Source organism: Echeneis naucrates, chromosome 24 (genome assembly GCF_900963305.1).
Source record: "Echeneis naucrates chromosome 24, fEcheNa1.1, whole genome shotgun sequence".
In the NCBI taxonomy this organism is placed as follows: Eukaryota; Metazoa; Chordata; class Actinopteri; order Carangiformes; family Echeneidae; genus Echeneis; species Echeneis naucrates.
The window spans coordinates 1,411,719-1,472,018 of record NC_042534.1 but is presented as its reverse complement, the minus strand read 5'-3'; the positions used below and the strand labels follow the sequence as shown (position 1 = coordinate 1,472,018).

The following is a 60,300-nucleotide window of genomic DNA, read 5'->3' as shown; positions in this document are numbered from 1 at the left end:
ACCCTGTGGATCTGGTCCTGACCCTGTGGATCCGATCCTGACTCTGCAGATCTGGTCCTGACCCTGCGGATCCGACCCAGACTCTGTGGACCAGTGTTTTTCCTTCCATGGACCTGGTTCTGGTGGTCCAGACCAGGATCCTCCCACAGAGCTTCAGGTTGTTAATCCGAGTTTATATTTCACTTTGAGCCTCCATTTTATTTTGAAAGGTTGCCACTCTATACATCCATCCTACTTATCCTATTTATTTTGAAACTTTACCAGAAGTGCCGCCTGCAGCTTTATTCTTTAAAAACTCTCTCAGTGGAAACAACCCCCCCAAACCCCACCCAGAGCTCAGCCGGGGAACCGGGTCAGTAAACTGAACCCCCCCACAGGAGAGCTTCTCTCCCCCTCTCCCTCTCTGTCAGTCTGTCCTGGTGTCTCTCTCTCTCCCCCTCCCTCCCTCCCTCTCTCTCTCTGTCAGTCTGTCCGGGTGTCTCTCTCTCTCTCTCTCTCTCTCTCTGCCCTGCCTCCCCCCCCTCCCTCTCTCTCTCTTTCAGTCTGTCCTGGTGTCTCTCTCTCTCTCTCTCTCTCTCTCTCTCTCTGCCCCTCCCTCTCTCTCTCTGTCAGTCTGTCCTGGTGTCTCTCTCTCTCTCTCTCTCTCTCTCTCTCTGCCCTCCCTCCCCCTCCCTCCCTCCCTCTCTCTCTCTGTCAGTCTGTCCTGGTGTCTCTCTCTCTCTCTCTCTCTCTCTCTCTCTCCCTCCCTCCCCCTCCCTCCCTCTCTCTCTCTGTCAGTCTGTCCTGGTGTCTCTCTCTCTCTCTCTCTCTCTCTCTCTCTCTCTCTGCCCTCCCTCCCCCTCCCTCCCCTCTCACTCTCTCTGTCAGTCTGTCTCCTGGTGGTCTCTCGTCTCTCTCTCTCTCCTGTCTGCCCTCCCTCCCCCTCCCTCCCTCTCTCTCTCTGTCAGTCTGTCCTGGTGTCTCTCTCTCTCTCTCTCTCTCTGCCCTCCCTCTCTCTCTCTGTCAGTCTGTCCTGGTGTCTCTCTCTCTCTCTCTCTCTCTCTCTCTCTCTCTGCCCTCCCTCCCCCTCCCTCCCTGTCTCTCTCTGTCAGTCTGTCCTCGTGTCTCTCTCTCTCTCTCTCTCTCTGCCCTCCCTCCCCCTCCCTCCCTCTCTCTCTCTGTCAGTCTGTCCTGGTGTCTCTCTCTCTCTCTCTCTCTCTCTCTGCCCTCCCTCTCTCTCTCTGTCAGTCTGTCCGGGTGTCTCTCTCTCACTGTCTCTCTCTCTCTGCCCTCCCTCTCTCTCTCTGTCAGTCTGTCCTGGTGTCTCTCTCTCTCTCTCTCTCTCTCTCTCTCTCTCTCTCTGCCCTCCCTCTCTCTCTGTGTCAGTCTGTCCTGGTGTCTCTCTCTCTCTCTCTCTCTCTCTCTCTGCCCTCCCTCTCTCTCTCTGTCAGTCTGTCCGGGTGTCTCTCTCTCACTGTCTCAGTCTCTGTCCAAACTTTGGAGACTTGTGTCCTGTAAGTCCTGCTGTTGGATTAGTTTTTGGGGGGATGGGGGGTGGGGGGGACAAAGTTGCGGACTAACAAACTTCCGTCGGACTTTGCGGGACGATGATGCTGCCGGAGGATCAGCCGCCGCTCCACTGAGAACATGTGAGTCCGCAAAGACCCGCAAAGACCCGCAAAGAGCGGCTGGCTGGGTCGGCTGTGGTTGTGTTGTGTTGTGTCTCCTCGCTGTCAAACATCAGGTGTGTGTAGTTGTGTGTCGGCGTTTCGTCTTTTCTCTGACGAACCGGTTTCTTCTCTGATCCAGTAAACCTGGTTCTGAACCTGAAAACCTGATCCTGATCCAGTAAACCTGGTTCAGGTCCTGTAAACCTGGTTCTGAACCTGAAAACCTGGTTCAGGTCCTGTAAATCTGGTTCTGATCCAGTAAACCTGGTTCAGGTCCTGTAAATGTGGTTCTGAACCTGAAAACCTGATCCTGATCCTGATCCTGATCCAAAAAAGAGAACTTCAGGTGTTCTAATCGAAGCTCCAGTTTGTGCTGAAAGTTAAAATCCAGTTCAGATGAAATCGAAACGAGCTGGAACAAAAATCAACAATAGAACAAAACAAACAGTTCATCTTGTGAGTCTGTAGATCTGTTCAGAGTGTCGACACCAAATAACAGAAGTGTGTTGTGTTGTGTTGTGTTGTGTATCCAAAACAGTCACATTTTAAATCTGGATGACGACATTTAAACTTTTTAAAGTTAAACGTGAAAGAAAACTGGAGGAAGAATCAGAAAGAGAGTCCAAAATGAAAAAAACGACAAAAACAAACGAAAGTGGATCGATCAGTCGGATTTTCAGTTTTTTGTGTTGATGGATTATTGATGGGCCTTCAAAGGGAACAGTAACGCAGTGATGTCATCGTGTGACCACTTCCTGTTTGGGTGAAGGTTGTTGTGTCGGTGTCCAGTTTGTTGAAGCTGCGTTGTGTTATTCTGAAGCGTGTTTGGAATATTTTGTCTCCTCTCGTTTGCGTCATTGTGTTGTGAACGCTTTGAGTCCTCTTTCCTCCACTTTGACCAGCGAACTCAAAAATCTGGATCGACAGATCAGAAGTTGAAATGTGTGGAAGCGTCACCGGCAGGAAGGAGAACCTGCTTTTAAAACGTCCGCTCAGTTGATCCGATCCGACTTCATCAAAGAAAGTTTTGTTTGCGGTGGAATCTGTCGCTGCCAGTTGTTACACAACCTGCCGAGGCCAAACGCCCAGAAAACATGTTGTGTGAAGGTTTGGAGCGACTGTCCAGAGAGGTGTGTGTGTGTGTCTGTGTGTGGTTGGTAGATTCAGGTCACAGGTGTGTTTGACTCACAAAGTAAACGTGGATGAAATGAAGATGGCGGTCTGACAGGAATGCGGTTTAATTAAGATCTGCTGATCCACCTGCAGCTCCGGTCGGATCCTGATGACTGAAACACAAAACACCGACGTGTGCGTTCGACCTGCAGCTGAAATGTAACAAACTTCAGCGCTGATTGTGTTGTGTGTGTGTGTGTGTGCAGAGAGCGAGGAGGAGGCCGGACAGGTCGGGGGGGTTCTTCAGATCTGAGGTCTGGGAATCATGACGGCGGTTCTGGACTGGAGGGTCCGAACAGAACCACGATGCTTTCATGAAGCTGGAGTCACTTCAGGTGGAAGATTTAATGACAGTTAATGAAGGTCAAAGGTCAAAAAAGGTTCAGGCTGCCGTCGGTGAGCTGAATGAAATCTAAATTAAAACTTTGATCTCGTGAATGTCAATAATCCGAATGCGTCTCTTTGTTAACTTGTTGAGCTAATTGAGGCTCCTCCCCCTCCTCCTGATGGCCAATCAGCAGTCTGTGTTTGTTCTCTCAGCACATCAGAGAGGCGCCGTTTTATGTAAATACTCAGATTTACATCTACATGTGCGGCAGGATTTTGGCTCTGGACGCCGAGGAGCAAGGCCTTCTGGGAGAAATTAGCATAGAAAACAGTTTGGTAGAACAATTAGACACACGGCCGCCAGCGGCTGATGAATGTGGATGAAAACGGCAGATTAAGATCAGTGAAGTCGGCTCCATGACGGAGGGAGGAGACCTTCAATAAACTTTGATGGACTCATCCAGACCGGTTCCAGTACAAACATGCTGCAGACCCGCAGATATGATCCAGGTGGGCGGGGCCTGGGGGGCATCACTGTGACATCATAAAGTTCCAGAAGTCCTGTCTGCTGGTTTTTAGGCCTTTGATAGTTTACTGTGTTAACATAGAACCTGGACCTGATTCAGAATGAAACCTTCAGACTGTTTGGACCTTTAATCAGTTTTTTTTTTTAATGAAAAATTCAGCAGGACCGCTCCTCTTCGGTCAAAGCCGGAGTTGTCGCTCGTTGTTGTTGTGTGAAAGTCTGAACGTAATTGTGTGATCCCCGAACTTCTGGGCCACAAAATGTCTGACTCGAGGCGAAGGGGTTGTCAGGCTGCCGTCCAGCTCCACAGGCCATGAATCGCTCTCTTTATGCGGCAGATCTGCGGCCTCGTTCGCTGACCTCGCTCTGCTTGTCATTCACTCCCATTTCCATACTGGAGATGGAGGCGGGAGGCGGAGGGAGGTGGATGGAGGGGGGGGGGGGACAAGGAAACAACACACATGACATGACAAAGAGGCGAGTTTTCTTTAATGTCAGGAGCTGCATGAATTTGCAGAGCTGGACGAGGGAAGTCATCGAGTTCTGTTTCCGCAGCTTTAAATATTTATGATGCACAAAGTTCGGAGGGGCTGAATTCACTTGATGAGCCGATCAAACATTAAAACACGAGATAAAAAGTGCCAGTGATGGATGAAAATCCCCGTTTGTGTCTGCAGCTCCGCTCTAAGGAGGAGCTGAGTTCATGTTCTCTCTGCCGGCCTGTTTTTACGGCTTTGACACGACATGTCAGTTCTCTGTGTTTTACTGTCTGTCGACAGCACTGACAGCTAAATATGCTAAAGCCGACTGAGCCAAAGTCGTTTGAGGTCCAACTGAAACACCAAATACGATGTTTAGATTTGTTTCACGGCGGGTCGGAGCCGTCGGTGGTTTGGGTGGAAAGCTGTCAAAGCGGAGGAGGGCTGTGCTGATGATGTCATGTTACCCCCCGCTCATAAACAGCCTTGTTTTCACATTGTCTGGGTAATTTGACCTCTGACCTTTGTTCTGACTGCTGCTGGCTCTTTCCAATGTGGCTCGATCAGGGAGCTGGAGTCAGATGTGCCGGGTTAGTCTACATATGTGCTGCCTTTTCCACACTCGCGACGCGCCTCACGCCTTCCTGCGGCCTCGCCGCGATCAGCCATTTTATTGGAGGAAAACAGGCGTCGCAACGTCCAATGGTTTATTTTTTTTGGCTCTTTTCATGCCTTTCTTGGTGCAGAGAGACGGAGAGCAGTTGGCACATCCTGCTCAAAAATCCATTAACAGCTGACTCAGCTCATTCTGTAAATACTTATCACAGCAAAATAAGATTATGAAGACTTTTTATCTACAAGATGAGAAATGGATCAAAATCTTCAAAAGGCCGGTCTCCTTGTTCCTCCTGATGATATTTGCATGTACAGTTTGGAGCGTTGTGTGTTTTTTTGGCCTGAGCTTCAGATTCCTCAAACACATGGAAGTCATGAAAATAATTTGGCGCTCCGAGCTGTTTCGGATTTCACTGCAGCGAGCGGATCAGATTCTTCTGTTCGTGACCGGAGAAGTTCCTCCCGTACCCGAGCTGCCATCGAAGACATCGCAGGTTTCGGGTGTCCTCGCTGTGATCTGGATTCAGCATCGTGAAGTCCAGGTGAATTGTGGCAGGACGTGATCCAGGACGGTCCGGCCTTCTGCCGCTGGAGGACTTTCACCTTATGTCATCAGCTGTTAGTCGTGGCCTGGAAACATTCACAGCTGAAACCCAAAAGTGACATTCAGACTCCCTTTTTTTGCTGCTACAGTATTTTTAGTACCCTGAAGGACAAAGACCCTGAAGGACGAAGATCCTGAAGGACGAAGGACGAAGACCCTGAAGGACGAAGACGCTGAAGGAGGAAGACGCTGAAAGAGGAAGACCCTGAAGGACGAAGACCCTGAAGGACGAAGACGCTGAAGGACGAAGACGCTGAAGGACGAAGATGCTGAAGGAGGAAGACGCTGAAAGAGGAAGACGCTGAAGGAGGAAGACGCTGAAGGAGGAAGACGCTGAAGGACGAAGACGCTGAAGGACGAAGACGCTGAAGGACGAAGACGCTGAAGGAGGAAGACGCTGAAGGAGGAAGACGCTGAAGGAGGAAGGACGAAGACCCTGAAGGACGAAGGACGAAGACGCTGAAGGAGGAAGACGCTGAAGGACGAAGATCCTGAAGGACGAAGACTCTGAAGGAGGAAGACCCTGAAGGACGAAGGACGAAGACGCTGAAGGACGAAGACCCTGAAGGACGAAGACGCTGAAGGCCGAAGACCCTGAATTCAGACCCACCAGGACTGGAGTTCCTGCAGGTTAAAGCGGTTTTCAGGTCCACACTGGACCGGTCAGCCTGGTTTGTTGTTATTCTTCATCAAACCAGCTGAAACACCAACAGCCATAAACATGATCTGGGTTTTTAAAGTTTCAGGGAAGGAGTCTGTTTTATTTCAAACATTTGAGACTTAACTCATGAATAAAGACTGAAGTTGAAGCTTTTATCAGCCTCCGTTTGTTCCCTTTGTTCCGTTTCATTGTGTGTGTGACTGTTAAAGTCACGGAGCCTGTGATGTTGTCGTTTTGGAAAATGGTAAATCTGACGGATGGATCAGTTTTTTGGACCGACGCAGGTTTCACTGGTGTGTTCAGGGACGGCTGGGATATCTCAGCTCGCAGCTGCTTCTTGGAGGAGAACTTATCAACTTTGAATGTTTATCAGCCCAAATCAGGAAACATGAGTGAAACACAAACTGTTAGATATTTAAAATGCTGCGTCAGTCCTAAACAGAAGATCGAGCTCTTAGATGTTCCAACTGCAGGATTTGTTGTGAATCGTTTTACCTTTCTGCCATTTTATTTTCTGAGTCTGGCTGTTTCAGGTAGCTGTACGCGTCTTTAAGAAAATTGTATTACTTTTAGAAAGTAAACGAACACAAACATTTCCAAACTTGAGTGTTGTGTGTCCGTTTGTGTAACATCACCACACACACTGAAGCTGGGAGACGTCATGTTGTTGTGTGTTGATTGCTCCCCTGCTCTGTGTCCTCAGGGAGTCCAGGACAGGTGGCAGTACATCAGGTGGAGGAGGAAGGTGGAGTCTCCGTCATATCGTCCCGCTCCTGCTGCTGTGGATGACCCTGCACAGGAACGGTAGGCTCCGCCCCCCTCACCATTTACAGGGGCGTTCGTTTAGTCTGAACAGGAAGTGATCAGGAAGGACTCAGTTGGTCTCACAGCTGTCCGTCTGACAGAGAGTCAATAAAATACCAATGTAGGATCAATGAAGAGAAAACACGAAAACCACTGTGGACGTTCTGGGAACGTTTTTGAACCACAGTCGTTTTATTTTGCTTTTCTTTTGTTTAGTTTGTTTTATGGAAGCTCGGATGCGGTTTGGGAAGTGAAAACATTCCCAAAGCAGTTTTTAGGAGGGAGCTTTCCGAGGATATAAAACCATTTTGGGAAAGTAAAGACGCTTAAGATCAGGAGGAATATCTGTTTTTAAATTATGGTTGGTTTTTTTATTTGGTTTGTTTGAAAGTGAGGGTTTATTTTGTGGGGACATTTTTAAAAGGTGATATTTGTGGAAGAAAAGTAAATTTAGAAGTAAATTAAAGGAGATCTTTTTAAAAAAAGGAGCGACATATTTGGAAAAGTGAGGACGTTCTTGCAGACCTACAGCTAAAACAACAACCACATGAACTCATCACAACGTGCTGATGAAACAGCTGTGAGAGCAACAAGCTAAATCTTCCTCCTGACTTCTGGATGAGCTGGACGCTGCATGAAGCTGTGAGAGATGCAATGACTTCAGTGTCCACAGTAAAAATGTATTGTCTGCAGAATCTCAGTCATTAAATCTTCTCACTGAAGTAACTGTGGAGCTTAAAAGACTAATTAAATTCCAGTTATTCTAATTTATAGTGCTGACTCTTAAATCCTTTACAGGGCAGCTAATGACAAAACATTAAATTGTGAGGATAAAATGTAAAGATCTCTTTTCAACTCACTGAGTTGCTGTTTGATTTTGTTATTTCCATTCATTCCCATTTAAATCATGTTTTCCGATGTGTGTTTCTGCTGTCGGGTAAAAATGCTGCATTTCCTGACTTGATGAGGAAGTTAAAGTATTTTTTGTGTGTGTGTGTGTGTGTGTGTGTTGTGGCGTCCTCGTGAAAAACTCCCATTAAAAAGCTCTTTGTGTACCTTTCAAGACATGTTTGAAAGGAGATGCAGCCGTTTTCATCTGACAGCAGTGATTTATATGATTTCCATCTTTCACTCGTGTCTTTTCTTCTCCCCATGTTTCCACCGTCCATTCACTTGTTTCCTCTTCGCTTCATCCCACTTTGTTTTGCTCACATTTTCCATCCCCGTGCCTGAGAGCATGCCTCCGTCTCTCTCCGTGCTGCACATTAAAACCAACCCGACTTGTCCTGTTGCAGAAAAAGTCACAACTCTCAACACTGAAAATCAGAATCATTTCCATCTGCTTTCTGCTTCAGTCACCGTGTGCTTTTATTTTGAAGACATCCGGAAACATTATGTGGGGGGGGGGGGGGGTTTGTCAGGTGACCAGGTGTGGCTGAGTTCAAGGTGTCCACACACTTTTGGCCACATGCCGTATTTTATTTTCCTTTAGCAGCTAATAGAGAGAAGCTGGGGGGTGTTTTCTGTGTTGGCCAAAAAAAATGTAAACTCCAACAGAAAGCAAGCAAGAGAGAGAGAGAGAGAGTGAGAGAGAGAGAGAGAGAGAGAGTGAGCAAGTGTGTACCCCACCCATACCATACCCCACCAGCAGCCTCAGGCCAAACCGAGTGGTTCACACACACTCGTAAAGTTCCCAGCAGTACTAAACCACAACACACACACACACAGTTCGTGAGCATGCATGTGGTGGCAAGAACATGACCCATATGTGTGTGTGTGTGTGTGTGTGTGTGTTGCTGCTCAGGAGATAAACTGAAGGTTTAAATGGTAAAAAATGAGGAAATTATAAAAGTTTCAGTGATGACCGTTATGAGAGAGAGAGAGAGCGAGAGAGAGAGACATAGGGCTTGACTGTGGTTTGCTCTTTTCCATTCTGACATCTGACGGGATTTTGTTCGTCCATGTTGACACGTTGATGTATAATCAGACCACAAAATGGACACACACTGAGCTGTGTGTAGCTCTGCTGGAGACTGCAGACATAAAATAAAGCTCAAAGCACCAACGTCAGCTATCTGTGTGATGCAGCTCTGGACTGCCTCCTGATTGGGTGGGACAGTCTGTCAATCACACAGCAGCCCCGCCCCTCCTGGTCTGTTTCCCTCTAAATGAACGACGACTGAAACTTCTTTTTCCAAACGATCAACACTTTTTTTTATGTTGCAAAGTTGGATCGAACAATGCGACATTAAAATCCGTCACACGTTTGTGAGTCTGGTTGTGTTTCTTATTGTGATGCAAACAACAATAATGAAATTCTTGTGGTGAGTCGCTGATCAGTTGAGATTTGTTTTCTTATTTTGAGCCACGAAGAGTCTGAAAGTTAATATGATCACCTCTCCTAAACGGTAATGACATAAGTCTTAATTATAGCTTTGTGTCTTTAGACCACAGAAAACGAATTGAATGTTCCTCGTGTGTTTTTTAAAGAGGCGGCGTGATCCAGCTTGGTGCAGAAAGAAGTGTCAGAATATGAACGACACACGTTTGTAGTTTTACATGAAATGAGTTAATGAGAACAAACCAGACAGAGAAGAGAGAATCCGGATTAACTGAGCTTCAGGTGATCGTTTCCTGGTCGTTTTTCTTGATGTGTGCACTTTGGAGGAGGGTTCGGGAAACACTGAAGGACTGAGGTGGAGTCTTCAGGCCTTCTCTCAGTTAAAAATCCCATCTGCTGCTCCGCTTTGTCACGGCGGAGTGACATTTAACTAATTTAACGGGGGACACGATGTCCAGATATATTTCTTAATGCTAATGTGAGAGCTGGCAGGAATGACGGTCCAGATTTTATTGGCCAGACTGTCCTCCCCTCATCTCACATTCAGAGCCGTGGCGTCCGTCCATCTCAACTTATGTGCGGGACAGGAACAGACAGGCGTCTCTACGAACGTCCGTCAGGAACGCTGTTGAAGAAATTTGGCTCAATCTTCCAGCTGGACTTAAAATGTGAACGTCTCCAATCGTCTCATTCGGACAGAAGGCAGCAGGAAGTGATGGCTCTGAACATCGAGGCTGCATTTTTTATTTTTTATTTTCCACCCTTCAGTCTGTCGGGTGATTTGTATTTCCACATTTTTTATTCTGTGTATCAGTTACGTCGCCGTCCTTCCCCTCCACCTGGTTACCCCCCCGCCACCACCTCCTCCTTTTGGATGCCACAGTCAATTATCTCCTAGTGAAAGACGAGCGGGGTGAGGAGGGGGAGGACAGACACCTGGGAGGGTGAGTCAGCTCGCTCCAAGTGGGCCGACCTGCTGACAAAAACACTGACATGTAGAAAAAGGACACAATAACACAAAGTGATGACACAAAACAGGCCTATCCAGATCAGGTTTTAGTGTTGAGAGGGGACTGATAAGATAAACACCCTGAATCCACATCTGTCTCCAGCCGTCTGAAGGACGAGGACGAGGGCTGATGGTTTTCTAAGGGGATGGCAGGTCGAGGTGGGCGGGGCTTCAGTGTTTTATTTTTCCACCTGATTTATCATAGAAAAATGTTCGGACATCTACTTTTAGACAGTTTGGGACCTTCAAAGCTCCATAAAGTAAAATTTTGTCAGCATTTATCATCATCTTGAACCATTAAGCTCTAACATGTTGAGGTTTTGTCTTTTTTTTATTATTAATATTTGAAGTCCTTAAAGTAGGCGTAACGTTCAGAAAACCTGGATCTGATTTCCTCGTGCTGCGGACAGACATCGGCCACAAAGAAACGCTGACATTTCATCGACCACAGGCAGCTGCTTTCACATCCGTCCAACAGAAGGATTTGGATGGTAGAAAAAGGAAGGGGTCGAGAAAGAAAGCAGCAGAGAGATAACAACAAAGAGCCGAAGGAGAACGAGGAATGACCGAGGGAGGAGAGAGGAATGCAACGAAAAGAATGTGAGAACGGACGGAGAGGTGAAAGCAGAGAAGGGCAGGTTGACTGAAGCCGAATAATCTACAGGATTAGAGTCTGAAAAAGGCCGAGAGGGGCAGACGGGGCATTTTAGCATCTTTAGCCGTTAGCTGAGTAGCATCATTGAGAGCAGTTTGCTCTCAGATATATATATATGAAAAGTTTACGTTGCTTCTTCAGCATCATGTGAACAGAATTAGACCCACACTGCACGATTCGTCACCTCATTATGTCCACTAATGTTAATATCAGCTCTGGACGTACATCGTGTTTGAGGTGAAAGTGTCGGCTGGGTTTGTTCCCTAAAGTCTGAGTGGTATCGGTCGGTGAGATGAACCTGAGGTGTTCCTCTGTTGGTGTGTACCTGTCGATGGAAACCCGGCGGATGGAAAACTGTCATCGCTTTACGGCTGTAAATCTGCCATAGACTTCTTTCCACCCTCGCTGTTTCTTTTAAGAGCGCCAGAGCTGCAGCAGAGCCAGCCTCCCGTCTCCCACGTCAGCCGGAAAACAAAAGCTCTTTATTTCCCCGTCGCAGTCGGAGGAGCAGCTGAGCGGCAGTCTGGGCTGCCTTCTGACGGAGGAGTGGACCGCTTCTCTGCGTGGGAACCAAAAGGTTCGCCCCGAACCGTCATCGCGCTCTTCTCTGGTTTTCCTCCCAGCTGTCCTGTTGATCGGGGCTGAAGGAGGAAGCCAGGAAGTCGCTGCATCTCTGAGTGTAACTGTAGACGTGCAGCTAAGTAGATCCACAGAAACTCCAGGCCATGACATCAGCCTGAACCTGAGTCAGCGAAACGCTGCTGGACTGGATGAACAACACGTTCTCTTTTTGAATCAGTCCTCTGGAAACCCTGAGCAGCTTCTTCTGTCCTCTTCAGTTAATCAGCCGCGCGGCTTTCCTGACCGATTTCCATTCAAAACTATAATTTAGAAAAAGTTCATTCGTCCATCTTCTATCTGATCTGTTTCCGGGTCACGGCGTCATGGAGCCAATCCCAGCTCACTCTGGGCGAGGGGCGGAGTCAGCCGACACGTCGATGAGATACCTGATACCTGATTTATCTTCTACCTGCCCCATTTTAATGTTCGCCATCATCATGATGAATACCACAATCCGTTAAAAGAGGACCGAGTTCAATCATTCACATGAAAACTTTCCGGCTCAGCTTCTCATAAAGATGATTATTGATTACATTTTTATGATCAGTTATTTAAACGAATCTTAAACTTTCAAATCAAGCCTTGTTAAGACGGCGTCTCCAGCGCGAGTTAAAACATTTGGCGCAGTTGTTGATTTATCGTTGGTGGAAATAATCATTAGTTGCTGCCGCACCGGTGAGAAACCTTCAGAGTGGTCAGCGGTGGAAGTTTGTGGTCCAACAGTTGCTGAGTAGAAACACAGCGATGTTGGAAATTATAAAAACAGAACGCTCCGACATCTGTGAACACGTTTACTCCTCCATTTGTTTTCTATTTTGTCTCAAGGGGAAGAAAGAGGGAATAAATTGATGTCGGAGATAATGTTCCTCAGTGACGGAGATAACACACACTGAGGACTGGTTGGTCCTGTTTCAGGGACCAGATCCGGTTTTGGTTATAATCAGGTTTAGGTTTGAGGTAAAGGATTAGGTCAGTGAGTGTCCTCGCACAAACGCACAAACGCACAAACACACAAACACATGTTCTCATTCTCAACAGGACCTAATTACCAACAGTGTCTGTTCTACATTATCACAGTTAGCAGGACTTCGGGGACTCACACACGCAGGGTGGGGTTGGTGGGTGGAGGACGAGCCACATGTACACACATTGTAAATATTTTGTAGGTTTGGTTATATCTGAACGTTTATCTGATCACGTCGTCTCCTTCCTTCACCCTTATTTCCTTTCCTTTTACTGTCTCCTCTCATCCATCCTTCTTTTCCAGGAGTGTCCTTCTCCTTGTTTCCTCTTTGTCTCCTTTCCTTTCAGTTTCCTTCCACCATTCTCCTGTTTCCTCTTTCCTTACTCGCAGCTTTCTCTCCTCGTTTCCTCTCCTCTTCTCCTCCTTTTGTTTTTGGAGGTGTAGTAAAAACAGACACACACTGTGTGTCTGCGTTCGGCTCGTCTGTCTGGACATCAGTCACCTTCACAGGCGTTCCTAATAAGAGCGGGTATAAAACTTTACAACTTCCTCTTCGTTCACTGATGAAGATGATGTTCTGCAGCTGCAGTCCAAAGTAACGCAGAGAGGCCGGGGCGAGAGACATTGCCACAGACAGGAAGGGAGGGAGAGCGAGGGTCATCAGTGATGATGACGAGGTGTGTGCGGTGGTGGCGGGCAGCTGCTTGGTTTTGGGCGCCGACAGCAGCTCGTCACAGAGTTAATGAGAGGAGTTATTCGAGATGTTAATGTTTTATAGGCCCGACACGAGTGTGTGTGTCTGTGTGTGTCTGTGCGTGTCTGTGTGTGTCTGTGCGTGTCTGTGTGTGTCTGTGCGTGTCTGTGTGTGTCTGTGCGTGTCTGTGTGTGTCTGTGTGTGTCTGTGCGTGTCTGTGTGTTTGAATTGGAAACCAAATTGAATGCATGAACAGAACGTTTGGTGAAAGCTCGGCCTATCCGCTGACAAAGTGAAAACGAAGGGTTGGTTTTATTTCAACCGACAACACATGAACACAACTGTCACACACTGTTTTTATTTCATTCAGTCACACTCTGTTAGAGACGAGTCCAGCCGGCAGGAAGTCTGTTACCGCCGACAGGTGGCCACGCCCACTGTGAGGTCAGCATGTTGTTCCGACTGCAGCTGTCCGTGGTTATCAGCACGGCCACATCTGCAGTGATGCACTTCCTCTACGCTGTTGGTCAGTTCACCTTTAACATTGACCTTCAGGCTGTTTGACCTTTAACCTTCAGGCTGTTTGACCTTTAAACCTTTAAACCTTCAGACTGTTGGACCTTTAACCTTCAGGCTGTTTGACCTTTAACCTTTAAACCTTCAGACTGTTGGACCTTTAACCTTCAGATTGTTGGACCTTTAACCTTCAGGCTGTTTGACCTTTAACCTTCAGACTGTTGGACCTTTAACCTTCAGGCTGTTTGAACTTTAACCTTCAGACTGTTGGACCTTTAACTTCAGACTGTTTGACCTTTAACCTTCAGATTGTTGGACCTTTAACCTTCAGATTGTTGGACCTTTAACCTTCAGGCTGTTTGACCTTTAACGTTCAGATTGTTGGAGCTTTAACCTTCAGGCTGTTGGACCTTTAACCTTCAGATTGTTGGACCTTTAACCTTCAGACTGTTTGACCTTTAACTTCAGACTGTTTGACCTTTAACCTTCAGATTGTTGGACCTTTAACCTTCAGGCTGTTTGACCTTTAACCTTCAGATTGTTGGAGCTTTAACCTTCAGGCTGTTGGACCTTTAACCTTCAGATTGTTGGACCTTTAACCTTCAGACTGTTTGACCTTTAACTTCAGACTGTTTGACCTTTAACTTCAGACTGTTTGACCTTTAACCTTCAGGCTGTTGGACCTTTAACCTTCAGATTGTTGGACCTTTAACCTTCAGGCTGTTTGACCTTTAACTTCAGACTGTTTGACCTTTAACTTCAGACTGTTTGACCTTTAACCTTCAGCTTGTTGGACCTTTAACCTTCAGGCTGTTTGACCTTTAACCTTCAGATTGTTGGACCTTTAACCTTCAGGCTGTTTGACCTTTAACCTTCAGATTGTTGGAGCTTTAACCTTCAGGCTGTTGGACCTTTAACCTTCAGATTGTTGGACCTTTAACCTTCAGACTGTTTGACCTTTAACTTCAGACTGTTTGACCTTTAACCTTCAGATTGTTGGACCTTTAACCTTCAGGCTGTTTGACCTTTAACCTTCAGATTGTTGGAGCTTTAACCTTCAGGCTGTTGGACCTTTAACCTTCAGATTGTTGGACCTTTAACCTTCAGACTGTTTGACCTTTAACTTCAGACTGTTTGACCTTTAACTTCAGACTGTTTGACCTTTAACCTTCAGGCTGTTGGACCTTTAACCTTCAGATTGTTGGACCTTTAACCTTCAGGCTGTTGGACCTTTAACCTTCAGATTGTTGGACCTTTAACCTTCAGGCTGTTTGACCTTTAACCTTCAGACTGTTGGACCTTTAACGTGCACCTCATGTGTTCAGCCTGCTTCAGAAATCTCATTTGCTTCTTCCTCAACAATCAGATTTATCCTGAGAACAGAGACGCCACTGTCCGAGGCGATGGAACGATTTGCATTGCAAATCAGCCTTTCCTGTATAAAGTGGTAGAAACACCGTCCTCCGGTGTCTGATGGAGAACAGATGAGGAAAATCGCTGCAGCTGTACAGTGGTAATGATAAATGGTGGGGTTTCCTCCGAAGCTGGAGATGTGAGGAGATACGGCTGTAACAGCAGCGTCAGCACTAAATCCTGGATCCGGTCCTGCTGGCTCTCCGTTCAGATCAGAACTCAACAGTTGAATCCGGTTTCCTACAGCGGAGCAGCTCTTCGCACACGAAACTGCCTCACAATCGGCGTGATTAATCATCTCAACAGCCTCACGTATGCCACAGTTAATACATTAAAATTTAAAAATCACACATCAGCAGATGAAGTTTGAAAATAGAAGTCTGCTGCAGGTTCCAGAATGCATTATGGGTAATGTAGGCAGCCTGTTTGGCAAGAAGGAGTAAAAAAAACAACAACAACAACAACAAAAGACGCAGCCTTTGGTTTTGTTGCATCAGCGTTGCTCCGCCCATTGTCTGACTCGGTGGAGACAGGTGAGACCGTCAGAGGTCAGAGGTCAAAGGTCGCAGCTTCAGACGAGAGGATAAAGAGGAAACAAGAGGCCGGGCGGTCGGAAACTCGAGAGGCAGCTTTTTATGCTTCAGAGCGACAAACACACACACACACACACACACACACACACAGAGGAACAAAGCTACCTACTCTACGACTCTATGGAGAGATGGAGGGATAGAAAAGTCAACACTCCCCAAGAGAGAAGTGGAAACTACTATGTCTGTGTGTGTGTGTGTCTGTGTGTCTGTGTGTGTCTGTGTGTTAGACAGCGGTGGGAAAGAGAGAGACAACTCGGTATGTGAGTCTTGTGGCTGCTTCTAGTTTTTCCGTTAGTGGGGAAAAAAGAGTTCTGTGCTTTTTGATGTCGCGTCCAAATGTTCCTGAAATTTCATGCTGAGCAACTTTAATGCCAGAAGCTGAGCTCTCTCACACACACACACACACACACACACACACACACTGCTTTGTGTGTGTGTTTAGTTGTAAGCTCAGGAACCCTCCTGCTTGTGTGGCTGAGCTCACTGATCTGTGTGTTTGTCTCTGACCATCAGTAACATGAGCGTCTGAATTTCGGGAATTCTTCAGCTCGCTGCTGAACGACCAAAAAGAGACTCCGGTGAGCGATTCATCGCCTTAAAACAGAACAACAAAGTAACACACAATCTGTTGTGTCTCCTTCGAAATGAAGCAAACGACAAACAACAGCAACAAAACGTTTGAACGTCTCTGTTCTCATTCTTTACACCAACAGGCTGTTTATGAAAGTGGCACAACTTTATTATATCTAATTGTCATCAGGGGCGAGAAAAAAAAAGTGTGGAGAAAAAAAAAAAAGTCAGACTGTGTTGAAGTCTATGGGAAAATGTCCCTCAGTTTATGGTCTCAGTCTCTAGTTTACGGTCATCAGTACAACATGATGTTGATTTTTTAAATGATGCTCCATTTGGAGGGAAAGGGGAGGGGTTGGGGGCGGGGCTGCTGTGTGATTGACAGACAAAAGATAAAGATGGCAGAGTAGTCACTGGACCGGGTCGGTGCAGGGCTCCAACGTGGGAAAGTGGACGATGATGGTGCTGACAAACGTGACACCAGGCTGCTTTTCTTGGAATAAGTAAGAGTTAAAATACAAACACACACACACACACACTGGTGTTTCTAACGTTTCCAGTGAGCTGGTTGTGGTTTTGGCCGTGTCGAAGGCCGGGCCTGAGATCAACGGAGGGCATTGTTACCCCGAGCGAGAGAGGCGAACCATTCTTTCCACTTTCCATTTCAGCTCTTGTCTGTTATTATTTTTTGTGAGGGCCGGCTCGTCTTTCCAGCCGTTGTTTAGAGTGATGAAGGCTAACGTGTTCTTTGGTTCGACCCGTGAATGAATCCCACTCCATCAGCAGCGTCGGCTCTGAGTCTCTGACAAACCGACCTATTATGAGTTTCCAGAAGGATCGACTGTAACGTTTGCAGCTTTTGGAGCTTTTGTCCGTCTCTGCAGATCTTCTACACATCAGGGCCCTAAAAACAAAACAGACACAGTATTAAATCTCGGTGGATGAAAAACTTCCTGTCCGTCCTCAGAGGTTTCCACGTATAGCTGAAAAACATTTCGGTGCTTCACATTTAGAGGATTAGTTGAGACAGATGAATTCAACGAAGCTGCACCGACTTCATGTTTTCCCCTCCAGCTCTAAAAATACTCATTGGAATTGACTACTTGGATTTTCCCTGAGAAAAAAAATCTAAATAATAAATGTGACTTTTTCCTCATTTAATTCTGCATGTGTTTGGTTTCCAGCACGAACGTCGGTGGTTTGTTTTATCTAAAGCTTGGAATTCGGTTCAATGCTGACTCAGCAGAAGTGACTGTCATCAGGCCACTTCTGTCCAATCCAATCAATCAGCTCTCAGAGTCCCTGACTGATTGATTGATTGACTGATTGATTGATTGATTGATTGATCCCTCTCTTGGCTGTTGAACCTTTACCTAACTGCACGACTTGTCTTGTCTTCTCCCGCCTTGTGTCTGTTTTCCCATGATCCCTGGAGTGCAACCTTTTGATTTCTAAACTCTTCTTCTTGTCCTCTTGTTGCCTTGGAAAGAAATAAATTCTCGGTTTGTCTCCTGAATCCTTGAAGTCCTTCTAACTTTCTTGAAAACTTGGACTTCGTCCTTTTACTTGTCTTTACCTCCTGGACTGCTCGGTCTGGACTGACTGACAAGAATTCCCTTTTTATGCCGACTCAGCTGTTTGTCCCTGAAGCCTCCCTCCTAGCCTCCTGATTCCTAAAGGTTTAAGGTGTTTGCCTCTTGCCCCTTGTCCTGTGTGCTACCTTGTCCTGTCCCCTTGTGTCCCTGCCTGTCAGCGTTTGTCCTCTGACTGATTTGACCCGACCTGAAAGTTCATGAATGTTTCATCCTGCCGTCAGCTCCAGTTCTGGGCTGCAGCTCCACAAACTGTAACCTGGTCCTGACGGACGTCCAGGGGAGAATCACGTCGCCCTGCTACCCCCAGAAATACCCCAATTCACAAACCTGCAAGTGGATCATTCAGGCTCCCGCCGGCTTCATCATCCAGCTGTCCTTCCTGGACTTTGACCTGGAGGAGGCGCCGGGCTGCATCTACGACCGGGTGGTGGTGAACACAGGAAACGCTGACGTTAAGTTCTGCGGCCTGACGGCCAACGGGCTGACTCTGAACTCGACGGGGAACGTGATGGAGCTGTCTTTTACCTCAGACTTCAGCGTGCAGAAGAAAGGGTTCAGTGTTAGCTTCCGGCACGGTAGGTCCAGACCGAGACCTGATCCCCGGGTCTGGGATCTGTGTTGGCACACACTCACAGAATAATCTCTCCAAAGAATGTGATTGTATTTAAGCATGAATAATAAATCTGTCAGGTTCACTCTGACCACTCAGGATTTGGTCAACAGAAAGAGGAGAATATAAACCTCTGTCTGAAGCTCAGATCAAATCCTCATCTCCAGTAAGTGCAGACAGACAGAAGATGAACCTGGATGTTTACTGAACCGATAAGTCAGCTTTATCAGATCCTGCAGCTTTAATTGGGTTTAAATTGGAGAACGCAAACATCAGAGAATCAGCACCAACCAGTCTGAGTATGGGCCTACCAAAGGAGCCGCTCTGACACCAGATCTGTGTGTGCGTGCCCTAATGTGCGTTCACTGGTATTTGCATGGCTGGAAGTGTGTGTGTGTTGTGTGTGGCTGTTTTTTGAACTCACCCTGTCAGAGTCCTTCTGCTGGGAAAAGACACCAAAACGCTGAATCATCAATACTTGCGGATGGTTTGTGCGTCCAGAAGAGTGTGTGTGTGTGTGTTTTCTACATCAAGTGTGTGTTAGTGGCTGTTTTGAGTCAAGCCAACGTTCTTTTGTGGTGAAAAATCTGCCATCAGTTAAAATCACAATTAGACCGTTAATTCAAGTAATTAATGAAGAACTCTGTGTTCATTTTTTCACTTTTTATATTTCCGCTCTTTTCATCCTTTGGATTTTCCTCCCCCTCTTTATTTACACCTTTGTGCTCTTAATTACTCTTTTTTCTATAATTATAAATACAAATCTAATTTCTCCCTCCTTTTATTTTCATTCCTTGTTCTTCTTTTCCACATTTCTTTCTCATTCTTTCCGTTATTCACATTTCTTTCTGTTTTGGTGACTTCTCTTGCTCGCTCTGTATTTTCTTTTCTTCTCCTCTTTCCTCTGTCCCGTCTCCTTTCCTACTATCCTTCCTTCCCTTTGTTCGTCCCTCATCTCTAGTTGCCGTGGCACTGAGGAACCAGAAGGTCAAAATAACCAGCGGCAACACTCAGGTCACCAAAGTGGCCAACTCTGTTTCCATCCCAGCGCTCAATCAGCTGACGGTTTGCTTCGAGGTCGAACGCACCAACCAGAAACAGGTACGACGGAGCGACGATGGTTGCAGTGAGCTAATCAGGGGATTTCGTTTTTTATATCACTAATAAACTCACAACAAAGAAAAGACTTGAGAAAAGACTGAAGTTTGAATTTTACATCGCTGTAAATGCTAACGTTAGGCCTGAAAGTTGAGCTAATAACTTCCAAACAAAAACTGAAGTTGGGCTGAAAACAAACCATTCCACTTTGGCATCGGCCAACTGAACTGAACCAGCAGACATCTTAAGGTGGTCTGTGGAGTTTCCATCTCCAGTTTGTTTCCTCCTGAACAGAAAGAGACCTTCTTCACCTACTTGGAAATGAGCGGCGCCGAGAGGCTGAGCGTGGGCTCCACGCCGGCCGGCATGGCGATGAACATCAACGGAGTGACGTGTCCGATCAACAGCATGGTGTCCTCTGCCGACTTCACGTCCAGCATGAAGCGTTTGTGTCTCCTCTGGACGTCCTCAAACGGTCAGGTGGTGGTTTATGTTAATGGACAATACAAGACCCAAATCTGCTCCCTCACCATCGGACACTCCGTCCCTGCCGGTGGACAGTTCCGGTTAGGAGGTAAGTCTTTGGCTTTTATCCTAAATGTAGGATTTCTGACATGTTTTGTTAGCTGTTCAGCCCGTCGAAGCAGACACGCTTCATCATTTCAGCTTCAGTCCAGCTTTCTGATCTCAGATTGAGTTGAAGTTAGTCTGAATTTGAGCCACTCAGAGGTCAGAGGTCATGTTAAAACAGCCTCATCACCCTGTCCCTTCAGATTTTGACCTCCTGACATCAGGTAGGAGGTCGACCTTCCACAGAACGTCATTGTCGACTCTGAAACATTGCGATGTTCACGTTGTGGTGTTGTGCGATGACGACGGCCTGTCTTCGCTTTCAGGGCAGAACAACTTTCCGGGGAACATGTACAACCTCCGGCTGTGGGATTACGCCATGACAGAGCACCAGCTCCAGGCGCTGACATGCGACACGGTGGGCAACGTCATCGACTGGGACAACAGCCACTGGACCATCCCCTCCAGTCTGGCCCAGACCGACACCACGCTCAGCTGCAGTGAGTAACACCCCCCGACAGGAAATCATTAGGATTATAAAACAGGAGGAAGAATTGCATCTTCAGTAAGAACCAAAAGTTTCTTTGGTCACCATTCAAACTAAAGTGAACCATAAAGATAATTTAGTTCTATATGCTAGCCAAAACATGAGAAAGAGGCACAGCAACTTTTATCAAATCTTACAAAAATAAACAAAGTCACAATCGTTCTGAAAGTTGTTGTACTGTTTGACAAATATGTCTTCGTCTCACACACACAGACACACACAGACACAGATTTGTGGTACTGTAGAGAAACAAAGTGTTTCAGTGTGTTTGCCATCAGGGTGGAAAATTACAACCAGACTTCAGCCAATTTCTAGTTGATTTTGACTTCGGCTGCCGAGTTAATTGACTCCAGCGCCGAGTTCCCGCTCTGCTCCAAAGACCCAGTTGGCTGATAAAATACACAAAGTTCATGGTGACTTCCTCCACACACGCACACACACACACACACACAGCCCTATATTTAGATGGATAGATTATTTACTGCGAGATGTTTCAGTGTTTGTTTGTATATTGACCATCAAAATGCAAAATCCACACAACCTGAGTGTATATACAAACACAGACACACACATGAAAATGACCACAGAGATTCTAAACACACTTGAAACCTGAAACCTGAAAGTTTACATAATCAACATTTTCTCACTGTATTTAAGTATTACAGTGTGTGTGTGTGTGTGTGTGTGTGTGTGTGTGTGTGTGTGTGTGTGTGTGTCCACTGAGAAGCACTTCTTATTCAAAAGTTCTGTAAATGAGTGTGTAGCCACAGGAGGTTAGCCGCAGTGGTTTCAGGGTAAATCATGCCAACACTGTACCCTGTGTGTGTGTGTGTGTGTGTGTGTGTGTGTGTGTGTGTGTGTGTGTTTGCGCACGTGTGTATGCATGCTTGTAAGCCTCAGAGACCTGCAGTGGTTTTTAAGAAATGCATGAATCTGCACTTAGTTTTCTGATTCTGCGACGCACACAATCGCACACAGATAGCTGGGGAGTTGCTTTTCTCACTCTCCATGAAATCTCATCTGTCGCTGAGAGACAATGAAAGCATGTGATGAGCGCTCAGAGAAAAGTGGTTTGATTTCATCTAGCAGAGAATCAACAAAAACTGCAGAGAATTAAAAAAACGACGTTCAAACAACTGAAGAGAAAGAACGCTGAAAAATCTTAAACTTGATCGCACAAAAACACAACAGGGGATCTGAAATGTACTCTTGTGTTATTTGTCTTCTGTCCGTCTTCCTCGTGGTCTTTTTCTTTCTTTCCAATCTTTCTGTCTGTCGTATCTGTTTCTATCTTTCATTTCCTTCCTTCCTTCTTTCTTCGACTCAGTTTCGGTTTTTTCAGCAGCAGACTGAAGTGAGCTGGTTTGAAACGAAAGCTCTGAGTTTATTCAGTTAAAAACCAAAAACTGTTCCAGTACAGTGTCAGAGGTCAGAGGTCAGAGGAAGCAGGAAGTGGCTGCGCAGCTGATTTAAGCACACACCGTTTCGTAGGGCTCTGTCTAATTCCTGGACTCTAATAGACTTTGTCTTGTGCTTGTCTGTCTCTTTCTCTTTGACCTTTGAATGAGCTGATGAGCTGATAGTTTTCGTGGACTAATGGACGTGGCGTCAATGTGATTGAAAATGTTTTCCTGAAGTGTCCCCGCACTGATGTCCACTAATCTGTCCTTCTCTTCACAGTCTGCTACCCTCATTGCATTCACTTAACTACTGCTGCGCCAACTAGTGGTGAGTGCTGCTAACATGCTGCTCGTGTACGTCTACAGTATGTGTGTGTTTGTGTGTGTGTCTGTGTCCTGGAGGTAGGTATGAATTGGCTTGTGCTAACTGAGCTATGATGCATGCAGGAGAATGTGCAATAATCCCTTTTAAAGTTGATATCATCACTTAATTCATATTATTTGCTACAATGCACTCGCTGACGTCTTGGTGTTGAAACCCTCTTTTTTTTTTTTTTTTTTACTTAAGCAGTAATATCGACAGAGATTGAAGTTAGTTGTCTGGTTCTAAATTATTAGTACTTATCAATAAATAGTTTGGCACCCATCGAGCAGAAATCTGTTGCGCTGCATTGATTACAGAATGAATAATAAAAAGAGATCGATCCTCCTTCCTGCAGAGAAAGATTCATTCCAGCAGCAGGAAACAGATTAAACTCACAGGCAGGTCACATAAACTGGAAGATGTATAAGATGTATAACTGTAAAGATTCTTTTCATGGGGCCCAAAATCCCGTGTGGCGCCCCTGAAACATAAACCTTCAGGCGGACGGGAATGGAGAAGCTTTATGAGGTGACAGAGAAACAAACACGGTCGGTGTGTTTGGACAGACGCGTCCTGAGCTTCAGTGGATTTGAATTCTCTCTCATGGCTCTCAGGTTAGCTGCAGTCACCGTCACCGTCTGCTGCTCAGCCACGATTGGATTTATAACATCACAGTCGTCCAGATATTTAATATTCAAATATTTATTTCGTTTTTTCAGTTGTTTAATCAGATTACCTCTGAAACAAACAGACTGAGGTTAAAAGTCAAAAATCACATAACATAGCTCTTATTATTTAAAAAAAATTGTGTATTTGTTGCAGTTGGTTTTTATCTGTTGAACAGCTGAATCTAAAAATGAGTTCCACTCTCATCAGTTTGCAGCACAAAGACAAACTAAATGTCCACCGTCTCTTATAACTGAAAGAATCAGACTCAACCAGAGCTTAATGGATGCATTAAAAATGTACAGCTTCTTTAGAAATGGATTTCCAGGACACTCAGAACACCGAAGCTTTCAACTGCTTCATGCAGTGGAAAGTCCATTTCACACTTGTTTTCCTCCCCGTGCAGAAAAAAGGTGCACTTCATTTTGTTTGCCTTGAAAACGCTGCCTGCCTTTTACGAGGCCCCCCAAAAACGCTCCGGGGCCCATTTTTATGTCTCTCTTTGCTCCGGTAATGAGGCCGGCGTTGATGGAGGCAGAGGAGGAGCTGTCACCAGACGCCCGCCGTGCTCGTGGCCGGATACGTGTGTGTCGACAGTTCTTTGCCAAATTGTGCGTCACACTATCTGTACTTGTGTGCGTGTATCACGCCGTCTTTCATCTCTCATTGATGCCAGAAGGTGAAGAGACCATTTAAAGACTCTCAGGCGCCCGTCAGTCTCGGCCCCTCAGGACGGCTTCTGTTGGCTTGGTAGTCTTGTCCGTCTCTCCTGGTGACATTGTCAAAAAGCAGAAACACGATCATTATAACATTCCAGTTTAGACTCTTTTTGTGACCAATAGGTCGTCTGTCATCCGGCTGTGATGAACCGTAGTTCGATGTTGTTGCTAGGCAGCATATCACGGTTGTCGTGACGATGGAGGGAATGGAAAAGTGCGTTTATAAAAAAGACTGGACGGCCAAAGTCTTTGTAACCATGGCAACACAGCCGCCATTTGGGTGAGTGTTACTTCAGGCTGAACCTCCGAGTGTTGGTGATGAGTTCAGGTTTGAATTATGAGCCTGGATTTAACCTACCAGCTCAGTTTAAACTGTGAGGTTCAACCCAAAATCAACCACTGAACTCAAATTAGTGTTTAGATAATATTTTATTTCGTTAACATCAAGACTGTCGTTTGAAAATGAAGAATAATCCTTCAAATGTCGGGTTGTGTATCCGGGGAAGTAACTGGATCATCCACAAGAAAACTTGGACCGTTTAAACGTATTTTTTCATGCAGCAGGGATTCATCATTAGAACCGTCGGTCCTTTCTGAGCTTTGCTCGTGGTCAAGAACTCCACAGGGCACCTTGAAGTCATCCAGGACGGAGCCAGACCACAAAGAGACAATCTAAATCCTGGTCTGCCTTCGTTTTCCCAGTGAAGACACCGAGCGCTGGGAACGGCGAATGGAAAAGCTTTAATGACACACGTCAGCTATTAGTTCAGCTGAACATGAAGCAGAATTTCACAAATGTGGACAAACTGCAACAGACAGATGGGCCAGTCGGCAGAAAAGGAAATGTGTATATATTTGTTTTTGTTGTAATTTACATTGTTAACACCTAAGCTGGCACAGAGCGACTTCTCTCACTGACTGTCCCCCGTTTCATTTCTCTGAAATTCAATAGACGCCGTGTGTGTGTGTGCAGAACCGACGTTTGTGTTTCTTTTTCCAAGAGTAAGAGTAGAAACATGGAAATTCAGGCTGCTTCCTGCTGCTTAATGGTTTGATTCATTAGAACTGATAATTAGAGACCGATCGGTTCATTTGTGCGCTCTAAACTTAATGAAACCGGAAACACAAACAAAAACATTCACACGTCATAATATAATATGATTCATATTTCACTTTATTTGGGGCTCAGAGAATTGTATTGTATGCTGCGATCTGCAAGTAAACGTTCCAGTTTGCCCCTTCGTGAAGAAACAAATTGGACAAAAAGAGAAATGAGAAAAGAATGAGGAGAAACTGGAAAGAAGGAGGTGAAGAGAGGAGTCGGAGGAAGACAGGGACAGTTTGACATTCAGGCCTCCTCACCTGCTTTGACCTGCATCCCGTCCTCTCGAACGCTGTGTGTGTTCCTGTTCCTGGGCCTCTGGATTACATTTCAAACTGCCAAAGTAGTCGGGAAGCGTTTGAGACTTGGCTGCTGTTCGCACACAGTCGGTCAGACAGACTGTCCCTGAAACAAAACGTCAGTTCGTCTGATTCCCGTGAGCCGCCGCAGCCCACAGCCTCGGACTGATGGGAAACCTGCAGGATGTCGAGAGCTGGTGTGGGAAACTTTCTCCGAGGCGAACATCCAGGGAGTCAGACGGATTAACAAATTGTTTCAAAACCGGCGAGCAATTACAAATTACAGAGCCTGCTGGGAGTTACACAATATTTGTATCAGCAATTCTTCCCAAAAGTTATTTAAAATTTAAAAAGGTCAAGATGACTCTGACTTTGTGAAAGTTCCCAGCCAACCTCAAACGCATCATTACAGTGACAGCTGTAAATCATTAAAAATAATAATAATCTGGTCTAAAATCTAAAATTCAGAGATTTCCCTCAAACAGTGTGCAGTCATTAAAAATGTGTAAAAACCAACTAACCTAAAAACTGACGATCCCAAACCTGGCTGAGTGAATACTTCTCTAAACTCTAAATCCTCCCTGAACATTTGAAAGAATGAACCCTAACGTGTGTTTTTAATCTGCCCTCCCCTCCTCAAAGGTGTCTCCCCACCCAGCAACACACCTCTCCCCACCAGCTGTGACTCCCCTGGACTGGGCTGCCCAGGTAGGGAAAATAAACACACCTCCACTCAGGACACAGGCGGATAACAAGTGCACCACGTCCAACCCACTGCCGACTGATAATAATAATAATAATAATGATGCCTCCTCTAACCTGCAATCACCTGTTTTTCAATGATGTTGGTTTAAAAGTTTGCCGCCAACTCGAGGTCACGCTAACTTTTCAGATTAACGGCGTCCCGACAGGGCTGATGGGTAAGTTAAAGAAATAAAAAGTTGAAGGTCTGAAAAGAAGGAAAGGAAATGAGGATGTTGGCTGAAGGAGGAGAAAAACAAAAGCTATAAAGTGGCCGCTCCTTTAAACATCAGCTGGACAGAAGAAGCAGTCTGCGTTTTATTTTTTAAATTAGCAGATTAGACAGATTTTCTGTGCGATCGTGCTAATTTTGACGGATTTGACGGGTTTGATTTGAAAAGCAGAGCGCGTCCATCCACCACTGTTGGATACAATCTAACCGCAGGACCATCTCTCATCCTGCTCCATTACAGTTTCCTCTAATGCCACGAAACAATCTGTGGATATTCAGATTTCAATGATCAATCCGTTTTTAGGGCTAAAATTTAGATTCACAATTCTGAAATGACGCAGAAAAAGCGGCCCTGAAAATAAGTTTCTTTTCCTCCGATGGCCGAACGATGGAGAGGAACACGTGACTTACAAATAAAGACGAGCAGATGAGAAAAGAAGAAGGACGGGAATCTCCATCAAGTCGGTCCAAACGAAGACATTCTTGGAAAGGACACAGATGCTTCAGTCTGCTTGTTCCCAGTTTTCCAGTTTAATGAGCTGACCCCACTCCCCAAATGTCAGCTCTCACACTATCCTGCTTTACGGATGCCTCCGAGGGACATTTTTTCCAAAGGTCAGTTTTGTGCTCATGATGGAATTTGGCCAATTAGGCTCCAGCCCGACTTCCTGAATATAGCTGAGTCCAGCAGACCAGCAGGAGGGCCTGAACGCCGGACCGGGTCCGTCAGGTGGGCGGCCAGGGAACCGTCACAGTGTGATTATTTATTTCTGACATGAAGCCCGGTTCAGGTCTGGTTCGGTTCTGATGAGCTGGAGAAATGTACCAGGTGATTTTTTTTTTTTTTTTTCAGATCTGCTTCACGGCTCAACAATTCAGTCGCTAATGAAGAAATTCTTGCAGTTTTATTTGCAGAGAAAGTTGTCGGTTGTCCAGGTCAAAGGTCACAGCCAAGTGGACTTGCTGTTGGACGGTCTGAAGTCTGTGTGAGTCAGGGCGGGGGTTACGTCGCCGACAGCAAGTCCAGTTGGCCACCTGGTGATGTCGCAGGTTCTGAAGTGAAGATGATCTTTTGTGATGCAGCTTCTCGACCATTCACCGTCTTCTGCTTCTTCTCTCTCTCGTCCCGACCCCCCCCCCTTGTCACTCCCGCCAGCCGCTTCCTCTCCCGCCACCTCATCCACTGACTCCACTAACACCATCCATGCTACTAATGCCAACGCCCACGGTAAGCCACCCTCACCTCGGCCTCCACCTTCTCCTGCTGCCTCCTCATCTTCAGCTTCTTACACTTTTCCTCCTCTTCACTTCATTTCTTCGTCACTTTTTCTGATCTCCTCCATCTCCTCCTTCTTCCCTCTACCCTGCTCATTTATGTTGTTCAGCCGCTGAGCGGATCCGTTTTGATGCTTTTCCCTTTTACCTTATTTTTGGATTTATGTGAATAGCATCACACTCAGAGGAACTCTTTTTTTTTTTGTCTCAGCTCATTTTCTTTTTTCTCTTTCGCCTCATTACCTATAAGTGTGACAGATATTCAAGGACGCATTTTTAATGAAGTCATTTAAAGTTCATTATAAAACCCCCCCAAAAAAATATTACCTAAAATGGTTTTTCCAAAAGTCTACACCTCCCTCTGATTCTGTGCTTTGAAGAGCTCATGAAAAGTTGCATGAAGCTGTTTCACTTGAAAGTAAAAAGCCTTTATTATTTATGATCTACCTGGGAGAAGGCCCGAGGAGGACTGAGGCTACATAAATATTAGCTCCCGCTGCATTCAGGGAAACAGCTCCATCAAATATTTTCTTGGGTTAATTCACCTTTACACCATTTTTCTCTGAGTAAAAACGACATAAAAGCAGTTGTGCTGGTGAATGAGTGTTCACAGCTCCGGCTCTTTGAGCAGGAAAAGAGTCCTCTGCTGAACTTAAGAGGGAAATCTTTATTTTACTGCACAAGTTTGTTGGAGTTCTCAGCCGTGAGCGCAGAAACGGTTGTGAAAGTTCATTTAAACGGAGCGTTGGGATGGCAGCGTTAACACTGTTGTGTCTCCCGTCTGTGGTCCTTCTGCTGTACCCTTTGATTTGTCATCTCCAGTCCTCTCTCCATCCACCACCCCCACCACTAGCATGCCTCTAACCCCAACCACCAGCACCACCAGCTCCTCCTCCTCCTCCTCTGGTAAGGCTTCTTCGGTCCCTCTGCTTTGTTGTGAGCATCTCAGATTCCCTGAAGCAACTATTTGTTTGAGAGTTGAGCACTGCTGGAGGAAAATTAAGGCTGATAACTTTCTCCCAAACTCATCCTTTTACTACATTAATAAATATTCACTTGAAATAAAAATAAAAGTAAAAACTTTCAAGTAAAAATAATAAAAAAAAATACTAATACTATTTCTGATGGAAATGATCAAGGGCACCATGCAGTTTCTTTTCAGGTGGATTCAATTCCTCTAAATAAAGATTTGGTTGTGCAGAATCCAGTTTGTGGTCCACTTTACTTTCAAAGCATCGATCAGTTTGTATGCTTTTGGTGAGCTTAGTTAGACTTTACGGTGCAGCCTCTGTTTTTATGTCATGGTGACAAATCAGCTCATTTATTTGGAAATCTGGCGGTTTAAATACTGTGTACATGGAGAGAGCTGCTGAGGAGCAAACACCAGCTGCACTTCCTGCTGCTGAGGTTTTATTCATGAAGTGTGAAGTGTTGCATGCTGGAAAATAATCTGTGCACCCGGCAGCGTTAACATCTTTCCCATCTTTCCCATCCGCGGTCCTCCACTTTGCCATCTCCAGTCCTCTCTCCATCCACCACCCCCACCACTAGCATGCCTCTAACCCCAACCACCAGCACCACCAGCTCCTCCTCCTCCTCTGGTAAGGCTTCTTCTGCTGCTGTGAGCGTCTCCAGACTTTTGGTGCAGAAAAACTCCCAAACTGCAGTTTGTTGGCTGAACGCCTCCAAAGCTGATTCCACCAATTTGTGAAGAATGATTTTTATGTTTGCTTTCTAACGCTCGCTCTGACTGATCATTCCAATATTTGAAAAGAGATTTTGGAGCTTCTTTTTTGAGTGTGTCAAAAAACAGAAAATCAAACCAAACTTTTTTTGGGAAAAACGCAGTTTGTGTCAAAAGGATTTCTGTGATTCTTGTTTTCATCAGAATCAAGAAAGACTTTTGAGGTTGATCCTGCGACCAAACGAGTCCAGAGGCTTTTTGTCATTAGCGCAGCCTGGTTGTGTGTTTTGTGTTACTGACGTGCCGACTTGTTGTGCTAATCAGTTATGCCTCCCACTACCATCACCGTCACCAGCAGCCCCGCCACTAACGCTCCTCCCACCGGCAGCACGGCACATGGTAAGGTAGCTAACCATATTTCCATTTTATGGCTCTCTGACGCCAAACGTCAACGGCCTGATTTTGTCCTGTCTCCTTTTTTGCTGCTCACATCTGTTTTTCTGTTCATTAAAGACAACACAAATACACAAACACACCTGGTTTCTAAGCTAGCACAGTTAGCATGAGGCTAGCAAAAAGTAAGTTAATTATCTGGTCGAGGCGAGATAAGAAATGTTTGTGTGTTGGAAACAGATTTAACTCCGGTTGTTTCTCAGACTTCCACTGAAGTAAAATTATCTTTAGATGCAAAGACTGAGTGGAATTCAAACTGAGTCCCAACAGAGACGGATACAGGAAACAGGGTTTATCCATGAATGTTGAAACGCCGTTACCTGCTGACAGACTGCTGTTTATCGGATCTGCTTTGTTTGCTCCTCCTGTAGCTCAGCAGACGAGCAGCAGCGCAGCATCAGTTTCTGCTCCCACTAACCACCCAGCTACTAACCCCACAGCTCAGGGTAAGGACGAGCATCCTGCAGCGCCGCCGCCGCCGCCGCCGCAGATTCCTTTAACATCCAGAAGCTCAGCGCCGCTCTGAGGAAAATCACAAAAGGAAATCAAATTCACATTCATAGAAGAGATTTTCTTCCCTGAATAAAAGAGTCTTTGATCGGATTAATATTAAACATTCAAATTTTTAATTAGTTTTCACTTCTTGTGAAAATTCATTTCTTGGCCTTTTATCGATAAAATGTCAGAAGATGCAGGTAAATTTGGGCTTGTGCTTGATTTATTTTATTTTTTTTCAGTTAATTTACAGTTAATGATGAGTCAGAATTATTGATTTGTTCTCCTCAGTTTTATATTTTACTAAAGAAATAACACGTGAACGTCACCCAGTTTAATTCTTACACTTTGGCCTCTTAACAACTTTGCAGCTGTATTTAGTGCAACCTTCTCTATATTTTTTATTGTTTCTGTTTTAATAACCAATAATTCCATTTGTTCAAAGAAGTTGATTCATCTGTAGACGGATTATGGTTTATATGAGCTTCTGCACATAAATGATTTTGATTAACGCTGTTCGATCTTTTTGGTGATATTTTTCTGCCGCCACGTGACTTCCATCTCCTCGTCCTCGTCCTCATGTCTTCCATTAATGTTTCCAGGATCGACTGTGCTGTCAGTAACTACTAACCAACCTGCTGCTTCCTCGGGGGGTAAGACGCTTTGGCATGCCTGCTTCTTTCCTTAACAGGGTCTGTGTGGTCTTTATTTCTTATTAGAAAAAATCTCTTCGTTCTCTTTGACAGTACGTTTCTGGACTCACATTAGTCGTATTCAGTTTTATCCCACCTGGTGTCTCATTTCACAAAATTGTGTTTGGCTTCTTCTGTTGTGTCACAAACAATTCAATCCATGAAACAATCTCAAAACCTCTGGACTTCACCTGATTTTTTTTTCCTTCGGCATGTTTTCTGTTTGTCTTCTCTGCTAAAAATCCAAGAATGTGAGAAACGTGATCGTATTCAGGTCAGTTCTGATACTAACGCTAGTCCAGATGGCAAATTCTAAATAAAGTGCTTCGTTTGTTTATCTCCTTTGTGGATGCTGTTTCATCTTTGATTTATGATCTGTAACCTCCTTTTTCACTGTAATGGAATCCAGCAGAGGAGACTCCAGTGAAACCGCCGCTCCAAATCCTCGTCTCTCAGTCCACGTCCTCTCCTGCTGGTCTGGCTGCTCACCGCAGAAGACGGAGGAGTGTTTTTGGACCAACAGCTGCTGGAGGTCTTCATCTTGGACCGCCACGCACTGCAGCCTTTTTTAGCAAAGACTCTCATCCTACAGCTTCCTCAGCTCAAGTCCCGACTCCTCCAAGTCCAGCATATCGACCTCCAGCTCTGAATCCAGATCCACCCGAATCACCTCACCCCAAAACTCCAGCCTCCTTTTTTAGGGCTCCGGGCCGTCGTAGCTCCAAGGCCTCCCTGGGGTTCATCTCCACCCCTCTGATCTGGCAGGGGAGGAAGAGGCCGACAGGAGGAAGACGCCCGGCCGCCACTGGAGTGCCAACCAAACCGACGGTTCACGTCACAAAACCTCCAGCACCGCCGGCCGAAGTCAAAACCACAACCAGGCCTTCAGAGGCTACGCATGATTCTGGATTAAGAAACAACCACGATGAGTTTCCTTCAACCGCCTCATTTCAGGACAACACAGAGGAACCTTCAGGGGCGGGAGCATCATCCTCCTCATCTTCATCATCTGCACTTGGCAACAGAAAGAACAAACCTGCAGCTCCCCATTGGTCCGTCCTGATCATAAGTACCAGAGAAAACCAAACGAAGGGTCTTCAGGATCCATCAGATGATGAATATTTATCAGGAACTGAGCCGTTTCTTTATGAGTCGACTGATGGCGGCGCCTTTAGCAGCCCCCCGCCCGATGCATTGCCTCCTGCCACGCCCCCTTCAACCTCCTCTGAGGGAGAAAGTGAACATTATTTTATCCAAAAACTTCTCCGTGTCTCAGAAAACCTGCCGAGCGAGCTTTCTCAGGACAGATTGACGTCTCTGCCTCTTCCCTCCTTTTCATCCCTCTTCGTCAGACAGCCGACGCCGTCTCTGCACTCAGTTCACCTCCGTCCCCCAGATTCTTCAGCGCCACAGATGGAGGACGCAGAACAGATTTCAGTTTCTTTAAGCCTGCAGGACAACAAAAGTCAGCCCATAGATCATTTTTATACAAGTACAGACTTTAGACCGACACGTTCACCTTCACTTTCCTCCTTTCCTTCTCCCGTTTTGACAGAAACTTCATTTTCTATCTCTCCTGCTTCCTCTCTCGACGTCCTTCGTTACGCCTTCTCTACCTCTCTTCCTTTTCTCTCAGCGTCGGACTCCTCATCTCATGCTATCGCTGGTAATTTCCAAACTCCAGCGGCCCCTCACCCTCACTCGTCTAACTCGCTCATTCCTCCCTCATCCTCCCCTCTGCACCAGTTCTCCTCCGTTCCTCCTCCAGCCTCTGCTGCCTCTCAGGAGACCAGCCTCGGTCTGCTTTCAGGGGCAAACGCTGCTCTCAAATCTGCTCACGCTCACGAGTCAGAAGGAGTTGGTGTGAACTTTCGGCCTTCTTTGTTGTCGTTTCTGCCCTCGAACCTTCAAAGGGACTTTGAACTGACAGCGGCTGACATGGCATCCTCTCCATCGCTTCCCAAAAGTGAAACTGACTCTCAGATGTCGGCTGTTGATGGTACACCGCTCCCTGAATACCGCTTGGTCTCCTTCAGCAGTATATCAGGACTGCCCCCCCCAGGCGGATTATCTCTGGGTACAGGGGCGGAGCCGTCCCAGTTGGAGTCTTCAGGTGTGGATCTTTGGCCTTCGTCTGAAGCAGCCCGTCTGTCAGTCAGGCTGGTCCCGCTTCACTCTGATCACGGATATTTGAGCGACGTGTACGCTCTGCCAGTCGAGTCACGTACACCGAATCCATCCTACGTGGGCTTCACGTCCAGGCTGACAGTCGGCGTTTGGGCCTCAGAGCTCAGCCCGGCTCTGCTGCCGGCAGATCTGGATCTTTCTTCCTCCTTATCTTCAAACTTCTTCCTTTCAATTAGCGATCTCAACCTGTTGCTCTCGGGATCTCCTCCACCTGTCGTTGCTACAGCGTCCTCGACCTCTTACCCCGCTGGTCCGGTGGTGGAGAACTCTGAGGCATCTTCACCCGAGTCACCAGAAGGCCTCACTTCCAGTTCGACCTTTAACAGAGATCCAAGGGGACTGGAGCAGCACACGAACGCCGACATTCACTCCCTGTCTGACTACAACAGTGCGTTTAGTGCTCCCACTTCCCTTTTGTCAGATCCATCTGTCGTGGCTCCGACTCAGACACCGGCGCTCCACAGCAGCTTGAGCGCCCGGCCCGGCGATGCTGCAGGCCCGGATCGTACCTGTCACTCAGAGCACGGCAGCCATCTGATCCGAACGCACAGCGCACACTCAGGCGCTTACAGACAATCTGGTGAGAAAGCCGAGGAGACGGAGCAGGAACCATCCCTCCTTGTTTCCTTTTCCCTTACTCCCTGTCTCCTTTCACCCTCGACTGTGTCTTCGCTCTCTCTCCCAGCTGTCACGCCTCCTTTACCCCCCCTTAAACTTTCCGTGACGTTTCAATCCATGAATGTGTCCCCCCCTCCCCTCTCCAGCTGGACGCCAGCAGTGTCTTCCAGCATGGCGGTGGCTGAAACCCGCCATGATCCCGTTAGTCAGTCCGTCACAGTCAGCCAATCACTTCCTCTTCACCCAGAGTTTGCCAGCAGCCGCCAAACGACCAGTCCCTCCAGATCTGCGGACGCTGATCATGTTTCTGCTGCGTCTTCAGCAGTGAACGCTGTTCTGGATGAAAAGCCGGATGTTGGAGCAGACCATCCACTGAGTGAAAGTCTGAATCCAGAAACACAATCTGGTCCTGCTGAAATGGAAGCGTCTGAGGCCAGCTACCTGTCGAGCCACACGCCATTCAGACCCCCCGCTGGTGCTTCTGACCTTCACGTCACATCATCCATCGACTCCCCGATCGATCAGGCAGATCACAGCTTAATTTTTGGGCCTGCTGAGAACCTCATGGTGGGCTCAAAAGACTCTGATGTGACAAACGCCACGAGGGAGACGGACGTCGTCACTCTGGTGGAAAATGGAAATACGGAAGCGTCGGGGGGGGATGTGACAGACGACAGACCGGTAGCAGAGTCAGATCTCACCGTTTCTACTCCTGCTGTGATCCCGAGTCCAAGTGTGTCGGATCACAGTGAGAATCTGAGCCCCGGGGTTCCCATGAATGGAGCCGCCGACCCAAACCTCCACCTCTCCGCTTCCCCACCTTCAGTCCTCAATAACAACCGTTTTACCACCACAAAGATCTCCTCTCCGGCTGCGCCACTGAAAGCGCTCAGCACATCAGCTGGCGGCGATGGCGGCCTCAAAAAGGCCACGGTTCGTCCTAACCGTGGACCCTCAACGGCGGCTCTAACTGCCAAACCCACGTGGCCATGCCAATGTAAACAGCGCTTTCATTTTACATGTCTGTGTGGACTGTCAGCCGGGAACAGTATGTCATGCAGTAACCAAAAACTCTAGACGTAGAAAATAGGAAACATCTGAAATGACAGAAGCATGCACTGTCATTTATTCACCGTAGTAACTTGTATTAAGTCTTAAAGCCTTTATTTATTGCAATATCCGCTGCAGGCCAAAAGTAATTGGACACCCCTCTCCACATCCATTTATTTTAATTATGAAGTGGTTTGTTCTCCTCAGCTCGGCTGCTTTCAGCCCAATAAAAGGAACGACGGCTGCGCCTCCAACTATTACGCAACAGTTGCTGTGTTGTTGTGTACCTGTGGCTGAACAGGACTAACCCCCCCAGCTGCTGAGGAAACGTCCACAGACTTCTGGCCCTTCGGTGCTTTAACAAACAGATTTCTGAGGAAAAAACTGAAACAAAAGAAGATTTTAAGACTGAATACACGATGAAGTTAGTCCCTGAGGTGGTTGGGTTTGGAAATGTAGGAAACAGATAGCTCTTAGAGTCTGTACTGTTTGTTTGTTTGTTTTTCTGTCCTGTAGTGGTACAATCAGGTGAATGGGGTGGATCCCTGAGGTATCCCTCAGGTATCGGAGGATGCTGATTGGTTTGTGGTGATGTTGGGAATCAGAGGAAGTCTAGGTGTCCTGTCAGTAGTTACAGTCCTCTGGATCTCTTCTTTCTCTTTCTTTCTTTCTTTTTTCAATCCATCCAGCTTCTCGGTGGAGACATCCTGCTCAAAAACAAAACAACAGACAGCCCGATGCTGTAAACGGTCTGCAGCCGGCTGGGTCTCCAACCAGAACTGATGGAGTGGTGCTTACTAACATTTTAGATCCAGGACAGACACCTAGTGGCCGAGGTGAAGCATAGCAGGAGAGCTGAGCCCAGACTGTCTCTCCTCTGAGAGATCCGAGAAATCTGAAAGGGTTTTTTTAAATAGTGATGATTTCAAATCAGCTCTCTTTCTACTTTAACTGAGAAAGATTTATCTGAAAGCTGAAGGATCGCCAGGCTGCAGCGTGACTCTGAAGAAGTGTTGGTTTTTTAACTCCATACATCTCCTGCTATGTGGCCCAGGCACAGAAAAGAAACACCTCCATGATGTGTGTAACAGCTGGTGGCGGACTGAGGCTGAAGCATTGTCTTCTCTTTCTCTCCTCTCCATTCCTCTCACTTCTGTTTGCAGAGAGGTTGTTCTACCGGATTTCTTTTGTGGTGGACGCCGTGGAAGCAGCGCCGCCGCAGGAGGACGTGGAGCAGGCCGTGGAGCTCTGGGTGAGACGAGTCCGGCCTCTCAGAGCCACAACTTTAAGGACTGTTTTAACCCGCCGAAGGGTTACAGCTGTGGGCTTGCCAATGAGTCCGTCCTTTATCAGTAATCCACAGATGTGTTGATTATGAAATCACCATCATCACAGCAGGATTTAAGACGAGCTGTTTGTAGCTGTTTTGTTTTTGGGTTCGAGTGATTGATTGCATTTGTGTTCTTTTTCCAGATGAATCAGACGGTTCAGAACTGGGTCCACACGGTCTACGTGCACAACATCAGGTAACACAGACGAACACTGACGAGCTGGAGATGGCAAAACCACACAAAGGAGCTTTTTTTGTGTGTGTGCGTGTCGGTGAGCCCTCATTCTGAGGAGAAGTCAGTCTGAGTTTACTGTGTTGGCAGAATAAAGACAATCAGACATTTGGAGCTGATTTTTCATCATTACTGAGCAGAACTCCTGATCAGACAAAGACAGAAACGACCCAAACACAGGAGAGGAACTTTTCTTTGGTTATTCTGCTTCAGGAAAAGAAGGGAAACATCACAAATAGAATTATCTGCGGTGAGATTTTAAAACGTTCTTGTCAGAAAAACGATGAAAATGTGGCTGTAACTGCGTGACGTGATCGGCTGATGTCTTCCTGGTGATCTTGGCTTTATCGGTTTGTGACACGTGTTAAATCCTCTGTGAGAAGCTGCTGAACCTCTTTAACCTTGGTACAGTTTTCTGGCTGATTTGAAATGAATCGTCACAGCTGCTCTCTCACCTTCCTAACTTTTCCTCTCTTCAGTCTCCAGCTTGAGGAAAACATGGAAGACCAAGTGATAAGGTAACTTTCTGTCTCAAAGCTGTTGTTTTACCTCGACTCCACTTTTTCAGCTGCTTTGCTTCATCTGCAGATATTCCGGTTTGGCCCTGCTGAGTTATAATTACATCGCCAATGAGAGTCTGAGTGAAACTGCAGTTTCTGCAAAGCTGCACGAGAAAGAAGGACCGACGGGATCCGGACTGCAAATCAGCATCAGGAATGTCAAACTAGTCGGTAAGAACCTGCATGATTCAATCCAGAGGAAATGAAAACGAATGATTCATATTTTACATATAAAACTGATATGACGGATGTTTTTAATTCAGTTTCCTCCTAATTTGCAGAATTTATTCATTAAATTTTATTGCTTTCATCTGATTTCAGTTTTAGGTTTTATCGTGTCTTGAGATTTCTTCGTCGTCTCGTCTCTCTCTCATTTATCGTTGTTGTCGTGTCCTCTCCTGACAGAAAACTGTCCGAAGGAGGATCTTCTTCACTACCCCTGGCCTGAGACCAGACCCACCGTCACCCAGTACCTGCCCTGCTTCCCCTACAAGGACAAGAGCGTGTCCAGGACCTGGTAACACACACACAGACACACACAGACACACAACGTTCTGCTGCTCACAAAGTTCAATGCCTGAAAACAAACCAAATCTTCAAAGTCTGCTCTTGATGAATTCATCTAATAAACAGCCTCTTCCCTTCTGAAGTTATAATGAGTTTCATTAATTCACCTTAGACATGAAACGTTTCTTCCCTCAGTGACTCACGATGGCCAAATCGTTTCGTCTGCAGAGTTATATCAGTTCTAATTAATCTGAATCACTTCCATGAACATCAGAGGTAGGCAGACAGACAGACAGCAGCTCTGAAAGGGGGGAACAAAAACGAGGGATGTTTTTTGGGACAGTTATGAATGAGGTGAGCGTGCGAAGACGAGGACGCTTCGAATTCTTGAATTCTTTTCAGGGGAATGGTTCTGATGTGGTCAGAGGATATTCTGAGGAGCTGCCGATGGGTTCAGCCTCCCCTGAGATCTGTACGGTTTATTTTTCGGGGGGTTGGCTGTGCCTGAAAGTTATTATGTGTATCTGTTGTAATTGGCAGTTCACCGTTCAGGGTAAATAAACCTGGATCATTTCAGGTGTTAACACACCGACGCTCCTGCTGGCTCTGCAGATTCAGAGACCGACGTCCATCACAGTCATCAGTCTGGCGTTTGTCTTGACCAGATCTTTCTTTTCTGTAAAATCATGTATCGGTCCACCACTCAGAGCAGTTTCAGAGAACATCCCTCTTTTATCCACGGCCATAGAAATTATTCACCATTTGTGTGAAATCTTCTTATAATTTCATTTTTTGGAAAAGTCTCTGATCTGAATCGGTCCATTCATGGTTTGTGCCAAATATGAAGACTTTTTATTGAGATGTTCTGCTCAAACTTTGTTTAATAAAGCACGGCGACCTTTGACCTGCAAAAGCTGCAGGAGGACTTTACTGACCGGCCTCGGGGACGGACAGCCTGAGAACTAAATCTAAAATCTAAAAACTTCTCTCTCTTCGACAGTCTGATCAGTCCACAGAACTACTCCTCCTACTGGTCCCGTCCAGACAACGATAGCTGCAAAAGTATCGACGACATCAAGGTTTCAGCGGGTGAGTCCATCCGCCAATCAGGCTCTGAGACAAGATAATCATGGCTGAAAAGGTCGAAGCACAGATGAATAAATGTGTGCGTTCTGTGTTTTTGTTGTGCAGAGAACGCGGCTGAGGTGGCGGTGCAGCTCGCCGGCATCACTGACGCCAAACTGAACGACGTCATGGTGGGAGTCCGAGCTTCTCAGTGTAGACTGAACAGACTGGAGGAGCTCCAACGGAGAATAAACGCCCTCCTCTCTCCCCTCCCAGGTGTCCCAAGTGGTGACGAAGGTGCAGGAGCTGGTGACCGTGGCCAAGATCAACAGCTCGTTGGCCAAAACCGTCGTCACCATCATCTCCAACGTCATGACCAGCTCTGAGACGGCGCTGGTGACGTCGTCAGAGAAGTACGATCACGATCCGCCGTCCTTTCAATCCTTTGATCTGCTGTGACGCCGTCCACCTCTGCATGAGCAGTCAGATCCTGGTTTTTCTGTCTCCCTCTCTCAGAGCTCTGAAGGCCGTAGATGAGCTGGTTCAGAAGATCGAGTTTGACGGCCCATCCCTCAAAATCACCTCCAGGAACCTGGCTTTGGGGATCATGGCCAACAACGCCACGGCATTCAGCGGGATGTCCTTCAGCGCCTTCATCCCGCCGAACACCACCGACCCTCAGGTAACCGTCCTCCTCCTCTCGGGGGTGTTTGCTGTCTCCCTGATCTCACTCTGACCCGTCGATTGTCTTTCCCCCTCCGTCAGATTGACTTTGAATCGATGACAGCTAACCCGTAGCTCAGGTCACCCTCCCCTCCTCTCTGCTGTCCAACGTCTCCCTGAGCGACGCCGACAGATTGTCCTCTCCAGGATCAACTTCATGTTCTTCAGCAGCCACCAACCTGTTCCCGGTCAGTGCGGTGTGCTCGGATCTTCCTGTTCTAACGCTGACAAACTGCCTAAAAACAGCTCCTCACTGATTGGTTGTCGTCGTTTGCAGAAAGAGCAGGGCGGTCGCTCTCTGAACAGCTACGTCGTGGCCAGCAGCGTGGGGAACTTCTCCATCAGCGGCCTGACGGAGCCGGTGAAGATCGAGATTGCTCACCTGTCTGAACAGGTACGGACGTTTACCTGCAGTTTGTCTGAAACCAGAAGTTTGAGGGATGTTTTGGCTCCGCTTTGATATTCATTTGTCAGACTGAGTCAGATGTTAAAGACAAATAAATAAATCTAAATCTGAAAGATGCTGACAGAGCAGCATCCACCATGTGTTCATACAACATTTTTTTTATTTTGGGTGTCCAGTGATGCTTCCCAGCAGCTGAGAAAAATCTCTTTGAAGGTTTTAATTCATAAAAAGTTGGCTGTTGTTTGGGTGATATTTTCAGCATCAGGGGAAACTTCAGTACAATTCTGAGATTCGAGGCGGTCGGAGAACTCCGAGGTTAAAGAAAACGAAGCAGAATCTGACGTGTTGTTTCTCCTCTTTTCCTGGCAGCCCTCCTTGAATCCCGTATGTGTGTTCTGGGACTTCAGCATGGACAGTAAGTCTGTCACCACGTCAGCCTCAACAGTTCCAGGTTCAGCGAACGTTCACACGTCTGCAGGGAGCCGCTCACCTTTTTTTAACGTTAAATTCATAGTGTGAGAAAAGTTAAAACAGCAAAAGCAAAACAGTCTGTCGGTGGAAGCTTCATCCAAGCTGCTCTCGTCGTCGGGGAGCCTCCAGGTCGTCACACAGCTTGTTCTGAAATGATTTGCTTGGTGTGCTCGCCGCTTCCTAAAGTGGATGTATTTTCATTTTATTCAAAGGAGGAAAGGATGAATTCACATGAATTCACATGAATTCACGTCTTTCAGCAGCATGTTCTTCAGCAGCATGCTGATGTAATTCCTCGGTGTCTCCACCAGATAGCGCTGGAGGATGGAACGGAGACGGCTGCAGCGTGTCGGCAGAGTCCCAGCAGCAACAAGACGGTCTGCCTGGTGTGACCATCTCACACACGTTTGGCATCCTCATGGGTGAGAATCTTTAATCAAACACTGAAGCTACTTCACGGCTTTATTTCCATTTAGGTATTGATGCATTTGTTCTTGGAACGTGTTGAACTTGTCCTGCTCTGTCTTTTTCCTCCAGGACATATCCGAGCTTCGCCCTCACTTCGACGCCAAAGAACAACAGGATTCTGACCTTCATCACCTACGTGGGTTGCGGCATCTCTGCCATCTTCTCTGCCGGCCACGCTGCTTACCTACATCGCCTTCGAGTGAGTCCGGCCATGTCACGGCTGCTGCCTGGCCTCTTTAGTCCACAGCTACACATCCCAGCGCATTTTTAACAGAAACCAAAAATGAAGGGTGTGTCCCGTTCGTTGGCCGGCTTTAAAGGGAGACCAAAAACAGAGCAACCCTATCCCTCCAGGTGATGACAGAGACTCTGTAGATTAACCGGTTGACTCCTACGTACTTTGTCTCAATATTCAACCCCGAGGTGAACCAGTGAAATGTCCTCACCCTCCATCAGCTGGCGACCCAGAGGGACGAGCAGATGCTTGAATGTAAAAGCTTCCTGTGGGCATGTTTCGTTTCCATCAGATGTCCACTGGAGAAAGTTATGTTATTTTTTTGGCTCTGAAACAGAGAGCGTTGTTTTTTTCTCTGTTGGGAATTGGTGCCACGTTTTCCTTCATGGGGTTTGACCGATGTTGCAGTCCTGACCCCCTACGGCTGATACCATGAAATCAGTCATCTGTGAATTTAAGATAAACATTAAATCTTCGTATGGATGTCTCTATACGTGTTTATGTCAGGAAACCTTTCTGGGTCACTCCTCAAGCTCTCTGGGTGTCTTGAACTCTTTTCTAATGACAGGAAACTTCGTCGGGACTACCCGTCGAAGATCCTGATGAACCTCAGCGCGTCCCTGCTCTTTCTGAACATGGTGTTCCTGTTGGACGGCTGGCTCGCCAGTCTGGAGACCAACTGGCTGTGCTTGTCTGTGGCATTTCCTGCACTACTTCCTGCTGAACCACCTTCACCTGGATGGGGTTGGAGTCCATCCACATGTACAATCGCCCTGGTCAAGGGTCTTCAACACCTACATACGCCGATGACATTCTCAAGTTCTGCATCGTGGGATGGGGTGAGTGGCTGATCTGTCATCGTTAGCTCTGTTTACGTTCCTCTAAGAGGTTCAATTTCCTGCTGACATTAGGATGACTGATTTCTCTGTGCCACCAGGACTCAGAAAGAAAAACTATCCTGTTCTGTAGCAGCTGTAGCTAGCAGGATCCATAAGCGTCTCAACGGCAAAAAAAATAATCAAGAAAGGAAGACACGGGAAGTCTGACGCTGTGATTTGTTTCAGGTCTCCCCGGCGTGTTGGTTGGGATCGTCGTGGCCGTGGACAAAAACTCCTACGGCTGCAGAAGTACGGCAGAGACGGATCAGCCGAGGATTAGATTTGTGAGTGCTGTAATAACAAGTCAAAGTCAAAAGTATTTGCAGCATCCACATTAGTTCTCAACTGCAAACTATTCAGCTGAGCGTCAGATCGACCAGCAGCGTCCAACATTTGATTCAATTTTCTTCCGCTGTCTTCCTCACTCCACATCATGTTGCACGTCGTGTGTGTGTTTGTGTCCTCCGTCCTCTCAGCTGTTGGATCAAGAGCCCCGTCGTGTTCTACACCATCTGCGTCGGGTACTTGTGTCTGGTGTTTCTGCTGAACGTGGCCATGTTCATCGTGGTCATGATGCAGATCTGCGGCCGCAACAGCAAACGGACCAACCGCTCGCTCCGGGAGGAGGTGTGCGGATCACATCTGGATCGTATTAAAGTTTCTGTGAGGCTGCAGGCTTCCGAATGAATGAGGCCTTTATGTTGTGTTGTGCTCCAGGTCCTTCGGAACCTGCGGAGCGTTGTCAGCCTCACCTTCCTGCTGGGCATGACCTGGGGCTTCGCCCTGTTCGCCTGGGGGCCCGTCGCTCTGGCCTTCATTTACCTCTTCACCATCTTCAATTCACTGCAAGGTACGAAAACAGCCGGGCGGCTCCCTCACTGTGGAGCTCAGGAGGTCTTGGTCCAGATCTAGCTGAACTTTCCACAGATGCCACAGAAAGGAGGGGAGGAATCTTTGAGATCTAAGTAGAGTCCTGTATTTTATCTTGACAGCTTTCACAGCTCAGTTTTCTGAGGTCTTTATGTCTTTTGACCTCAACCTGAACTTCCGCTGCCCGCTGGGTTTTTGACCAGGTGACCCGTGAAACTGAAGGTCGGGTTAAAATCAGGCATCATTTTTAAACGCTTTCTGAGAAAAGTCAGAATTTTTCCTGATTGACTGTTGCTGTAATGTAACCATTTAAATATCTATTCATTAATTTCCCTCCCAGACATCTTTTAACTCATAAACAGAACTTCATCATTGAAACAGCTGGATCAGCTCTCCAACCTCGTCCAGAACCTGCATCTGGACGGACAGGATAAAGATCATAAAATATCAGGATAGAGAGTGTTTGATCCTCAGACCCAGACCCAGACCTGGACCTGGACCAGGACCTAGATCAGACCAAACAGCAGGACTTCAGTCTGTTTCCCTCTAAACAGAGCTTTGTTTAAAAATGAACATCATGTCGTATTTCAGACTGAGAGCATAAATTCATCAGGAAAATGTTTGCTGAGGAGGAGGAGGGACATTTTCCCATAGAATTCAATAAAATGTGACTGTCAATCAAGTCCTGTAATGCAGGTTTTCTGGCTCTTCAGCTTTGTCTCTATCTTTCAAACACACTTTTATGGAGCGTCTGTTTTCTATCACAAACTACTTTGGGGATAATTTACTATCTCAAACTCTCCAACATCCTTTAACTTTTTCTGCAGGTCTCTTCATCTTCATCTTCCACTGCGCTTTGAAGGAAAATGTCCAGAAGCAGTGGAGGAGATACCTCTGCTGCGGCCGATTCAAGCTGTCAGACAACTCAGGTATCTGTCTGTCCTCCCTCCCTCCGTCTGTCTGTCTGTCTTCCTGTCGGTCTGTCTCTGCCGAGCTCGACGCTTCACAACAGAACAATAAAGCTTAATTTATGTCTCTCCACAGAGTCTGGTCAAATCCCTCACCTGGACTCCTGCCAGATTCCCAGAACAGCAAAATTAAAAAAGAAAGACAGGCATTTTAGTGGAATATGAAAGCAAAGCCTTCGGCTTTACAGCTAATAAAAAAAGATGAAAGCGAGTCCCGTCAGGAAGATGAGGAGGTTCTCCAGGTGCGTTTAGTCCTGCTTGTCCTGACCTGCTGCCATTTCAAATCTAAAGAAGGCAGATGAGTCTGCAGCTCGCAGACGTATCTGATCGTCTGTCTTCATACCAAAAATTCCAAGTTAATTGTTGTGTGAAACGACGTGGAAACCAAGCTCATCAAATGCACAGCTCAATCCCCACGTTCTTCCGTTTCTCAGAGGAGTGAATTCCTGGGGCTTTGATCGGGGCATGTTTCACTCCTGTGAATTATTTTCATTTAATCTTCACTTCTGTAGGTTTATAGGCACGTTTGGTCTCCAGAGGATGAACCCGGCCAACAGAGCTCATCCTCTGATTCCTCCTCTGAGCCTCGCCATCATTTATCATTTGGATGAAATCTGCTCGTGTTGTCGTCGCAGAAAAACAGCTGCTAATTGCATAAGGTTGCATCAGATTAATGAGAATCTGCAGAGGATCTAACACGTCACATGGAAGAAGTTCTAGCCGCATCGACAGGAGGGGAGATCTGTTCCGATCGCTGTCATCGATGGCGTCGGGCAGGGGACCGGTCAGAAGCTACCCTCCGATCATTTGTGCGTTTGTCTCGTTGCAGATTGGAGTAAAACGGCCACCAACAACACAAAGAAGGTGAGCTCGGACAACCTGGGAAAGTCTCTGTCCTCCAGCTCCTTCGGCTCCAGCACCGCCAACTGGACGTCCAAGGCCAAAGCCACGCTCAACCCCTTCACCAAACGGCACAGTAACACAGGTGAGACAACCGGAGAAATGGGGAGGCGAGGGGACAGATGATTATCCTCAAAGGAAAACACATGTGCGCTCTAATTTACTATAGCTGTATTAATACATGTTCCCAAAGCAAACCTTGTTCTCTCTTATTCACCGGAACACAAATCAGCCTGTTTCTGTCGTGTTTCCAACAAGATTCCACTCTTTAAACGTAAATTAATAAAAGAAGAAAGGAAGAAAACCCCCGCGGTGTGTCATAACATGATTACATGCAGACTGCAGAATATTCTGTGCCGCCTTCACCGCTTTTACTGTTAACGAGCTCGCTGTAAGAAAATTGTGAACACAGTTTAAAAAAAAACTTCCCATAATGACATGAATAAAAACTTAAAGTAAAGTGTGAGAAGACAAAAGTAAAGTTTTAGAGTTTGTCCAGGGAAACATAAAACACTGAATGCTGCCACGTGGAACATATGTGACCAAAAAAATGCGGCGGGTGTGGTGTGTTCGATCCCGGGGAGCCTCCATCTCCACCCGGAGTGTGATGTAGACTTTGGCTGGGTCACCTTTTTTTAAATGTATGTGTTATATTGTATTTTGCTGTCGAATGTGTTTCAACTTCCAGGCAAAATAAAAAACAAAGACTCAAAAGAAGAGAGAGAAATATTCTCCTACGAGGAGCTGGAACTTTTCTAATAAATTTTAACGAACCGTCGGCTCTGAAATAAACGATGAGTCTGCACGTAAACACGATTCCTCCTCTGATTGCTCAGGTTTGTCAGTGTTACTGTCAGCTGATGTCTCTTCATGTATCATCCTCTGTTTTGGTGGTGTAGAGAGCCTCTTCCCAGCAATAGCAGGAGTGGAGGATTCAGTGGAGGTAAAGCTAAAGCTGATTGGCTGATTGACTTCCTGCTTCCAGCATCATGTGATCCGCTCTGCGTTTCCCAAAATGCTCGCGGTCAAGTGGATCCAGAAGTTGAATTTGATTGATTGGCACGAAAAAAAAAAAAAAAAAAGGAAGAAACTGAATCTGAAACAAAACTTTGCCCGGCAGACGTTTTGGGAAGGCAGCCGCTGTGTGTTGTGATTGGCCGGTCACTGTGATGTCATACACATTCACGCCATCTTGCTCCCAGCCTGAGACACACTGAGCAGGGGGGGGGGACAGTCCACCCGCCCGCCCAGAGTGCCCCAGGGTGCAGAAACAAACACGCCCCACCAGGCTGCATCCACGCTAACATCTGCCTCATTTAACCGTGACTTGTCTGGATTCTGGATCAGAGCTGAGTAACAGATGTAATAATTTGGGATTGCTCACTCCGATGAACACCAAATGTGGATGATGGAGCTGGCCCGAGTTCAGAGTCAAAATATTACATGATATAAAGAATAATAAAGTCCCAGATTGCCGAAGCTCGTTCTCTGACTGTAGTTAGGTGGAACATCTGTGCTCCAAACTACAGAGAAACCAGCTCTTCGCTCCAAAAAACACCTACAGCTACAATTTTTTAATGTGTGACAGTAACAGCATCAGTCCACGTTGGAAACACAAACCCCCCTCATCAGGTAGAGCACATTTCTGTTTCGTTTCAAAGAGTTCTTTATGTTAGAAAAACACTGCTGTCCGTTAACCTGCCCTTCAATTCTTCCCTCCGCTCACCTTCAGTTTTCATTCTCCGGCCCGAAGACATAAAGAACAGGAGGAGAAAAAGATTAGGACACAAATGAAGAACTTCTAATTTTCCTGCAACAAACCCATTTGGGTTACACCTGCATACACCGGCAGCCAGAAAACAGATGAATGAATGAATGAATAATCGATCCAGACGTTCAAACCTCCCAGTTTTACCGAGAGACTTTTGAATCTATTACAAAGTCAGCAACAGATCTGGAAGAAGCTCGAGTCCATTTAAAAAAACAGCTGGGACGGTAAAATGTAGCAAGGAGGCTTCCCGATGTAAAGAAAGATTTATGTGGCAAAAACAAAAGTCAATCCATAGAAAACAGAGATTGAGAAACTGGTTACCTCCCAGCTGTCCTGCAGCTCTGCAGACTGTTAATGCGTCCTCTGATGCAGAAGGTATGTTTCAGCGTTTCAGCAAAGTAAAACTACATCTGTGGGACCAAAACATGATTTCCATTAAAGAGGGAACGCTGAAGACAATTAACAGACGAAGGAACTTGGCTTTTGCTGTCTGTAAATATGAAAAGCCAAAGAATGTATATGTTCTTTCTTTTTTTTTTCAGCTCCAGAGAGAACAGTTTGAAACAGACCTGATCTGTAAATCACAACCTGTCAAAAGGAAGTCATTGGTTTCTGAGACGTGTGTCTCTCAGTGTGTTTACTCATAAAACAGCCGAAGGTTTTTCAGTTATGTGCGTCTTTGGGCCTCTTTTGGCTTCAGTCCAGGTTATGTGATTTATTTTGGTTTTACAGCGTTACCCATGTGTTTTCCAGGGTCTGCTCCACGTTGCTTTATGATTTGGTTTTATTCTAATGAGACCTTAAAGGCTCAGATGGACGCAGCTGCAGCCAGAGCAGAAATCTGTACCTGAGAGTGTCCACCGCAGGTTCTGAAGCTCGGCGTTCGCGGCTCTGCCACTTCTACAGACACAACTTTAAACCTAAATGTAAACAGATGAGTGAAATAAAAATTCACGGCCTGTGCTACGTATCATGAAGGATGAAACCAACCGCAGCGTTTTGTCGGCGTTTTTGTCCCGGGCTGTAAACTGTGAACATTTCCAGCTCTACAGCTGATTTCTTTTTATAGTTTGTACTGTTGGTTTAGTAGCTTTAGTTTAAAGCATGCTGGTTCTTTCTAATGGCGATCATAATGGAAATTATCTGGTTGGATAGAGATTTCCACCAATATGTTCTTTTTCTTCTAAAATATTTTAACTTCGATTGAAAAGTCACAGCGACAGAAAGTGTCACTTTGATGTTTGGTTTTTAGGGGAAAACTCCTCTTGATCAAATTTTCTTGGAGATCTTGTGTAATAGAAATAACGGTTAATCCATTACAGCAGGTTTTTTTGGACTTTTTCGGATTGTTTTTTATCAGATTCTTCCTTCTTCGTTTTTCTGACAGTGTAAAGTTCATTCATTCATCTTCTACCTCTGATCTGTTTCCGGGTCACGTGTGGTTCTGGAGCCAATCCCAGCTCACCCTGAACAGACCTACAGTTTAGAGTCACCAATGAGCCCAAACAGGATGTCTGTGGAGGCCCCAGGCCGGTGCCAACAGCACTAACCACTACGCCGCCGTGCTGCCCACAGTTTCAAATCAAACGCTCTAATGTTTCATTCATTTTCTCCAGTATTGTGTTTATTTATTTAGAAAATGTAGCCGATAAATTCTGTCGTTTCCTTCCTGCACATCTCATTTCTCCCACTTTCCTTTGAATTCTAAAGAACCACCTTTCCGTCTGCCATCTTTCCATCATCATCATCATCATTATTATAATTATTATTATTATTATTATTATTCCCCTCCACAAGCTCCAGCATTTTGGACCACAACAAACAGAAAAAGGCTCCAGGCGGCTCTGGAGCAGCTGCTTTGAGAAACGCAGTCAATCAGATGTCACGACTGAAGGCTTCATGAAACGGTAGTTTACAGCCGCGTGCCAACGAGACACAGAAACGTAGGTGTTGTCGCCTCCGACTCGGGATCGCACAGATGCCCTGCTCCGTGTGTGACGGGGGTTTGCGTTTTATTTGCATTTCTCTTGGCATGGTCCGACTTTTCACTCTGCTGTCCAAGGAATTTTGAGGCTTTCTGAGTGAGAACATTCCTACAGGAAACACATCCTGTTGCTTGGTGGGGATATCGGAGACGCCACTGCCAGAGAAATTCAGCGTTTAAACTAATGCAGCACTTACAGCTTTGGAATTCGTTGCCTCATTTATCAGGAAGGCCGTGAAAATAGCTCATGTAGATCTCCTGGATGAGTCCGGCATCAGGCAGCTGACATTCTCCTGTGAAAGGAAGTTTCCTGTTACCAGATCTGCTCTATAGGAGGAAAAGCTGGCATTAGAATGTACGTCGTGTTTAAGAGCAGCGGTCCAGAATGTGAAACTCATCAGGAAATTACAGGATTTGTCTCCAAGAATGAATGAATGAAGGACCTTTTACAGAGCTGGCAGGATGCTCGAGCCTTCCTGCAGCAGCCTCGTCAGATTGCCTTCAACGTCCAGACCAATAATGGCTTGCAGATCCTTAAATGCTGGTCAATCAGAGTCCTTCGGCGTGTTTTGGAGGAGAATGAATCTCCTGTCTTCACCGTCCTGACTGTTTTTTTCGTGAAACTTTTTCCCCCTAAATGCAAAAAAACAATTTAACTGAGCTGAGTAGAAAAAACAGGCATAAAACAGAAATCCTTTTTCCTGGCTGGCTGTCGGGTGAAACAGAAAGCACAAATTTAACGAATGTCAGACGAGCTTAAGCGTTTGATTGTGTAGAGACTTAAATTGAGCATTTGGCCGAACTTCATCAATGACCAAGAGGAGGAAAGTGATCTGCTGGCGTTCAGAGTTCGTCATGATGAATGAGAGAGAATAGAAAGGTTACACAACGGGACCAGATCAATAAATCAGTTGATGCACTTATGAGTTTTAATGTAGCCGGCTGTGTGCTGAAGTGTGATGGTGGAGGACGCAGTCAGCTGTTTCAGTTTTAAACCAGGAAGGCGTTCAACATCATGTTCAGAGGTGGAAAAGCCCTTCACCTGAGAGCGCTTTAAAGAACCAAGTCTTTTCATTTTTTCATTTATATCCGTTTGTAGGAAATAGCCAACACCAGCTGGGGAGGAGGGGCAACATTTCAGAGCTTCTTAGTGACGAGTCCACCTCACAGTACTTTATTTAGCTGTGAGAATTGAAATCAGTGGAGAGGTGGGGACATTTTCCCACAGGCTTCAGAAGGAAGTTCATCATGTCATCTAGAAATCGCCAGTTTCATCAAACAGTGTCAGTTTAGGATATATTTTTTCTTTGGCTGTAATCTACAGCAGGAACATGAGAGCGAAAAGAAAACATTTAGATTTCTCTGACCTCAGTGTTCGACAGAAGAAAGAAAAACTCAACATACTTTGGCAGGTATACCTTCTGCTGTAACCAAAAACTAAGCCGACGTGTTTCACGTCGTGTGTTGTCACACAGAAAGTACAACATTATTGAAAGTTAGAAACTAACAAATCTAGTTTGGTAGATCTGCGTTGGTACTAATCGAGATTTTGGAATCTGAACTCAACTCAGTTAGCTTTTTAAAAAGAAGGTAAGAATGAACAGGACTGTGCTCCTGCTGTCTGAGGCCGCTGAGCAGCATCACGCTCATTCTATAGTTTCCAGATGTTTGAGCTCAGAGGATTCATCCAACATAACCAGAGGTCTCCGCTGTGACCCTGACCGCCCCCCCCCCATCACCACCACCTCCCTCAGGTTCCATCTCTGTCCCGAAGTGCACCCTCGAGAAACTTTCACCCATCTTGGGATTAAACAGGAAATTTTTTAAGTCAAATTTGGCGGATCGGCTCGGATTCAACATTGCTGCGTGGAGCCGGGGGTGTAATCAGCTCTGCCGCCTCGCTCGGTCGACGTCAGAGTGCGTGAAGTCAGGGCGGCGGCCGACGCCAGCACCCAACTACCTCCTGACCCCGCACAACAGCATGACAGCTTCATCCCTGTTTAGTTTAGTTTGGCAGCGGACGGAGAAGTGAAGTGCTTCTGCTGTTCCAAGGATGAATTCGATTCAGATGAAGTTTAAATCATCTCCTAACGTTTTACATTTTAATGGCAGCAGAGAGCCGCACCGCCAACAGTATGTGCTTGATTTGGCCTGCGTCGGCCCGCTTTCCCCCTGAAAACATTCCCATTCCCATAGGCTGCTCGCTGCGGTCCAGATAGCAACCACAGTTTGATGAAAACAACATAACTGTAAAATTTAGGTTGACATTTAAAGGTGGAGACAAAATTATTGCTGCACACCAGATTCTCCAAATTCCCAGCTGCAGCACCTGAACCAGACTTCCTAATATTTATTTTCTCCAGAAGAACGTGTTCCCTTTGACCCTTCGCTGAGGAAGACACCAAAGATAAGTCTGCTACAAATTCATCTAGTTGAAAAGAGACAGTGCAACAAAATCCTCTGCAGCTGTTTCCGCTCCGTAAAACGCAGCAGACTGATATGAAGCAGCGTCTATGTGGAATCTGACTGACTTGTTGTGCGTTGTGCGTCAGCTCAAAGACACAACATCGGCCCTCAGTGCGGCAGCCACATCCGTTCCTCGTTCCCAGTAAAGTTCAATGAGCCTGAAGTGTCGAGTTTAAGGTGCACATTCATTAAAATCAAAATGTAAAGAGATGAAAGAGCAGCGCGCCGCACAGAGCTGGAAGCAGACGTGAGAATCGTTTCGCTGTGAATGACGCAGTCGGCAAAGTTGGTCAATTATGGTTTTTACAGCCGTTTATTTTAAACAGAGCTGTTCAGCTGCTCCACGGTACAACACCAAATGATAATTGAACCATGCCCCTTACTGTAATGCTTCCCGTCTTCTTCTCTGAAGTGAAACCAAAATATATATGAATCCACGAAACAACACTGCAGCGTAACGATATAGATCTCGGAGGTCAGGTATTAAAAAGTGGCCTTGGAAACAAACAGGGCAGATTTACTGCGGCTGCGCTCAGCTTGGTTGTATTAACTGTTAGCTTGTAAATCCTTTGAACATTTTCAACAGAAAAAAATAATAAGCCCAGGCCTGGCAGCTGCTAATGGAGCAGTTGTATCTGACGCGTGTCCCGGTGGCCTCTGCAGCTTTGAACCAGCACAGCCCAACCTTCAGCGCTTTGGTAGATGTCGGATGCCGTCCTGTTTAAGCGCCGACCGGAGGCCTCGGGTGATTTTCTTTAGTTTTGAGGTTGTGCCAGTAAAAGGTGTTAAAAGCTGCCCAAGCTTTTCTTCAGTCAGATATCAGGACCCCTCTCTGATATTCTCACACATGGATTGTTTGGGTTAAAGCAGCGGTGGCAGATATTATTTCACCTCTTTGCCTCCAGTTTGACCTCGCTCACACCGAGTTCCTGCTTTATTCAAACCGTGCTGTGCAAACATAACTGTGTTTGAATGCCTCTACTACACTAACACTAATGAGTGTTGACGTGTCTTATTTGACTCATCACACTTAGGCTGTAATAATTCAATGATTATTGTGTTAATGTGGTGTAATTGTTGTGTGTCCTTGTTTCTTGGCTTCCCGGCTCCAGATAAATGTTACTCCAACCAGACCGGCCCAAAGTGCGTCTCCTCGTCTTTGTCCTCGTCGGAGGTGGAGGCCAACTCTTCGTCCTCCTCGTCCTCCATCCTCCCCGTCAGCCAGATGATTGATAAAGTGAGGGATTACTGCTCCACGCACTCCGACAACTTCTACAAGAACATCATCATGTCCGACAGCTTCGCCCACAGCACCCGGTTCTAGAGCTGCCACCCCCCCACCTCCCCTTCCCCTCCCCAGATGTGTTAAACACAGGAGAGGCTTCGATACAAACGCCATCATGATTCTTCCCACGGTGATATCTAGGCCTTCACATGTTTGGAATACCTCCAAGCAGAGCTCGAGAACCCTCCTGCCTTTTGTTGTCTCCAGCGGCGTCGACCACCTAGCAGCATCGCAGAATTCCTGTCCAACGTTCCAGATCTCACAGCATGTCAACGGAACTCCTTCCAGCATATGGGAACTCCATCAGAGCTGGAGTATCCGCTCTGTTATGTAAACTCTCCAGGCCCTGGAGCTCTGCGCCAGAAAGGAGGGACACACCTTGAAGCTTGTACCTCCAGTCTGAGAGACCCGACCAAAGCTCTCTCTCGCTCTGTCCTCTGGAGCGTCTGCATGTCTTCCCGTCTTTTGATTGATCAGAACTGACTGAACTGACGTAGCAGCGTGTGCAGAATGAGGTGAAGCTGCGTGAATAGTAGCTGCAAGGATCCATCCAGAGCCTTCTCAACACTGCCTGCTAGTTCGTGATGAAATTTCAGAGGGAAACCCGAGAACTCATAATCAGGAGACCACAGTGAGTCTGAGGTCTGCTGGAGAGAACCTCACTGCCATTCTACTGTATCATATCAAATGACAGAATCGGCTGACCTGGCTGCCCGACCGGGGGAGCGTTTGTTTTTTTAATACTGTGATGTTTGTTAAAACTGCCCTTTTGTGCATGTGTGTTCGGTGTCCTCTGTAAATACTGATGGTGACATCGTGTCCAGCTGGTTGCTTCTGTCAGCGCAGAGTTGGGTTTGGTCCAGAGGGAAGGCCAGATCGCTGCCGCCTTTGTCAGACGTCTTCATGCTGATATTTATCTGATGAGTTTGTTTTGGTATCGAGGATGAAGTCATCCGGTCTCTGTGAAATTACAGAACACAAATTCGGACACTAACAACACAACACATATGTCGATTACGATTAAATAATGACATTTTTTTAATCAGATGAAACTTCACTGTGACATCGTAGCCTAAAAACACAAACTTATCTGTCCAAAGAGAAAATGGTAAATTCAGTTTTTAGTAATTTCAGAGCAGTAATCATCGACGCAACCACAAGCCCTCAGAAACAGAAGGTTGTCCCATTGTCCTCCCTGTGGTGTCCCATCACTCCCATCATAGATTTACTCCAACGACGCTGAAATTTACGGTTTGGCATTTTTCTGCCTGAATCTCTGGCAGCTCAACACAAACCGTCAGTCACCACTCAGATCTGAAAATGACGTCACCTTTAATGGAAAAGCTTCGGCTGCTTCTGATTTAAACTCCGAGGCCAGACCTGAGTGATAAATCTGTTCAATCTCACAGAGACACACAATCACACGACGGGTCCTTCAGTCCAGACACCATCACGAGGAACGGATCGCCATCTGTCTGTCTTTCACTTTCCTCTTTTGTCCTGTGTACAGTTTCAATTAATTTAAATATTAAATAGTAACTCTGAACTTTACGTAGTCGATGAATATTGTACCAAATGCAGATTTTTCCGATGAGGATTGTAATTGATCGTGGCTTTCGTTGTTTTTATTGTTATGTAAACACTTTTCTGCACCCAGCGATGTTGTTTTTGTCTCGCATGGTTTGTAAGTGATGTTATTATCCGGAGTGTCACTTCACCATCTTTACATTAAAGCGAATTACATGAAGCTGTACGCCTTCTTTTCTCCAACAGGACGGTCAAACAGACTCAGGCTCTGAAAACGTGTCAGCCAGCCACCTTTTATTTTAAAGCTCAGTTTGTCCAGACTCACAAAGCTGCTTCTGTCCCAGCTATTGAAGGACTCATTTCATATGACTGTGCTGCCCTGAACGCATCACTTCTTTCCAACCCTCAACCTGTGAGATCTCCCAGCGTGTCGAGCCAGATTATTCCAATGTGGGTCACCAGATGAGCTCCCCCCTGAGAGGAGAGAGTTTATGAAATGATCACAACAGCTCCGAAAATAAAACCGGTTCTGTTTCTGTTTGTCTAAAAGTCAAACAGAAACATGACTTACTTTTATTTTTCTTTCAAGACTTTTTTCAAGTTATTGTGTGATTTTTTTTATTCATTTTCATTTCCAGCAGATACTTTGGCTTTTAAGAAATAGTCAGACTTCCTGCCTTGTCTTTTTGTGCACATTTCACCTCTTCAGCCAAATTATTCTAAATGCTTTTATAACTCCGAGCTCACATCAGTCGCACATGGAGCCAATCCTCCGGCTGTGGTTTCCCACCTTTCTCTCCACCGCAACAGTGTTGTGACTGGATATGTAAACTTCAGCATGTGGTAAAGAAGTTAATTCACTAAACACAGGGTGCGCTCTGCATGTGCCAGAGGTCCGTGGAGGGAAACCAGACAATGACATTCCACATGTTTCACACCTGAAATGAATTTTTATTTGGATAAATATCTGCGGTTTGGAAAGCAGAAGAGTTGTGTGTGAGGTCAGAGAGTCGGCTGCTGCTCGGGGGATTTTTCGGGGAGTTTGGCACTGAAAGCTCCAAGCTCGTGAAGAAAAGGAGGTGAGATTCAGCGTGGAGTCCTGCAGAATCAGATTGACCCTTCAGCTCACTCATTAATACCTCCTCAACGTTCCACTAACTTCTCAGATTTCCAGATGAACTAAATACGTGTGAAGCTGCTGACACAAGAAATAATAAAATTGTTGTGGTCAATTTACTTTTCGATGAGCGATGACATTGGAGGAGGGGATACCTCTGCCAGAGCAACCTCTCCATCATGATTATCAGTCATTTCATGTTCAGGCTGACAGAAATGAGTGACCTCATCCATCTTCCAACAAAAAGGAATTTCAGATATTGTAAACGCATCAGAAGCACAACGCTGACAGAAGACAGGCGTGACATTTGTTATATTCATTCACACAGCAAAAGAAAAGATAAAATGAAAATTAAAATCTCACTTTGTGGTGGCTGCGTTTGTTTTATTCTTTTAAATTGGCTCAGATAAAGAAGCTGATATCCGTTTTCAGTTTCACAACGGCACATTTGTTCCAAATTATGGTGTTGCCTCTAATTTCATCATGTGTGTGTGAAAAGATCCTTGTGAGAGGAGGAATGTATCCTTTGGGATGGGGTTTAAGTCAGACTCCGTGTTGGACTGTTTTCTTACCTACTTTAGGGTAACTGGTTTGAAACTGACATGACGGACTGGACCGAGCAGAGCAGAGCAGGGTGGGGGTGCATCTGGAGCCGGATTAGAGTTGGACCTGTTCCCGTTCTATATGAAACAAAGGAAACTCCCCTGCTGGCCTCTTGACCCCCTCCCCATCTATAATCAACCCATTCCTTGGATTATGGTTTGCTTGGTGCAGCTATCTTTTAAACTCGACTGCTCTGTGATGTCTTCCGTTGTTCCTTCTGCGTCTCCTGTCAGGGTTCATTCAAACAGGAAGTGGATCCTGGTCCTGTTTTCTGATTAAACCCCTGACGATTAGGAGACCAGAGTAGGAAATAATCCCTTCACGCTGTCACGGCTGTTGTTCTGCTCCTGTGAGAGGAGAAAGCTGCGCAGCTGTCAGCAGCTTTAGTGATTTTTCAACAGATTTACTGATTAACGGCAGCATTAGAAGCCATTTCCTCTGAAAACTAGAATGTTTTAGTAGATTTTCTTATTTTCTTCATCTTACAGAAAAAATATTGAGAAATTACCAAAAATCAGACTCACTTCATTTGAGTGATTTATTTTTTCTATCACAATAAAAACGTTTAAAGCTCCTGTCGTTCAGTGTGACGGTGGGAAACAGCGCCTCCCCGGACTGTGGCCGCAGCTGGTACTGCAGCAGGTGAGAGCCGAGCCGGAGACAAGTGAACACATCAGACTGTTTGTGTGTTTGTTTGTGTGTTTGTAGCAGTTTGGACAATGACAATGCTGCTGTTGTGTGGTTTCCGATGTTGCTGTGTTATTGATGCTGCTGTTGTGTTGCTACTACTGTACTTGTTGTGTTGTTGCTAATGTTGTGTTGCTGCTAATATTGTGCTGTTGCTGTTGCTGTTGCTGTTGTGTTGCTACTACTATTGCTGCTGTGTCACCGATGCTGTTGTGTTGCTGCTGCTGTTGTGTTGCTGTGTCACCGATGCTGTTGTGTTGCTGCTGCTGTTGTTGTGTTGCTGTGTCACCGATGCTGTTGTGTTGCTGCTGCTGCTGCTGTTGTTGTGTTGCTGTGTCACCGACACTGTTGTTGTGTTGTTGCCTCTATTGCTGCTGTGTCACCGATGCTGTTGTGTTGCTGTTGCTGCTGTTGTGTTGCTGCTGCTGTTGTTGTGTTGCTGTGTCACCGATGCTGTTGTTGTGTTGCTGTGTCACCGACACTGTTGTTGTGTTGTTGCTGCTGTTGTTGTGTTGCTGTGTCACCGATGCTGTTGTGTTGCTGCTGCTGCTGTTGTGTTGCTGCTGCTGCTGTTGTGTTGCTGTTGTTGTGTTGCTGTGTCACCGATGCTGTTGTTGTGTTGCTGTGTCACCGACACTGTTGTTGTGTTGCTGCTGCTGTTGTTGTGTTGCTGTGTCACCGATGCTGTTGTGTTGCTGCTGCTGTTGTTGTGTTGCTGTGTCACCGACACTGTTGTTGTGTTGTTGCTGCTGTTGTTGTGTTGCTGTGTCACCGATGCTGTTGTGTTGCTGTTGTTGTGTTGTTGCTGCTGTTGTTGTGTTGCTGTGTCACCGATGCTGTTGTGTTGCTGCTGCTGTTGTTGTGTTGCTGCTGCTGTGTGCTCTGTGGTGGAGCTTTGTTTCCAGTTTGGATCTTTTTATTCCGGCCTCTCTCCTCCGCCGTCGCTGAAGGAAGGGAAACGTGTTCAGAACATGATGAACTCCAGGAACATAAATCTCCGTCTCTGCGGCTTCTGTTCTCAGTTTATATAATCTCACCAGCCCCAACTACTGAACAACTGTCTTTTAGGTCATTTAGGGAAAATAAAAAGAAAGCGTGTGAGCTGCTGATGGGAAACAGGCACGTCTGAGTCTGAGAACAAAACCTTGATTTTCTGCTTTCACCTCCTGCCTCCGTTAGAGACTTCATATAGAAATCTGTAAAGCAGAGTGAGTCCGTTCCTCGGCTGTAAAAAGGCCTCTTCTTTTCTCTGCTGTAGCTCCAGAGAAGAGAGGGTGGAAGGGGAAGAGGTCCGAGGTCAGGAAATGGAAACAGAAACTCCAGACTTTTTAAAAAGGAAACGTTTTTCGTTTGACTGTAAGCCGATCTCGTCGATTCGATTCGAATCTTAAAGTAGCTCTGAAGTTATTCTCATCAGTGATGGACTCTCTCGGAGCCACATTAAGCCTTTTCACTTTTTCCCTTCAGGCCGATTTTGTTTTTCCTCCATACAGACTCTGTTTGCTGTAACAAAACAACAAGAACAAAAAACACATGCTGAATGTTTCCTTCTTTTCCTGAAGCAGAATAACCACAGAACAGTTCCTCTCCTCTGTTCGGGTCCTTTCTGTCTTTATCTGATCAGGAGTTCTGCTCAGTAATGATGAAAAATCAGCTCTTTGAGGAACATACTAAATCACAGCATGCTGGACGGATTCTCCAGAGAACACGGAGGAACCTGTCAGCTGAACACTCTGTGTGTTGTTTCTTTTTACTCATTTAAAAGGAATTCTGCTCTGGATTCTTTGTTGTGATGGACAGGATGGGGAATGATGAGCGGAAATGAATGTTCTGCTGCTGTGGGAGTCCGGAGCCTCCGTCTGTCTGCGTGCTCTGTAATGTGAGAGTGACATATATGTGGAGTTAACCATAAATTCAGGAGGATGAACGTCTCTGGAGGAAGGGAGCTGTGGTGCCGGCAGGTGCTGGAGGATCCGGGTGGCCCGGGAGGTGTCGAGAGTTCAGATAGTTCTGTGTTTTATGGTCTTTGTTATTTGTTTTCTCTCCCTCCGTGTGTTTGCCCGAACAACCATATAATCGAGTCGAAAGCGTTACTGGGGTCGAGGTTGCGTGAGCTCACTTTACAACCAATCAAATGCTTTATTTGAGCCTGCCAGCTTACTGGGCTGCTTTTTATAGAGGCAGCTCATCTTCTTTGGGCCAGATCAGCTGTTTGTTTAGCCTGAGTCGGGTCAGGCTTAAGTATTCCCACAAGTCTTTGCTGGTTATTTTCTGAAAGCTTTCTTTCTTGTGAAAGAAACAAATTGGCTGCAACTTGTTTATGCATATTTCCTCCGCCTCCCTGTTGGTGCTTATTATTTTAACTGAGCCCTGATGTGCACCTGGTGAGCCCCGTATTCTCAGCCTCCAGCCTTAACGCTGCACCTCCAACGGGCTGCTCATTACGCTTCTCAAAAAGGTTTTGTTGATGAGCTTATTTTGGCCTTTCTTGTTTCATTCCTTTGCTGTGTTTGGATTCACGTCACTGGTCTGTGTTTCATCCCTCGCCAGTCTGAGCGTTCGTCATTTGCCGCTGAGTATTGAACTATTTGTCCATAATGGGCCCTGAAATGCTGCTCAAACAAAACCAAATTCACAGAAACAAACTAAACCAGAGATCAGAAGTTATTGGATGGCAGTTTGTTTTTGCTGGAGCTGCCAACCCGAAGTTCACCATTTACAAGAAATAAAGTCAAGCTGCCTTTAGTCAACATTTAATGACTGTATCTCCGTACAGTCAGGCAGCGTTTCAAATCAGATTTCCCATTCATTACCATTTTAACTCCAGATAGTTGTTAGAAATGTAAACCAGTTGATGCGGACCAGACTCTGTTTGATGCTCGTTAGTAGACATTTTGATCCAAAGGAGCTTCAGAATGTTCCTGCTGAGCAGTTTTATTTGTCTGTACAACACGGACGAGAAAACATTTTCTCAAAGCATATGATAATTTATCTACATTTCACTTTCCTCTGTTGACTGAGATCAGTGGACGAGCGTCACTGACGTACAGTTGGTCGTTTATTTCCCGTGCAGGCCAACAGGCCGTCTCTGGTATTGTTGCTCCGCCGACCTCAGTGACCTGACAGATGCTGACTGCTGCTCGGCTGGAGCGGCCAGATGTCTGAGCCTTCAGTTTAAAAAAAATGACAGAATAATTAATAATTAATGAAATGAAAAGGTGTAAAAATACAGAACAGAAGACTACATGAGATACACACATTTCCATAAATGTGTGTTTATTTCGAAGCTTTCTTTCTGAACGTTAGTCGACTTTAATTCCGGCTGATGTGATTTCCTGGTTAGACTGAGATGCTGCGTGTGCACGGTGTGAATCGGATGGAGGCCCGGCTGAGGGGGACCGACCCGGGGAGTCAGAGGAGAGGTCCGGGGGCTCGGGTTATGGGTTGTGGGTTTGAGGGTTTGGGGGGCGTTTGGTGTTCAGAGGTCGGTTGGAAGGCTTCAGACCAAAAGCGTCCGGTCCCGGCCTCAGACTGTGTGATGTGGTGCGCTCTGCAGCAGGATCCCACCGACACGACAACAACAAAGCTAGAAAACAGGCAGGAGCACTTCCTGGATCGAAACAGCCTCACTTAAACACAGAGGTAATTACACGAGTCCAGATGGAGCCATCAGCGCACCCAGACGACCACAGATCTGTTTTGAACACAGTGGCGGTATTTTTGTTTGGCTTTTTTTTTTTTTTTTTTTTTGTATGTGTGTGTCTAATTCTGTGCTTCAATGATTCAAACGGAAAGATCTTCATTCTGAGCAGGAAATGAAAAACAAAACATGAGCTGCAGTGATGAACAGCAAAACGTGTCTGACCTGGACCGTGTGGGACAGACAGAGATGCCACGTTAAATTAACTGTTGGTAACATAATTCAACCTGTGGAGCCTCAGAGGGGTCGAGGACAAAGCAACAGTGTTGAACAAGAAATGTGCAAAATCAGAAGAGAAATATCAGCTCCGTTATTGATATCATTATTGATGGCTCCACTCATTATTTCACTCTTTCCCTCCGACGGGAGCACAGAATTTATTCATCAGGTCCGATCAGACAGAAGAGCTCCGGCTCTGGCTTCTCCAAGGCAACAGAACCGACATCATCATTGGTGTGCAGATGATGTAGATCAAACCGTCCCACCTCTCTCAGGAGTGTTGATGCCACATTTGCCTGGTGGACAGCTGATATGAGGCAGATTTGGGCCGGCTCGGTCGGACCAGGTGTTGGGAGCCTGGGAGCTCATCTGTTTTCTTTCCCCTCTTTCCTTCTTGTCTGTTCAGCCGGTCGGTGTGCAGGAGCCGCACCTGAGAGTCTGACTCCGCTCTGGAAAACAGGCCGTCCATCTTTTTCCCAGCTGCCGGCTGCGATGCGTGGGACGATCCTCCGGGGAGCTTGATTCCATTCATCATTGTTTTAGCAGCGAAACAGAAAGAGCTCACTGACAACACAACTGAATTCCCATCATTCTGCTCTCGGTTTGCTGTGAACGGTGTAATGTGGAGGGTCGCGTTGTGCGTCTGGCAGGAAGCTGGTTGGACAGGCGATGGAGCGGATTTCTGCCGGTCGAGCTCAGCTGGTGTGAACTCAGTTT

At 46.2% G+C, this 60,300-nt stretch overlaps 1 pseudogene; it reads left to right on the top strand.

The window, feature by feature from the left end:
- Window positions 1-1,534: 1,534 nt before the first annotated feature.
- On the top strand, window positions 1,535-53,472 carry LOC115038193 (uncharacterized; annotated as a pseudogene).
- Window positions 53,473-60,300: the final 6,828 nt, after the last annotated feature.